General features: G+C 45.0%; 5 protein-coding genes across 5 annotated transcripts; 3 read left to right on the forward strand and 2 right to left on the reverse strand.

Moving 5' to 3' along the window:
- Window positions 1-31,117: 31,117 nt before the first annotated feature.
- Window positions 31,118-34,559, forward strand: LOC109745059 (protein THALLO). The gene is made up of 2 exons (XM_020304197.4): window positions 31,118-32,679; window positions 33,839-34,559. The coding sequence occupies exons 1-2, from the start codon at window positions 31,243-31,245 to the stop codon at window positions 34,364-34,366; spliced, it is 1,965 nt and encodes a 654-aa protein (XP_020159786.1). The 5' UTR covers window positions 31,118-31,242; the 3' UTR covers window positions 34,367-34,559.
- Window positions 34,560-37,601: 3,042 nt separating this feature from the next.
- Window positions 37,602-41,382, reverse strand: LOC109745053 (amino acid transporter AVT6A). Its single transcript, XM_020304193.3, has 6 exons — window positions 41,045-41,382; window positions 39,760-40,196; window positions 39,083-39,235; window positions 38,789-38,992; window positions 38,242-38,707; window positions 37,602-38,154 (listed from the first exon to the last, which is right to left on the reverse strand). Exons 2-6 carry the CDS (start codon window positions 40,178-40,180, stop codon window positions 38,022-38,024), a joined length of 1,377 nt encoding a protein of 458 aa, XP_020159782.1. The 5' UTR covers window positions 40,181-40,196; window positions 41,045-41,382; the 3' UTR covers window positions 37,602-38,021.
- A 389-nt stretch (window positions 41,383-41,771) lies between these two features.
- On the forward strand, window positions 41,772-43,130 carry LOC109745065 (uncharacterized). The gene has a single exon (XM_020304203.4). The coding sequence runs from the start codon at window positions 41,905-41,907 to the stop codon at window positions 42,883-42,885; it is 981 nt and encodes a 326-aa protein (XP_020159792.3). The 5' UTR covers window positions 41,772-41,904; the 3' UTR covers window positions 42,886-43,130.
- A 6,776-nt stretch (window positions 43,131-49,906) lies between these two features.
- On the reverse strand, window positions 49,907-50,732 carry LOC109745067 (uncharacterized). Its single transcript, XM_020304205.3, has one exon. It carries the CDS (start codon window positions 50,581-50,583, stop codon window positions 50,080-50,082), a length of 504 nt encoding a protein of 167 aa, XP_020159794.1. The 5' UTR covers window positions 50,584-50,732; the 3' UTR covers window positions 49,907-50,079.
- A 7,104-nt stretch (window positions 50,733-57,836) lies between these two features.
- On the forward strand, window positions 57,837-59,325 carry LOC109745066 (expansin-A14). The gene is made up of 3 exons (XM_020304204.4): window positions 57,837-58,302; window positions 58,417-58,741; window positions 58,841-59,325. Exons 1-3 carry the CDS (start codon window positions 58,122-58,124, stop codon window positions 59,151-59,153), a joined length of 819 nt encoding a protein of 272 aa, XP_020159793.1. The 5' UTR covers window positions 57,837-58,121; the 3' UTR covers window positions 59,154-59,325.
- Window positions 59,326-71,680: the final 12,355 nt, after the last annotated feature.

Here is a 71,680-nt window from a genome sequence, read left to right on the forward strand (position 1 = left end):
GATTTTCGTTGTCCTATCGGTGGTTGATGAATTGCTATGATTGATTTAATTTGCTTGTGGTTATGTTGTTGTCCTTTGGTTCCCATCATATGAGCGCGCGCGTGGATCACACCATAGGGTTAGTTGTATGTTGATAGGACTATGTATTGGAGGGCAAGAGTGACAGAAGCTTCAACCTAGCATAGAAATTGATGCATATGGGATTGAAGGGGGACCAATATAACTTAATTCTATGGTTGGGTTTTACCTTAATGAACGTTAGTAGTTGCGGATGCTTGCTAATAGTTCCAATCATAAGTGCATAGAATTCCAAGTCAGGGATGACATGCTAGCAGTGGCCTCTCCCACATAAAAATTGCTATCGGTCTAGTAAAGTAGTCAATTGCTTAGGGATAATTTCGCAACTCCTACCACCACTTTTCCACACTCGCTATATTTATTGTATTGCTTCTTTACCTTAACAGCCCCTACTTTTTATTTACGTGCTCTTTATATTCTTGCAAACCTATCCAAAAACACCTACAAAGTACTTCTAATTTCATACTTGTTCTAGGTAAAGCGAACGTTAAGCGTGCGTAGAGTTGTATCGGTGGTCGATAGAACTTGAGGGAATATTTGTTCTACCTTTAGCTCCTCGTTGGGTTCGACACTCTTACTTATCGAAAGAGGCTACAATTGATCCCCTATACTTGTGGGTTATCAAGACCTTTTTCTGGCGCCGTTGCCGGGGAGCAATAGCGTGGGGTGAATATTCTCGTGTGTGCTTGTTTGATTTACCACTAAGTAATTTTTATTTGATGTTCTTAGTTGTTCTCTATCTCTAGTTATGGATATGGAACACGAAATACCAAAAAAATTAGGTGTACTTGCTACTCATGGAGATGGGGAACCTCCTAAAACCCTCGATGATCATTATGTGAAAAATATTATGTACCACTTTGATAATCCTGAGAAAACCTTATTCAGTTATGTAATGGGAGACACGTTGGATCAACGTGAATACTTTAGGGATTAACGCTTGACTCAAAAAGGGAAACTATTATGGGATCAAATTTATATGTTGAAGTGGTATGCTCGGCAAGTATGCTTGAGATATGATTATACTTGTTGCTCTAGGATGAAGGCTCCACACCTTCCCTTTTCATGCAAATTTAATGATAATGAAACCTTAGCTTCTTATGCTAATGGTATATATGATTACTATGATGTGGAACAAATAGAAGAATTTGTTGCTTTTAAGGGTGCTTATGAAATTGAATCTTTGTTTGAAAAGTATGAAGCTTTTGATGATGATGTTTATAGGCCTGAAAATTTTTCTATATTGAAATATTGCTATGATAATTATGAATACAATTCCTATATTGATGCATTTATTGAGAAAGTCTCCGCTGTCCAAGAAGAGACTAATATTTTGCAGGAAACTATGGAAGAAGAAATTACTGAAACTGTGAGCCCATTAGATGAAAAAGATGAGGAGGAGAGCGAAGAACAAAAGGAGGAAGAGCGGATTGATCACCCGTGCCCACCTTCTAATGAGAGTAACTCTTCAACTCATACATTGTTTAATTTCCCTTCGTGCTTACCGAAGGATGATTGCTATGATGATTGTTATGATCCCGTTGATTCTCTTGAAATATCCCTTTTTGATGATGCTTGCTATGCTTGTGGCCAAGATGCCAATATGAATTATGCTTATGGAGATGAAATTGCTATAGTTACTTATGTTAAACATGAAATTGTTGCTATTGCACCAACGCATGATAGTCCTATTATCTTTTTGAATTCTCCCAATTTTACTATATCGGAGAAGTTTGCCCTTATTAAGGATTATATTGATGGGTTGCCTTTTACTATTACACATGATGATTTTGATAGATATAATATGCATATACTTGCTGCTCCTACTTGCAATTATTATGAGAGAGGAACTATATCTCCACCTCTCTATGTTTCCAATATGATAAAATTGCAAGAAACTGTTTATACTATGCATTGGCCTTTACTATGTGTATATGAATTGTTATTTTATGACATGCCGATGCATAGGAAGAGAGTTAGACTTCGTCATTACATGATATATGTTACTTTGTGCTCACTATTAAATGCCAAATAATTGCTAATTAAAATTGGATTTGATATACCTTGGGATCCGGGTGGATTCACTACTTGAGCACTATATGCCTAGCTTAATGGCTTTAAAGAAAGCGCTGCCAGGGAGACAACCCGGAAGTTTTAGAGAGTCATTTATTTCTATTGTGTGCTTTTATAAAGTTTAAAAATAAAAATAATGTGCCAAGGTTTGCCTTTAGGATGTTTACAATGCTTGTTGGTTTGTGCGGTGCAGGACAGAAACTTTGGCTGTAGTGCGCGATTTTACATTTTTTACTGGAAAGTCAAACGGTTATGATTCTTTTTGAACTGTCTTTCTATACAAATTGTTTATTTTTCCTAATTTTGGAAGAATTTTTCAAGTATCAGAAGTATGGTGAATGTTCAGGTTATTACAGACTGTTCTGTTTTAGACAGATTCTGTTTTTGATGCATAGTTTGCTTGTTTTGATGAAACTATCGATCTATATCAGTGGATTAAGCCATGCAAAAGTTATAATACAGTAGACACAATGCAAAAACAAAATATGAATTGGTTTGAAACAGTACTTAGAGTAGTGATTTGCTTTATTATACTAACGGATCTTACCGAGTTTTCTGTTGAAGTTTTGTGTGGATGTAGTGTTCGATGATCGAGAAGGTCTCGATGTGAGAAGAAGGAAGAGAGGCAAGAGATCAAGCTTGGGGATTCCCAAGGCACCCCAAGTAAATATTCAAGGAGACTCAAGCGTCTAAGCTTGGGGATGCCCTGGAAGGCATCCCCTCTTTCTTCAACAAGTATCGGTATGTTTTCGGATTCGTTTCGTTCATGCGATATGTGCAAATCTTGGAGCGTCTTTTGCATTTAGTTTTCACTTTTATTTTATGCACCATGCTGGTATGAGATAGTCCTTGGTTGATTTATATAATGCTCATTGCACTTCACTTATATCTTTTGAGTATGGCTTTATAGAATGCTTCATGTGCTTCACTTATATCTTTTGAAGTTTGGATTTCCTGTTTCTCTTCATATAGAAAACCGCCATTTGTAGAATGCTCTTTTGCTTCACTTATATTTGTTAGAGCATGGGCATATCTTTTGTAGAAACAATTAAACTCTCTTGCTTCACTTATATCTATTTAGAGAGATGACAGGAATTGGTCATTCACATGGTTAGTCATAAATCCTACATAAAACTTATAGATCACTGAATATGATATGTTTGATTCCTTGCAATAGTTTTGCGATATAAAGGTGGTAATATTAGAGTCGTGCTAGTTGAGTAATTGTGAAATTGAGAAATACTTGTGTTGAGGTTTGCAAGTCCCGTAGCATGCATGTATGGTGAACCGTTATGTAATGAAGTTGGAGCATGAGGTGTTCTTTGATTGCTTTCCTTATGAGTGGCGGTCGGGGATGAGCGATGGTCTTTTCCTACCAATCTATCCGCCTAGGGGCATGCGTAGTAGTACTTTGCTTCGAGGGCTAATAAACTTTTGCAATAAGTATATGAGTTCTTTATGACTAATGTGAGTCCATGGATTATACGCACTCTCAACCTTCCATTATTGCTAGCCTCTTCGGTACCGTGCATTGCCCTTTCTCACCTCGAGAGTTGGTGCAAACTTCGCCGGTGCATCCAAACCCCGTGATATGATACGCTCTGTCACACATAAGCCTCATTATATCTTCCTCAAAACAGCCACCATACCTACCTATCATGGCATTTCCATAGCCATTCCGAGATATATTGCCATGCAACCTCCATCATCATCATATACATGACTTGAGCATTTATTGTCATATTTCTTTGCATGATCGTAAGATAGCTAACATGATGTTTTCATGGCTTGTCCGTTTTTTGATGTCATTGCTACGCTAGATCATTGGACATCTCGGTACACCACCGGAGGCATTCATATAGAGTCATATCGTTCTACTATCGAGTTGTAATATTGAGTTGTAAGTAAATAAAAATGTGATGATCATCATTATTAAAGCATTGCCCCAGTGAGGAAAGGATGATGGAGACTATGATTCCCCCACAAGCCGGGATGAGACTCCGGACTTTACAAAAAATAAAAGAGGCCAAAGAAGCCCAAATAAAAAAAAAGGCCAAAGAAGCCCACTAAAAAATGAGAGAAAAAGAGAGAAGGGGCAATGTTACTATCCTTTTACCACACTTGTGCTTCAAAGTAGCACCATGTTCTTCATATAGAGAGTCTCTTGAGTTCTCACTTTCATATACTAGTGGGAATTTTCATTATAGAACTTGCCTTGTATATTCCGATGATGGGCTTCCTCAAATGCCCGAGGTCTTCATGAGCAAGCAAGTTGGATGCACACCCACTTAGTTTCAGTTGAGCTTTCATACACTTATAACTCTAGTGCATCCGTTGCATGGCAATCCCTACTCCTCGCATTGACATCAATTGATGGGCATCTCCATAGCCCGTTGATTAGCCGCGTCAATGTGAGACTTTCTCCTTTTTGTCTTCTCCACACAACCTCCATCATCATATGCTATTCCACCTATAGTGCTATGTCCATGACTTGCGCTCATGTATTGCGTGAGGGTTGAAAAGGCTGAAGCGCGTTAAAAAGTATGAACCAATTAATCGGCTTGTCATCGGGGTTGTGCATGATTTGAATGCTTTGTGTGGTGAAGATGGAGCATAGCCAGACTATATGATTTTGTAGGGATGAGATTTCTTTGGCTATGTTATTTCAATAAGACATAATTGCTTGGTTGGTATGCTTGAAGTATTATTGTTTTTATGTCAAATGATAGACTATTGCTTTGAATCACTCGTGTCTTAATATTCATGCCATGATTAGATATGTGATCAAGATTATGCTAGGTAGCATTCCACATCAAAAATTATCTTTTTTATCATTTACCTACTCGAGGACGAGCGGGAATTAAGCTTGGGGATGTTGATACGTCTCCATCGTATCTATAATTTTTGATTGTTCCATGCCAATATTCTACAACTTTCATATACTTTTGGCAACTTTTTATATTATTTTTGGGACTAACATATTGATCCAGTGCCCAGTGCCAGTTCCTGTTTGTTGCATGTTTTATGTTTCGCAGAAACCCAATATCAAACGGAGTCCAAACGGGATAAAAACAAACGGAGAATTATTTTGGAATATTTATGATTTTTGGGAAGTAAAATCAACGCGAGACGGTGCCCGAGGGGGCCATGAGGCAGGGGGCGCGCCCTGGACCCTCGTGGGCCCCCCGTAAGGCGGTTGATGCCCTTCTTCGGCCGCAAGAAAGCGAATTTTTAGGAAAAAATCACGGCGAAGATTTCAGTCCAATCGGAGTTACGGATCTCCATATATATACGAAACGGTGAACGGGCAGTAGAGGGAACGCAGAAACAGAGAGAGACAGAGAGACATATCCAATCTCGGAGGGGCCCTCGCCCCTCCCACGCCATGGAGACCATGGACCAGAGGGGAAACTGTCGGGGATATACCCCGTGGTATGACCCAGCCGGAATTATGACCCGGCCGGACTTGGCGCTTCATCGTAACCCGACGGAGGATTGGCGACTCATGAGCCTGGTGACTTAATGATGGCCCCGACGGCGGGTCAGACGGATGACAAGGGCCCAAGGCCCAGTAGGCCGGCTCATGTTATTATGGGCCGGCTTAAGACAGAAGGCATGAGGAATATTTCCTTTACGAGGAAGCAAGACCCGTACTTGTATCCGACTTGTAATAGAGAATAAGTTAGTTCTAATCCTACTAGGACTCTACATGTAAGCCGCCTCTCCAACTTATATAAGGAGGGGCAGGGCTCCCCAAAAAGGGACAAGCAACAAGAAACAATCTTTAGGGCTAGACACAAAGAGCCGGCCGAGCCGGCGATTCACTCATGATCATAATGAGACCTAGCCTCAAACAGCATGTAGGGTTATTACCGGATGATGTTTCCCGGGGCCCGAAGCTGTCTAAATCCCTGTCTTGTGTTGTGTCTCTCGATTCCGCCCAACCCCTCTCAAGCTACCACATAGATGCGTTGGCCTCGCGACTAAGTCCTGACACTAAGGACATCCGCCGTGACAATTCCACGACAGTTGGCGCCCACCGTGGGGCCTGCGCACGGTGGTGTTGAGTTCTTGGAGGGATCTTAGCTAAGGTTTCGAGAGGTCCACAATTTTTCCGGATGAAGAAAAATCAGTTTTGGAAGGATCTACATCAGCTTTTATCAAGATCAGAAATTTTTTATGGTGTTCATCCGGTCGGTCAGCAAGATGGCCAAGGGGTTCCAAGCCGCTACTAGTAGTTTCTGCCATGAATCACTTTTACTATGAGACGCCATCGGCTCTCCATGGGAAAGGCCCGCCGCCGCCGACAGCTGCCTTGCGGGCACGTTCCTCGTTCTTTGCCACCTCAACCACGGGCTCGAGCGCCGTCTCCGTGGCTATCTTCACCTCGTCTTCGAATCCGCCTTGGTGCCATGAGTCACTGCATCCCCTCTGAATCGTCCAAGGACTCTGTTTCCGACTTGGACTCTGAAGCTGCTGTCACTGTCACATCGTCCATTGTTTCCTGTGTTACTGCTTCAAACCGCCTACTTACTGCTGGGGCCCCTAGATCAACCAGGCCGTCAGCGACCGCGGAAGCAATTCCAAAGTGATTTGATTGATTGCTAGATATACTACTACCAACCAGCAGTGTGGTTCCACTATGTAAAATTCAAGGCTGATTTGACAACTAGTACTGTTTCCACGGGAAAGTAGTCTGCTAGTTCAGTTTTTTGTTCTCCGTACAACGGCTACGTAAACACCAGGAATACTACCAGATCAGAGTAAAAAGAAAAAAGAGGGCAGCAGCAGTCACACACAAAAGCGACCAGGAACCTGGCAATTCAACTTCCATCAAGGTAAGTAATATGGTATCTTGACAATAGTCAAATCAGTTAAGCCGTTGAGGAACCGACAGACATCAAATACTCCATGTGGGATCCGAAGGGAAAGTATTACTTCAAAGTACCACCACGCTGCTTTATGGAAGCTACTACATCCACACCTGTGGTGGCCAGGCGCTACAAACATTAACAGGCGTCTCAATCAGCGTTTAAACATCAGCTGGCATTTGTCGACCCGCCGGTGCCGTCGTCGCAGCCGACGCCCCTCCGCTTCTGCGCGAGTCTCCGCGCCGGGACGCTCGTACCGCACGTCGCCCGCCTGTCCGCTTCTGACTCGCTCCCGCACAGGCCGTCGCGTCGAGGCGCTGAAACACCCGCTGCATATACCACGGCCGAATCGCCCCGTTCTCCCGTCGCCTCCTGTGGGAGAAAGAACCTAGTTTTCGCAGTACAATCCAAAGGAAAGGAAGCGATCTACCAGAGTACGCTGTCAACGAGACCTCCAAGGAAGCTCTCACGTGGTCACAAGGGGCAAGCCATCACATCAAAAATTAAATGACACGCCCGAGAAGTTTGCCTGCCGGCTGTATTCAGCAGATGCATTGTGCCACATGGGTGCTACTGTTTATCAGACCTACGTCTAGGCGTTCGTCTGACGCTGTCCAGCATTGAATAATGCCAGCATCCGTGTTCATCTGACAATATATATCAGGTGCTATTGTGTTTATCTATTTCTAGTACATATTTTTAATCAAAGAACAATTACTTTGGTATGTACATTTTTATGTGCAGGGCAATATTCGTTATAAACGTGGTGCCATGCTGTGTGTATGAAGTACGTGTTAAGCATCATCATGAACGGGCATCCGCACCCACTTGATGTTGAACGTGTGTGCGCGAGCCGCCGCCCGTACAGATCGATCTACATCAACTCACCAAGACCGCGCCCGCGTCCGTGTCGTTTCCAACGCGGCGGCCAACTCTCTCGACCGCACTGGCTTACAACGCCGCGGCCGACTCTCTTGACCGCATTGGCTTACAACGCCGCGACCGACTCGCCGTCCGCACCACCTTACAACGTCACGGATGACTCGCTCGTCCGTCTTCACCGCCAGTTCACGTGTCCACGCCAGCTTACAATACCGTGGCCGACTTGCTGTCCGCGCCGGCTTACAAACGTCGCGGTCCGCACCGGTTTACCATGCCACGGCCGGTTCACCCGTGAGCGACTTCAACTTCACCTAGCGATCATCAATTTCATGGTGGTTTATTTCCGGCCTGGCACATCAGGTGATATCCATCTAAAATATATTTTATTGGTACATATTATTTTTTGTCAAAGAGCAGTTTATCTTTGTCTTGGTCTGCAATATTGTTGATGCAGGACAATTGTTCACTACATCAAAACGATGTGGTTAACTCGCCCGTCCGCGCCGGTTTACAACACCGCGGCCAGTTCATCTGTTTGAGCCACCTCTGATGCTGAGGACATCTTTTCCATCCTCCTCTCGCGGCCTGGTCTACATCAACACACCGGGCCGCACCTGTCTGCATGAGGTGTTTATTCAGTATAAAGCAAGTCACAGCTTGGGTAACCCGGTTTTCTTTCAAATTGGAGGCAAATTATCATCAACCGTTGTCTGCACTGGATGGATCAATGGGCAGGCACGCAAGTCGCCGCCACTACAGTTTGGTTAATTTCAAATAGCCAGTTGGAAGGGACCATTGGCCGAGTTGCTGACACGGCTCATACGGATCATTTATAACCCGCTGCAGTCACCTCAACCTTCTGTGGATTCACATCGTGCTATCAACACCAATAATATACAAGTTATGCCGGTTTATATCACGGTCAAATATGGAGAGTCTCAAGCCGACTCCTCGAGTCACCTTTGAGACTCGGGGGCTACGATGACATGATTCAGCAAATCTTGCCAGTTTCAGCAAATTTAAGAACCCCGGAACGATGGAGGGAAAGATAACCCGGTCCTGGAGGCTACTGTTATATTGATGAAAATCTAAAGGCTGTCAGAAAATTTTCGGCTTAGAAAGTATATAACAGTTACAAAATCCCAGCTCAATGAAGAAGTTCCGGGTCATCAGAAAGGATTCCGGTTTAAAATCCGGCTCAAGGGAAGTCAGTCTCATTGAAGATCTCAAACATCCGGTTTACAATCCGGTTCAAGGGAAAGATGTCTCCCACAAAGCACTAAAGCTCTTAATATCCGGTTTAAAATCCGGTTTAAGGGAAATTTATCTGCCACAAAGTTTTGAAGCTCTCAAATCCGGTTCAAAATCCGGTTCGAGGTAAATTTGTCTATCACAAAGCTTTGAAACTCTCAATATCCGGTTTTTCCGGTTCAAAAAGAATTTATCTCTCGCAAAGTTCGAGTTCTCAGGAAAAATTAAAGGGATCAAAAAGAGTCTGTTACAAAGCACAACCCAAACATAGGTACCCTGCTTTAATGACCATTGGGAGCTGATCGTATTCGAATTTAGCTTAAACCCTTTTGGTGTGACCCTGATCGTATTCGAATCAGAGTCGTTAAATATTCTCATGATCACTAGGGGGCTTCCTGTTCAAACATAGGTTGTATTCGAACCAAAGAGAACAAAGCTGTCGATACCCTCTTGATCGGCACACTGCCGAGCTCACTAGGGGGCTTCTTGATTGTATTCGAATCATAGCTCAACCCCTTTTGGGAACTGACGTGGATCGTATTCGAATCAGCGTCGTTAAACAACTCTCAAGGTCATTTGGGGGCTTCCTATTCAAACATAGGTCGTATTCAAACCAAAGAGAACATAGCTGTCGGTACCCTCTTGATCGGCAACGCCAAAGCCACTGGGGGCTATATGATCGTATTCGAATCTTAGCTTAACCCCTTTGGGACGGTTTTCTGATCGTATTTGAATCACAAGCCTCAAAATTTTGAAGTCTCTTTTTGCAAACAGTTTTTGGATTTTATTTGAAGCTCTTTTGATCATATCTAAAGTGTATATGAGTGGTTGCTATTTAACCCGGTTTGACTTTGGATGATAAGTCGCCATCATATGACAATCATAAACATTTGGAAGTCTTGATTTCTAAAGATTGGGTTATCACCCTTACTGCATAGGTCATGTAAACCGGCAGTACAAATTCAATATCACAATGGTTATATGTGAGATATTATGACCCGCCCAGCGGTAAACCGTCAAGGGATTTTGTGATCTACTTGTGTGCAGGATAAGACTACATTTGGGTGGTTACCCGTCCTGGCTTTTGACGTTAAGTCACCAGGGAATATGTTGTTTAATCTCTGTGCAGGATTTACAGAGCTATGACTTACATAAATGATTAAGTTCAAGCCCATCATCAAAGATTGAAATTGGTGTCTCAAAAGGGTTATTAATTCTTGATTTTCTCAAAGGCTATAAGCCGCCGGGTTATAAAAGTTCCGGCTTACAATGGAGGCGTATTAAATTGCCATCGGCCAAGAGCCGCCGGGTTTAAACTCCGGATTTACTTATCAACAGATGAGGTATTCAAAGTCGCTTTGGCGCACTGGCTATTATTTTATCAATGGATATGATTTATTATACAATGGAAGGAATAGTCCCGAGTCGCTGCAGGCTTACGACCCGGCACTTGGGGGCTACATTATTCAAATTGATATTACATCGAATATGCAAGTCCCATGTTACTGCCAGCATATACCATGGCACTTGGGGGCTAATGCAAAGTCATTTTTGCTCAACTTATTGAAGACCCGACTCATCACATTCTAAATGAGCCGGCCCTTGGGGGCTACCAATTGCTCCTGTCAAAAATTCAAGGTACACAAGCCTCAGTCCATTACATTGAAAGATCCACTACTCAGTTGGTAGAGTACAAAGCTCTTAACCTTATGGACATGGGTTCAAGCCCCATGGTGGAGATTACATCATATGATGTTATTATCAATGAATTATATACAAAGTCCCAGCTCAGTAATATCTTACTGAGCCGGCCCTTGGGGGCTGCATGTTGCTGCTCCAGTTTACATGATCATATTTACAAAGTCCCTGCTCATTATTGCATAATGACCCGGCCCTTGGGGGCTACACTGGTTGAAGTTTTATGAGCATAAGGTAATTACAAGTCCCAGGTTGCTGCAAGCATGACAACCCGGCACTTGGGGGCTACAGGTGATATACATATAAGGGGGAAAATCTTCAAATTCTCAGTTTTGAGCCGATCAGATTGACCCAGTGTTTGCAACAATCATGATCCGGTGTCACCAATAATTATGACCCGGCATCGGCAACAGTTATGACCCGGTGCTATCAATATTTACAAGCCGGCAATTTTGATAATTATAACTCGCCAGCCTCTACATCTTTAAACCGGCGGATCACCAGATGAATCTTGAGTCCAATATGTTTATTAAGCCGGAGCTTTGGAAACCGACTCAAATGGATTATTTCTTATAATATTTCTCTACAAGAAACTAATGTCAGCAAATTGATTATGAAGCTGGTCTATTGACCTGGATTTTTTCAGAAGAAGTATCTGGATTTTTTGCATTGATAAAGTTGAAACATATCTGCTAAGGAGATTTGCTATGAATTCATAGGGCATATATCAAGAAAGAAATGAGAAGGACTTAAAAATGATCAGGTGCCGGCTTACAAGAATTTTTAACCCGGAGCACAACCTGTCAAAGTTGTTCTGGTGTTTATTTTGCAGGATCAGTTTAACATGGATAGATTCAAATTAAACTGGGGGCTAATGTCGGGGATATACCCCGTGGTATGACCCGGCCGGAATTATGACCCGGCCGGACTTGGCGCTTCATCATAACCCGACGGAGGATTGGCGACTCATGAGCCTGGCGACTTAATGATGGCCCCGACGACGGGTCAGACGGATGACAAGGGCCCAAGGCCCAGTAGGCCGGCTCATGTTATTATGGGCCGGCTTAAGACAGAAGGCATGAGGAATATTTCCTTTACGAGGAAGCAAGACCCGTACTTGTATCCGACTTGTAATAGAGAATAAGTTAGTTCTAATCCTACTAGGACTCTACATGTAAGCCGCCTCTCCAACTTATATAAGGAGGGGCAGGGCTCCCCAAAAAGGGACAAGCAACAAGAAACAATCTTTAGGGCTAGACACAAAGAGCCGGCCGAGCCGGCGATTCACTCATGATCATAATGAGACCTAGCCTCAAACAGCATGTAGGGTTATTACCGGATGATGTTTCCCGGGGCCCGAAGCTGTCTAAATCCCTGTCTTGTGTTGTGTCTCTCGATTCCGCCCAACCCCTCTCAAGCTACCGCATAGATGCGTTGGCCTCGCGACTAAGTCCTGACACTAAGGACATCTGCTGTGACAATTCCACGACAGAAACCCTTCTCCCATCTAGGGAGAAGGTCAAGGAAGAAGAAGAAGGAGGGGGGCTCTCTCCCTCTCGCTTCCGGTGGCGCCGGAACGCCGCCGGGGCCATCATCATCACCGCGATCTACACCAACACCTCCGCCATCTTCACCAACATCTCCATCACCTTCCCCCCTCTATCTACAGCGGTCCACTCTCCCGCAACCCGCTGTACCCTCTACTTGAACATGGTGCTTTATGCTTCATATTATTATCCAATGATGTGTTGCCATCCTATGATGTCTGAGTAGATTTTCGTTGTCCTATCGGTGGTTGATGAATTGCTATGATTGATTTAATTTGCTTGTGGTTATGTTGCTGTCCTTTGGTGCCCATCATATGAGCACGCGCGTGGATCACACCATAGGGTTAGTTGTATGTTGATAGGACTATGTATTGGAGGGCAAGAGTGACAGAAGCTTCAACCTAGCATAGAAATTGATGCATGCGGAATTGAAGGGGGACCAATATAACTTAATGCTATGGTTGGGTTTTACCTTAATGAACGTTAGTAGTTGCGGATGCTTGCTAATAGTTCCAATCATAAGTGCATAGAATTCCAAGTCAGGGATGACATGCTAGCAGTGGCCTCTCCCACATAAAACTTGCTATCGGTCTAGTAAAGTAGTCAATTGCTTAGGGACAATTTCGCAACTCCTACCACCACTTTTCCACACTCGCTATATTTATTGTATTGCTTCTTTACCTTAACAGCCCCTACTTTTTATTTACGTGCTCTTTATATTCTTGCAAACCTATCCAAAAACACCTACAAAGTACTTCTAATTTCATACTTGTTCTAGGTAAAGCGAACGTTAAGCGTGCATAGAGTTGTATCGGTGGTCGATAGAACTTGAGGGAATATTTGTTCTACCTTTAGCTCCTCGTTGGGTTCGACACTCTTACTTATCGAAAGAGGCTACAATTGATCCCCTATACTTGTGGGTTATCACCCGACTGGTGCGCCGTTTGTGGCATGCTAGGGCACTTGTACAAAGAGTGCGGCAATGGGATTCACCCCCCGTCGGCGTTAGTGTTCAAAAATCTCCAAGTTGTCTGGTTCAAAGGGCCAGGCCGTGGCCCGGGAGCAGAAACTTCGACAGGTGGAGGCAGAGGCCGAGGTCGTGCTGGTCGAGGTGTAGGCCGTGGGAGGGGTCAGCGGAACGCCTCAGAGTGGATGGACAGAGATGAATCAAACCCTAAACCAGATGATGAACTAATGAGAGATGCTGAGAATAACAGGAAGCGCGGTTCAGTGCAAGTGAACATGGGAGATCCTATAATACCAGACAATGCAGCAACAATTAATAACACCGAAAAGCAGCTTCTAGCTTTACCACCACCGACAGTACCTCCGAGCCCTGACTCCAAGCAAGAACCAAAGAGAACTAAGGCCACGGTGATGATGTTTGAGCAGGGAAACATGAAGTCAACAGCCAGCTGTTGGGGAATGTAGCAGAAATTCAAAATTTTCCTACGTGTCACCAAGATCAATCTAGGAGATGCTAGCAACGAGAGGGGAGGAGTGCATCTACATACCCTTGTAGATCGCGAGCGGAAGCGTTCAAGAGAACGGGGTTGATGGAGTCGTACTTGTCGTGATCCAAATCACCGATGATCCTAGCGCCGAACGGACGGCACCTCCGCGTTCAACACACGTACGGAGCGGGGACGTCTCCTCCTTCTTGATCCAGCAAGGGGGGAGGAGAAGTTGATGGAGATCCAGCAGCACGACGGCGTGGTGGTGGAAGTAGCGGGATCCCGGCAGGGCTTCGCCAAGCGCAAGCAGGGAGGAAGAGGTGTCACGGGAGGGAGGGAGGCGCCAGGGCTTGGGGTGCTGCTCCCATGCGCCTCCCCACTATATATAGGGGTGGAGGGGGCTGGTTTCTTGCCCTCCAAGTCCATTGGGGCGTTGGCAAAGGTGGGGCAAAGAAATCCCATCATTTCCCTTCCCCACCGATTGTTATCCCCCTTTTTTAGGGATCTTGATCTTATCCCTTCGGGATATGATCTTATTCCTTCTAAGGTGGGATCTTGGTGCGCCTTGACCAGGGGTGTGGGGCCTTGCCCCTACTACCCACGTTCATGTGGGTCCCCCCATGCAGGTGGGCCCCACTTCGGAACCTTCTAGAACCTTCCCGGTACAATACCGAAAAATCCCGAACATTTTCCGGTGGCCAAAATAGGACTTCCCATATATAAATCTTTACCTCCGAACCATTCCGGAACTCCTCGTGACGTCCGGGATCTCATCCGGGACTCCAAACAACTTTTGGTTAACCGCATACTAATATCTCTACAACTCTAGCGTCACCGAACCTTAAGTGTGTAGACCCTACGGGTTCGGGAGACATGCAGACATGACCGAGATGACTCTCCGGTCAATAACCAACAGCGGGATCTGGATACCCATGTTGGCTCCCACATGTTCCACGATGATCTCATCGGATGAACCACGATGTCGAGGATTCAATCAATCCCGTATACAATTCCCTTTGTCAATCGGTACGTTACTTGCCCGAGATTCGATCATCGGTATCCCAATACCTTGTTCAATCTCGTTACCGGCAAGTCACTTTACTCGTACCGTAATGCATGATCCCGTGGCTAACTCCTTAGTCACATTGAGCTCATTATGATGATGCATTACCGAGTGGGCCCAGAGATACCTCTCCGTCATACGGAGTGACAAATCCCAGTCTCGATTCGTGCCAACCCAACAGACACTTTCGGAGATACCTGTAGTGCACCTTTATAGCCACCCAGTTACATTGTGATGTTTGGTACACCCAAAGCATTCCTACGGTATCCGGGAGTTGCACAATCTCATGGTCTAAGGAAATGATACTTGACATTAGAAAAGCTCTAGCAAACGAACTACACGATCTTGTGCTATGCTTAGGATTGGGTCTTGTCCACCACATCATTCTCCTAATGATGTGATCCCGTTATCAATGACATCCAATGTCCATGGTCAGGAAACCATAACCATCTATTGATCAACGAGCTAGTCAACTAGAGGCTTACTAGGGACATGTTGTGGTCTATGTATTCACACATGTATTACGGTTTCCAGTTAATACAATTATAGCATGAACAACAGACAATTATCATGAACAAGAAAATACAATAATAACCATTTTATTATTGCCTCTAGGGCATATTTCCAACAGTCTCCCACTTGCACTATGGTCAATAATCTAGTTCACATCACCATGTGTTTAACACTCAAAGTTCACATCGCCATGTGACTAATACCCAAGAGTTTACTAGAGTCAATAATCTAGTTCACATCACCATGTGATTAACACTCAATGAGTTCTAGGGTTTGATCATGTTATGCTTACGAGAGAGGTTTTAGTCAACGGGTCTGCAACATTCAGATCCGTGTGTGCTTTACAAATCTCTATGTCATCTTGTAGATGTAGCTACCACGCGCCACTTGGAACTATTCCAAATAACTACTCTACTATACGAATCCGGTTTACTACTCAGAGTCATCCGGATTAGTGTCAAAGTTTGCATCGACGTAACCCTTTACGACGAACTCCTTTTTCCACCTCCATAATCGAGAAAATTCCTTAGTCCACTAGATACTAAGGATAAGTTCGACCGCTGTCATGTGATCCCTTCCTGGATCACTATTGTACCCCTTGACTAACTCATGGCAAGGCACACTTCAGGTGCGGTACACAACATAGCATATTGTAGAGCCTACGTCTAAAGCATAGGGGACGACCTTCGTCCTTTCTCTTTCTTCTGCCATGGTCAGGTCTTGAGTCTTACTCAATACTCACACCTTGTAATACAGCCAAGAACTCCTTCTTTGTTGATCTATTTTGAACTCCTTCAAAATCTTATCACGGTATGTATTCATTTGAAAGTACTATTAAGCGTTTTTTATCTATCCTTATAGATCTTGATGCTCAATGTTCAAGTAGCTTAATCAAGGTTTTCCATTAAAAACACTTTTCAAATAACCCTGGATGCTTTCCAGAAATTCTACATCATTTCTGATCAACAATATGTTAACAACATATACTCATCAAAAATTCTATAGTGCTCCCACTCACTTCTTTGGAAATACAAGTTTCTCATGAACTTTGTATAAACCCAAAATCTTTGATCATCTCATCAATGCGTTCATTCCAACTCCGAGATGCTTACTCCAATCCTTAGAAGGATTGCTGGAGCTTTTCATACTTGTTAGCATCTTTCAGGATTGACAAAACCTTCTGGTTGTGTCACATACAACCTTTCCTCAAGAAAATCGTCGAGGAAACAATGTTTTGACATCCTATCTGCAAGATTTCATAAATAATGCAGTAACTGCTAATATAATTCTAACAGACTCTTAGCATCGCTACGAGTGAGAAAGCCTCGTCGTAGTCAACTCCTTGAACTTGTCGGAAAACATCTTAACGACAAGTCGAGCTTTCTTAATGGTGACATTTACCATCATTGTCCATCTTCCTTTTAAAATCCATCTGCACCCAACAGCCTTACGACCATCAAGTAGTTCTTCAAAGTCTACACTTTGTTTTTATACATGGATCCTCTCTCGGATTTTATGGCCTCGAGCCATTCATCGGAATCCGGGCCCACCATCGCTTCTCCACAGCTCATAGGTTCATCGTTGTCCAACAACATGACTTCCAAGACAGGATTACGTACCACTCTGAAGTAGTACGCATCCTTGTCATCCTATGAGGTTTGGTAGTGACTTGTTCTGAAGTTTCATGATCACTATCATAAGCTTCCACTTCAATTGGTGTAGGTGCCACAGGAACAACTTCCTGTGCCCTGCTACACATTAGTTGAAGTGACGGTTCAAGTCTCCACCATCCTCCCACTCAATTCTTTTGAGAGAAACTTTTCCTCGAGAAAGGACCCGTTTCTAGAAACAATCACTTTTGCTTCCAGATCTAAAATAGGAGGTATACCCAACTGTTTTGGGTATTCTATGAAGATGCATTTATCCGCTTTGGGTTCGAGCTTATCAACCTGAAACTTTTTCACATAAGCGTCGCAGCCCCAAACTTTTAAGAAACGACAACTTAGGTTTCTCTAAACCATAGTTCATACAGTGTCGTCTCAACGGAATTGCATGGTGCCCTATTTAAAGTGAATGCGGTTGTCTCTAATGCCTAACCCATAAACGATAGTTGTAATTCGATAAGAGACATCATGGTATGCACCATATCCAATAGGGTGCAGTTATGATGTTCGGACACACCATCACAATATGGTGTTCCAGGCGGTATTAGTCGTGAAACAATTTCCACAATTTCTTAATTGTGTGCCAAACTCGTAACTCAGATATTCATCTCTATGATCATATCACAGACATTTTATCCTCTTGTCACGACGATCTTCAACTTCACTCTGAAATTACTTGAACCTTTCAATAATTCAGACTTGTGTTTCATCAAGTAAATATTCTCAGCATCTACTCAAATCATCTATGAAGTAAGAACATAACGATATCCACTGCGTGCCTCAGCACTCATTGGACTACACACATCAAATGTATTACTTCCAACAAGTTGCTCTCTTGTTCCATCTTACTGAAAACGAGGCCTTTCAGTCATCTTGCCCATGTGGTATGATTTGCATGTCTCAAGTGATTCAAAATCAAGTGAGTCCAAATGATCCATCTGTATGGACTTTCTTCATGCATATATACTAATAGACATGGTTCGCATGTCTCAATCTTTTCAAAAATGAGTGAGTCCAAAGATCCATCAACATGGAGCTTCTTCATGCGTTTTATACCAATATGACTCAAGTGGCAGTGCCACAAGTATGTGGTACTATCATTACTATCTTATATCTTTTGGCATGAACATGTGTATCACTACGATCGAGATTCAATAAACCATTCATTTTAGGTGCAAGACCATTGAAGGTATTATTCAAATAGACAGAGTAACCATTATTCTCCTTTAATGAATAACCGTATTGCGATAAACATAATCCAATCATGTCTATGCTCAACGCAAACACCAAATAATAATTATTCAGGTTTAACCCCAATCTCGATGGTAGAGGGAGCATGCGATGCTTGATCACATCAACCTTGGAAACACTTCCAACACATATCGTCATCTCACCTTTAGCTAGTCTCCGTTTATTCCGCAGCTTTTATTTCGAGTTACTAACACTTAGCAACCGAACCGGTATCCCTGGTGCTACTAGGAGTACTAGTAAAGTACACATTAATATAATGTATATCCAATATACTTCTGTCGACCTTGCCAGCCTTCTCATCTACGAAGTATCTAGGGTAGTTCTGCTTCAGTGACCGTTCCCCTCATTTCAGAAGCACTTAGTCTCGGGTTTGGGTTCAACCTTGGGTTTCTTCACTAGAGCAGCAACTGATTTGCCGTTTCATGAAGTATCCCTTCTTGCCCTTGCCCTTCTAGAAACTAGTGGTTTTACTAACCATCAACAATTGATGCTCCTTCTTGATTTCTACTTTCGCGGTGTCAAACATCGCGAGTTGCTCAAGGATCATCATGTCTATCCCTGATATGTTATAGTTCATCACGAAGCTCTAATAGCTTGGTGGCAGTGACTATGGAGAACCATCACTATCTCATCTGGAAGATTAACTCCCACTCGATTCAAGTGATTGTAGTACTCAGACAATCTGAGCACATGCTCAACGATTGAGCTTTTCTCCCTTAGTTTGCAGGCTTAAGAAACTTGTCAGAGGTCTCATACCTCTTGACGTGGGCATTAGTCTGAAATCCCAATTTCAGTCTTTGGAACATCTCATATGTTCTGCGACGTTTCAAAACCGTCTTTGGTGCCACAATTTTAAACCGTTAGCATCACACACTGAACTATCACGTAGTCATCAAAACGTGTATGTCAAATGTTTTGTAACATCTACAGACGACGCTCGAGGTTCAGCACACCGAGCGGTGCATTAAGGACATAAGCCTTCTGTGCAGCAATGAGGACAATCCTCAGTTTACGGACCCAGTCCACATAATTGCTACTATCAACTTTCAACTAAATTTTCTCTAGGAACATATCTTAGTAGAACTAAAGCATAAGCTACGACATTATTTGCAAAGACCTTTTGACTATGTTCATGATAATTGAGTTCATCTGATTATTTAATGAACTCCCACTTAGATAGACATCCCTCTAGTCATCTAAGTGATACATGATCCGAATCGACTAGGCCGTGTCCGATCATCACGTGAGACGGACTAGTCATCATCGGTGAACATCTCCATGTTGATCGTATCTACTATACGACTCATGTTCGACCTTTCGGTCTCTTGTGTTCCGAGGCCATGTCTATACATGCTAGGCTCGTCAAGTCAACCTAAGTGTTTTGCTTGTGTTCCGAGGCCATGTCTGTACATGCTAGGCTCGTCAACACCCGTTGTATGCGAACGTTAGAATCTATCACACCCGATCATCACATGGTGCTTCGAAACAACGAACCTTCGCAACGGTGCACAGTTAGGGGGAACACATCTCTTGAAATTTTAGTGAGGGATCATCTTATTTATGCTACCGTCGTTCTAAGCAAATAAGATGTAAACATGACAAACATCACATGCAAATCATAAAGTGACATGATATGGCCAATATCATCTTGCGCCTTTTGATCTCCATCTTCGAGGCGCGGCATGATCACCTTCGTCACCGGCATGACACCATGATCTCCATCATCGTGTCTTCATGAAGTTGTCTCGCCAACTATTACTTCTACTACTATGGCTAACGGTTAGCAATAAAGTAAAGTAATTACATGGCGTTTTTCATTGACACGCAGGTCATACAATAAATTAAGACAACTCCTATGGCTCCTGCCGGTTGTCATACTCATCGACATGCAAGTCGTGATTCCTATTACAAGAACATGATCAATCTCATACATCACATATATCATTCATCACATCCTTTTGGCCATATCACATCACATAGCATACCCTGCAAAAACAAGTTAGACGTCCTCTAATTGTTGTTGCATGTTTTACGTGGCTGCTATGGGTTTCTAGCAAGAACATTTCTTACCTACGCAAAAGCCACAACGGTGATATGCCAATTGCTATTTACCCTTCATAAGGACCCTTTTCATCGAATCTGATCCGACTAAAGTGGGAGAGACAGACACCCGCTAGCCACCTTATGCATCAAGTGCATGTCAGTCGGTGGAACCTGTCTCACGTAAGAGTACGTGTAAGGTCGGTCCGGGCCGCTTCATCCCACAATGCCGCCGAATCAAGATAAGACTAGTAACGGTAAGCAAATTGAACAAATCATCGCCCACAACTACTTTGTGTTCTACTCGTGCATAGAATCTACGCATAAACCTGGCTCTGATACCACTGTTGGGGAACGTAGCAGAAATTCAAAATTTTCCTACGTGTCACCAAGATCAATCTAGGAGATGCTAGCAACGAGAGGGGAGGAGTGCATCTACACACCCTTGTAGATCGCGAGCGGAAGCGTTCAAGAAAACGGGGTTGATGGAGTCGTACTCGTCGTGATCCAAATCACCGATGATCCTAGCGCCGAACGGACGGCACCTCCGCGTTCAACACACGTACGGAGCGGGGACGTCTCCTCCTTCTTGGTCCAGCAAGGGGGGAGGAGAAGTTGATGGAGATCCAGCAGCACGACGGCGTGGTGGTGGAAGTAGCGGGATCCCGGCAGGGCTTCGCCAAGCGCAAGCGGGGAGGAAGAGGTGTCACGGGAGGGAGGGAGGCGCCAGGGCTTGGGGTGCTGCTCCCATGCGCCTCCCCACTATATATAGGGGTGGAGGGGGCTGGTTTCTTGCCCTCCAAGTCCATTGGGGCGTTGGCAAAGGTGGGGGAAAGAAATCCCATCATTTCCCTTCCCCACCGATTGTTATCCCCTTTTTTAGGGATCTTGATCTTATCCCTTCGGGATATGATCTTATTCCTTCTAAGGTGGGATCTTGGTGCGCCTTGACCAGGGGTGTGGGGCCTTGCCCCCACTACCCACGTTCATGTGGGTCCCCCCATGCAAGTGGGCCCCACTTCGGAACCTTCTAGAACCTTCCCGGTACAATACCGAAAAATCCCGAACATTTTCCGGTGGCCAAAATAGGACTTCCCATATATAAATCTTTACCTCCAGACCATTCCGGAACTCCTCGTGATGTACGGGATCTCATCCGGGACTCCGAACAACTTTCGGTTAACCGCATACTAATATCTCTACAACTCTAGCGTCACCGAACCTTAAGTGTGTAGACCCTACGGGTTCGGAAGACATGCAGACATGACCGAGACGACTCTCCGGTCAATAACCAACAGCGGGATCTGGATACCCATGTTTGCTCCCACATGTTCCACGATGATCTCATCGGATGAACCACGATGTCGAGGATTCAATCAATCCCGTATACAATTCCCTTTGTCAATCGGTACGTTACTTGCCCGAGATTCGATCGTCAGTATCCCAATACCTTGTTCAATCTCGTTACCGGCAAGTCACTTTACTCGTACCGTAATGCATGATCCCGTGGCTAACTCCTTAGTCACATTGAGCTCATTATGATGATGCATTACCAAGTGGGCCCGGAGATACCTCTCCGTCATACGGAGTGACAAATCCCAGTCTCGATTCGTGCCAACCCAACAGACACTTTCGGAGATACCTGTAGTGCACCTTTATAGCCACCCAGTTACGTTGTGACGTTTGGTACACCCAAAGCATTCCTACGGTATCCGGGAGTTGCACAATCTCATGGTCTAAGGAAATGATACTTGACATTAGAAAAGCTCTAGTAAACAAACTACACGATCTTGTGCTATGCTTAGGATTGGGTCTTGTCCATCACATCATTCTCCTAATGATGTGATCCCGTTATCAATGACATCCAATGTCCATGGTCAGGAAACCATAACCATCTATTGATCAACGAGCTAGTCAACTAGAGGCTTACTAGGGACATGTTGTGGTCTATGTATTCACACATGTATTACGGTTTCCAGTTAATACAATTATAGCATGAACAACAGACAATTATCATGAACAAGGAAATACAATAATAACCATTTTATTATTGCCTCTAGGGCATATTTCCAACACCAGCAACAACCCATCTAATGCGCGTTTGGCGGGCTCCCTAGAGGAGTCGCGCCGAGCGCAATGAGTTACTTATGTTGGAACTGTCGTGGGGCTGGCAAACCCGCGACAGTTCAAGAGCTTCGCGATCTAGCGAGGCAATTTGCCCCCTCGATATTATGCATTGTTGAGACTCAAATCGAGGGCTCCAGGGTGGAGAATATGGCGGTAACTTTAGGCTATAATAAAAGTTTTGCTGTTAGTAGCTCCGGTAGAAGCGGAGGCCTTGGAATTTTTTGGAATGAGGAAATAAAGCTTGAAATTTTAGGGTACTTGAAGTATCATATTAATGCCTTGGTGGGCGAGCTCTTTGATATACAAACTAGAGTCACTTTCGTGTATGGCGAAGCTCAGGGGAGCGAGCGGTACAATACATGGGATACACTACAAGGTATTGTTGGATCCTCCAACGTGCCTTGGGTGGTTCTCGGTGATTTTAACGAAGTGCTTCATGGGCATGAACATGACGGAGTGGGGATGCGGAGCCAGGCTCAGATGGACGGATTCCGGGATGCACTTGACACCTGTGGCCTGTCGGATATTGGCTATACAGGTACCGATTGGACCTTCGAAAAAAGGTGACTGAAGGCACTTTCACCAGAGTACGACTGGACCGGGCTGTGGCGAACCCGGCATGGAGCATTGCATTCCCATCAGCCGTCCTAGAACACAAGCTTGTTGCATCGTCTGATCACGTACCTATTCTGCTCAAGCTCCGCGACGTGCATGCATGCAGGAGGGCCCCGCGCTCCTTTAAATACGAGCTGGCCTGGGAGAGGGAGGAATCATTGGCGACAGTTGTGTCAGCGGGATGGGAGAAAGGAAATGCAGATTCGGTGCAATCATTGCATGAGAAACTGCAAACAGTGGCGGGAGATTTGAGCACCTGGGAGCAGGCGCATTATGGCAATACACGACAGGAAATCTCCCGCCTAAAGCAGCAGCTATAGGAGCTACGTCAGATTCCTAGCAGAGCCGGCCCATCACACGCTGAAACAAAGATATGTGATAGATTGGTTGAACTGTACCACAGAGAAGAGATTCTATGGCAACAAAGGGCGAGATTGGAGTGGCTCACGCACGGTGACAAAAACACTTATTTTTTCATTTACGAGCCAGCAGCAGGAGGAGGAAGAACCAAATAAAACAGTTGCAACGCCCGGACGGCCAGATTACAGTTATCACAGAGGAGATGGAGGATATGGCCACTTCCTTTTATAAAAACCTCTACACATCCGAGGGTGTGCTAAACATGGAGCAAGTCCTTGATACTGTTCCCACCAAGGTGACACAAACTATGAATGAGTCCCTAAACGCCCCGTACAATGCCGAAGAGGTTAAAAGAGCTCTATTCCAGATGTTTCCAATCAAGGCACCTGGCCCTGACGGCTTTCCGGCACACTTTTTTCAGCGTCACTGGGATCTATGTGGCAGCGATGTGACAAAGACAGTCATCAAAGGTGATCTCTAACCGTCTGAAGTTAATGTTACCTGACATCATTTCTGAGGAGCAGTCTGCCTTTGTCCCTGGAAGGTTGATCATGGATAATATCATAGCTGCATACGAGTGTTTGCACTTCATGAAGAGAAACAAGGCCAAGAAACATCAGTCATGTGCGCTCAAACTAGATATGATGAAAGCTTATGACAGAGTAGAATGGGCCTATCTTCGGGCCATTATGCTCAAGCTTGGTTTTTCTGAAAGGTGGGTAGAGATTGTTATGGGCCTGGTCAGCACAGTCTCTTTTTTAGTTATGTTCAATGGCAAAAAATTACAGGAATTCAAACCATCACGAGGAATCAGACAAGGGGACCCGATATCTCCATACTTGTTCTTGATAGCAGCAGAGGGCCTTTCGTGCCTCTTAAAATCAAAAGATGAGTCATCAAACATGCATGGTCTACAGGTAGCACCTACCGCGCCACTGGTAAACCATCTTCTCTTCGCAGATGACAGCCTGTTGTTCTTCAAGGCAAATAGTGTGGGTGCTACCGAGGTGAACCATGCTCTGGAAAGTTACTGTCAGGCTTCAGGACAGCGAATCAACTATGAAAAATCATCAATCTTCTTTAGCAAAGGTGTTTCAGAAAGCACACGTTTGGAGATAAAAACGACGCTCAATGTGCCAAACGATACTTTGAATGAAAAATACCTTGGCATGTCGGCTGACATTGGTTCTTCAAAGAATGGGGCCTTCAAGTATCTAAAAGACCGACTCTGGAGCAAGGTGCAAGGGTGGATTGAAAATTGCATGTCTACAGCAGGCAAGGAGGTCCTAGTTAAAGCAGTTGCACAATCTGTCCCTGTTTTTTCTATGTCATGCTTTAAGTTACCAAGGGGTTTGTGTGAGCATCTTAACATGTTGATCCGAAAGTTTTGGTGGGGCTCTAAGGAAGGAAAACGCAAACCTCACTGGATCTCTTGGGAGACTATGACAAAGCCGAAGGGTATGGGAGGGCTTGGCTTCAAAGATTTTGAACTTTTTAACTTGGCCGTGTTGGCAAAGCAAGCATGGCGTCTGCTACAGGAGTCAAATTCACTTAGTGCCCGCTTACTCAAGAGCATATATTACCCAACTAGTGACATTCTGCAAGCTTCACTAGGAGGACACCCGAGCCAGATTTGGAGATCTATAATTGAAGGCCGTGATGTGCTGAAGCAGGGTCTGATCCGGCGGATTGGTAACGGCGCAACCACCAATATATGGAGGGATAACTGGCTCCCAAGAAATGAGATGTTGCGACCCTATGGGTGCATCTCTGGTAACCCACCGCAGCTTGTGTCAGAGTTGCTAGACTCGACCTCAGCTAGTTGGAACAAGCAAAGGGTGAACGAGGTGTTTCTGCCAATGGACGCAAAGATCGTTTTGGGCATCCCTCTTTGCACACGCAATATAGATGACTTCTGGTGCTGGAATTTTGAGAGTAAGGGTGTTTTCACAGTTAAATCAGCGTACAAAATGTTATCTCAAACTAAGCAGCGTCGTGAGGCTTGGCTTGAGGGGGCACCGGGAACGTCGACGTTACAGTCAGAGGAAGGGATGTGGAAGAAGCTATGGAAAACCAATGTACCAGCGAAAGTACGAATGTTTTGTGGCGACTTTCAAAACATTCCCTCCCCACGGAGGATGTGCGGGCTCACCGTCATATGACGACCTCTAGCAGATGTGGGTTATGTGGAATGTCGGACTCATGGAAACACCCGTTGATGCAGTGTACAATGTCCAGGTGTGTATGGGTGCTGGTGGACGAGGATCTCGCACATAAAATGACGGCTTCGTGCGAACCGCAAGCGAAGCAATGGCTGTTTTCGTTGATTGAGTCACTAACTCGCGACCAGTTTGCTTTAATATCAATAACTCTGTGGTCAATTTGGTACGCGAGGCGCAAGGCGATCCATGAGGGAATTTTCCAGAGCCCCCAAGCAGTTCAAAGTTTCATTAGTAGGTACTGTGATGAGCTTAAAATGATTCGACCTACTGTGATGAGGACGGCTGCACGTACTGGCCCAGCAGGTTCTCACCGGCCTAAGGCTCCTCCGGTGGGCTTTGCAAAAATACACGTTGATGCTGCAGTCCGGCCAGGGAGAGGTGGTTCAGCATCTGCGGTACGCCGTGATTCAAGTGGAAATTATTTGGGGAGCTCAGCTCTTGTGGTGGAAGGCGTGGTTGATCCAGCTTCTTTGGAAGCGATGGCATGTAGAGAAGCAATGTGTCTGGCGGAGGATCTTCTCATCAACAACTTCATAGTTGCATCGGATTGCAAGCAAGTTGTCTCGGACATTAAATCGGGCAGCAGAGGACAGTATGGGGCCATTGTGTCTGAAATCAACCTTTGGTCTACTCTTTTTCAATGTTCTTTTTCTTTTAAATGTCGTGCTGTTAATTATGAAGCACATAGCCTAGCCAAATTCTCTCTTAGAAGGGGTCCGGGGCGTCATCTGTGGCTTGGCCATCCCCATGACCTATCTTGTATCCCATTCTCTGTGGATTTTGAGTAATAAAATTGGCCTACCCCTCAAAAAAAAAGTAAGTGAGACATAACCATCGCGGTCTGAGCGTCACACTGTGCTTGGTATTAGGGACAGTGAGAGACACATTGTGCCAGGCATGAATTGTACAAAGAGAGGGCATGCCCAGGAAATAAGTAACTCTAACGGTGCTAGTATTTACCCGTGAAACATCTATCATCCATTCTCTATATTGGGATTCGTGCTAGCATTGTAGGTATAACACAAAGTTGGAGAGAGTAATACAAATGTATGTGTCAGCTTGTGTCAGCGTTCCCCGCCAAAAAAAAAACTTGTGTCAGCGTCTGTTGGCTCATAAATACGTGTAAGATGGGTAGGAGGCAGCTTATTCCATCTTATTCTAGGAGAGAGAGTCAAATAGTGGAGAGAAGGACCATTGCACCATGTAAAAGATGGGTACTTTATTTTGTTGTCATATATTGAATGATCGATATATTTAGAACAAAATCTCCAAAAAAATTTATAACGAAGGCTCAAGGGGAGCCCGACTTTGAATTAACAAAGCCAAAAATCTTGAAACAATATATATGAGCCAACAGAATCTCCATTTTTGAAGCTTTATACGTATTTGTATTTAGCGAGTAGACCTTTGAAACAATATCAATCTTGGATGTATTTGGATTATTTTCCATTTCATTGTTTCACATTTGTGAAATATCAAATATCACATATTTTCACATTGGCGTGTGTCTCATATATATGAAAAGTTGATTTCACTCATTTTGAAATTGATTTTAGTCAATGCAAAAAACTAAGTTCAATTATTTCAAAAATATGATTTAAACCATTTAGAAAAATCTCAGTTCAAAAAACAATTTCACTCGTTTCATAAAACAAATTTCTCTTATTTTTAAAAATATTTTAAATAATTTGTTTACCATTTTTAAATAACTAGTTTCAAAATTTTGAAATAACAAGTTTCACGTATTTCGCACTGAAATATGTGTCGTGTGTATGAAATATATATTTCACTCATTTAAAAAATTAGCACTAGCAATTAACTACTCGCCGGCCCGGTCTTTTTGTTTGCATCTGTTGGCTCGTCCGGTGGCCAGCTCAGTAGTAAATACGTTAGTTCCCTTCATTTGTTAGTTTTTTTGTCTTATTACATTATTTAATTATTAAAATGTAAAAAAACGCTAATTGTGCATTTAGAAAGGATTTATGCAGTGCACAATTTTAAAATTGTCTGTATCATTAAAAAATAGTGACATTTAAAAAATATTCATGCATTTAAAAAAATATATTAGTCTAATTTTAGGATTTTTCTATAAATTTAAAAATGTTTTTGTAATTAAAAAATGTTCCATTTAAAAAAGTGTTGGTGACATATGGAATTTTTTTCAAGTGTTTCAATATATGCATGACATTCTTATATAATAATCAGAAAACGTAATAAAAATCCATGTAATTTGAAAAAATATTTTGTACCATTAAAATTCTAACACTTAACAAATGTCTTGCACGTCTTAAGAAAGTGTTCATCTTATTTATGAAAAATGTTAAATGTGTGTTCACAAAATTTTCACTATGTATTCAGAAAAAATGCTCACTATGCATTTGACAAATGTTCAAAGTGTATTTCAAAAAAATGTTCAATGTTTTAAAAAAATGTCCGCATGTGTTTGGAAAAAGGAAAAATAAAAAATGAATAGAAATATGAAAAAAAAGGAAAGAAAAACAAAAAAAATGCTGAAAATCGATATAAGACACATAGAAGACAAAAACAAAACACACACGAAAGATTTTAAAACTAGTCTGAAGCGGTCAATAGAAACTTCCCAAAATCGCTCCAATAAGCTACAGTGTTTGGCTTGCCCATTAGCTGAACACCAAAGACGAGATGAGGGGATGCCTCACAGTAAGTGAGATATAGCCGTCACGGTCTGACAATCACACTGTGCTTGGTATTAGGGATAGAGACGCATTGTGTTAGGCGTGAAGCGGTATAGAGAGAGGGCACGCCCAAGAAATAAGTAATTCTAACAGTGCTAGTATTAACCGGTGAAATGTCTCCATCCTTTGCCTATATTGGGATTCATGCTACCATTATAGGTATAACACAAGTTTGAAGATAGAAATACAAATGCATGTGTCAGCTATAACAGGAGAGAGAGAGAGAGAGAGTCAAAGAGTGGAGAGAAGGACCATTGCACCATGTAAATGATGGGTATTTTTTTTGCTGTCATATTTTGAATGATCGATATATCTTGAAACAAATCTCCATTATTGAAACTTTTTGTATATTTGAATTCATAGCGTGAAGACCTTTAGAACAATATCAATCTTGCATATATGTGGATTATATTTCATTTCATTGTTTCACATTTGTTAAATATCAAATATCACATGTTTTCACATGGATGTGTGTTTCATATATATGAAGAGTTGATTTCATTCATTTCAAAATTATTTTTGCCAATGCAAAAAATGGATTTAAATTATTTCAAAAATGATTTCACTCACTACAAAAATATCTTAATTAAAAAATTCACTCGTTTCATGAAACAAATTCCACTTATTTAATAAAAGGATTTGTAAATAATTCGTTTCGCATTTTTTAAATAACCATTTTCAAATTTTTGAAATAACAAGTTTGATGTATTTCACACTAAAATATGTGCCATGTTTATGAAAAACATATTTCACTCATTTAAAAAATTGGCACTTAATTCAAGAAAGTTATTTCATATTTCAGAAAACTGATATCACCCATTTCAAAAAACTAAACAAATTCACTCGTTTCAAAAATAGATTTTACTCGTTTTGAAAAAAAATGATTTGAAATACTAATCAGCTTCATTTTTTTCAATAACTACTTTGCATTTTTGAGATAACAAGTTTCACATTTTGGCACACTGAAATATGTTTCATATGTATGAAATACAGATTTCACTCATTTCAAAAAACTGGTTTCACTCAAATCAAAAATCTTGTTTTACTTACTTTAGAAAACTAAATTCAAAAGTTGAAATTTGAACAAATTTGAAATGTATTCATATTTTCCATATATATTTCAGTTTTTAAATGGAGTTAATGGCTAGACTTCATATTTTCCATATATGCTTCGATTCCTCCCCTTAAATGTCTCACTCCCGAGGGAAAAGTAATAAACAAAATGATTTACAATCTCTTGCTTTTATTAGTCATTAGTAATAGCATCGGAGTGATATTCTTGGAACATCCAAGATTATCTAGTTTTAACAATGGTGGAAATGAGTGTAAAAATACACTCATGAGCATGCATGGGGATGGAGCTATTGCTTCTATCGTATCCCCTTTAGTGAAATCACTTTTTATGGGCTACTCCTTGCAAAGTGATTCACCATCTCTCATGGTGACAAGTGACACTCTTCATGTGCAACAGTTCTCGCAACGGTGGGATTTTCTTCCCATGCATGGGAGGCGCGGGGTGTTTGTCTGTGCTTTTTTTTCTAGATTCTTTTTTCGAGAATATTTTATCTCTTGAACTGTGCGTCCAAATCACAACTGTTTTCGCTGTTGTATTTTTCATGTCGATTTCTCCGAAACTAGATCCCATGGTTGATAGTTTCGATGAAATTATTTTGGGCAAATATATGCCTCCAACTAGAAATAACTTGAGCTTCCAAACCGTATGAAACCGTACTACCAAGTAAACTAACTTGTGCTTCACTTTGGGGTGACGCACAAAAGAATAATTGTCTTTCACTTTTTTTTGGAAAATACAGAAGCACAAAACCTAAAAAAATGGAACAAAAAAATACCAAAAGAATTGGAAACAAAAAAACAAAAAAATTATAAACACGAGATACAAAAAAAAAGGATAAAAAATATAAATTAAAAAATGAGAACTTAAAGAAAAAAGAACAGAGAAACTAAAGAAAAAGGAAACAGAAAACCGCGAAAGTACGAAAGCACAATTTGTGCTTCACATGCAAGCACAAACATGCTTCACTCTTTTTGGAAAGCATAATTTTACTTCATGTAGAAGCACACGTGTGCTTCCGCATGAAGCACAACTGCGCTTTAGTTGATTTCTTGAAAAGTGAAAAGCACAGATGTGCTTAGGTTTCTGTTTTTTTTTCTGTTTTATTTTGTTTTTTTGGTTTTCATCATTTTCTGATTATTTTTCCAATTTTTGGTTCTTGATTTTTGTTTCTGTTTTCCGGTTCTCTTTTATTTTAAAAAATAGTTTGTCCAAACCTATTAACATGGGATTTAGTTTCGAAGACCTCGGCAAGAAACACAATGGTGAAAATTGTTCGTGATTTGGACGCACAACTTAAGAGATAAAATATTTTAAAAAGAATGAAAATAAAAGCACAACCTCGCAAAAAAATAAAATAAAAGCACAAAACCTCGAGCTTGCAACAAGTTTCACACATGTAGTGCGCTACATGTCACCATGAAAGAAGGTGGAAGTGACTTTTACCAGGGGTACCCCAACCAGTGATTTCTCCAGGCCGTTTGCCCTGAGCTCGTGGGCTCTTAGCGCTAACCAAAAACCGAAATGTGTTGATTTCTAGGCCGAGTTAACCACTGAAGGCCCAGCCCAATAATGACCCACGGCATGCCAATCCCAACTCGCTTCATTTCGCTGCTCGCATCGCACAGTCCGCACCGCATCCATCCATCTCCTTCCACAGCTAAAACCCTAACCCCTGAACCAGCCTCCGCCGCCGCACACCCCTTCCACCCACCCCGAGCCCCCGATACTCCGGCGGCCGCCCGACATGGGGAAGAGGCCGAGGTCGACGCGGCCGCCGCCCGCGGCTGGCCTCCACAAGTCCAAGCGGGCCAGCGAGGCGGCGGCGGCGGCGATCTCCGACTCCGACGACGACGAGATCGACGCCTTCCACAAGCAGCGGGACGTCATCCCCCTCGACATCGACGACTCGAGGGACTCGGAGGAGGATGCTTTGGTGATGCCCATCTACGACGTCGAGGGCGTTTCCGACGATGAGAGCGATGATAGCGAAGGAGGCGAGGACGGCGATGAAAGCGAAGATGGCAGCGAAGGAGGCAAGGACGGCGACGCGCACGCAGGTGATGTCGAGGTATGGGACAAATCATATACTGCAAAAATCAAGAGAGCGCAGAGGGCAGCCAAAGAGGCTGCCGGGGATGATGGCAGCGCGGAAGAAGATGAGGAGCCGGAGGATGATCCAAAGAACTGGGGCACAGGGAAGAAAACATACTATGATGATCATGAGCAAGATGCTGATGATGTTGAGTTTGATGAGCTTAGGAGGTTGCAGGCAGAGAATAAGCTGTCGATGAAAGATTTCGGATTGGAAGATGATGAAAGTGATGAAGAGGATAATAAACGCTCAAAGGCGTCCGACCATCAAGTGAAGCTTGCTGATGAGGCATCCCCTCTTGAAAGCTACACGAAGCTGAGGGAAGATTTTGCTGTCCTGTCAAAAGACGAGAAGATGGATGTAGTGTACAGCTCAGCTCCTGAACTGGTTGGGTTACTGGCTGATTTGAACGATGCCCATGAACAGCTGAAGGCAATAGGACCAGTCACCCCTGAGTTGGCAGCTGGGCAAGGCAAGAATAAGGGTAAAATGCAGCCATTGGAGGTGAAGCGAGCTTGTCTGTTGGCTCATTGTCAAGCCATTACCTTCTACCTCCTTATGAGAGCAGAGGGACTGTCTGTGCAGGATCATCCTGTAATTGCTCGGCTGGTAGAGACCAAGAATATGGTACAAAAGCTGGCAAATATAAATCTTCCGAACCAAGATGGGGACACTGAAGACCATTTTATGCCTGATAGCAGCACCCTTGATGAGGTGAATAAGGCAGTCTCTCTAGAGAATGAGGGCAAATCTCACAATTTACTAGCTCTGGACAAGGTAAAACAGGGTGCTGAAGTAGCCGAATTGAAAAAGAATAAGCCTTCTAAGGGGCACCATGAAATTGCAAGCAAGGATGAGTTTATGGGCTTGCAAAGCAAGGAAATGTTGAAAAGAAGAGCAATCCTTGAGGAGGGGTTGAAGCAAAAAGGGCTGTGTAAGTTGAAGCCAAAGTTGTCAAAAACCATGGCAACCAATAGTAGGAAAAACCTGCAGACATTGGATGACTTTGATGATGAAGTGCAGAAAAATAGTCAAGTGGTCAAACCTACAAAGCTCCTGGTTAATGCAGCTGGCTCAGTTAGAAACAAGGTATGGGATATTTTTATGCATGTTTCTTATTGTTGTTGGTTTACGTCATAGCTAGCTATTTTAACTTGTGCAAAATCTAAATATCTTGTGATAATGATCTGTACCTATTTGGCTCAAGTGTTTTATGCATGTGGTGAAAAATTCCAAGTTTGTAACTGCAAAACTACACCAACAAATATACATACTCTCATGTAGGGCCAAAATTTCAATACCATATGTTAGATTCTTGATAGTATTCAGCTGAAACATCCTGATTTCGACCAAGTTTACATCTGTTACATTTCTACTTTATTCTATGATTTTCAACATTCCACATTCCTTTTGTTGTCAGTATGCCTAATATTAGGCGAGTTTGTAATATAATTGTATTGATAGAAACCATAAGTGAAACTGCATCCTTATACCCAGCTGTGTTAGAGATATTATCAGCCAGCACATACTATACATGATTTGAAACATCATTATATCCAAAAAAGTTTGTGAAATTCGAGGATTATTAGGTGATTTTGGAGCTGCTGTCATGGTTTACATATTGATCCTGAGGTTTTGTCGATATGTCTCGAGTTCAATAGGACTTTGCTTACATTGCAAAAGTGAATTGGAATTTTGATAATACTTTGACATGGCATTTTGTTGCTAGCTGTGAATGTGAGAAGAAATACCATTGTTGGTAACATAGCAATGATGAATTGTGCTACACTCAGGGACACTGGCTACACTTGTCTTCCAGCTTTAAAAACTCTGGCATCACATTGCCACACTCCTATCATATTTGCTTTGATAATATGCACTAGCCAACAATGCTGGTCAATTTGTTTTGTTGAAATGTTGCGTTATGCTTGAATCTTGCTGCTTTGTTAGTGTTTGTAATCTTAATATTACGGTGTTCCAGAACAGCCTTTGTGCTATTATGTGTCATGTTAACAGAATATATCTGCCATCAAGTGCATATAATTGTTTTTCTTAGCGAGGCAAACCTTGTTACTCTTGTCTTTTCAAAGATATCGTTTGAAATACTCGATGAATTTACAATTGCTGATTATTGCTCATCTACAAAACTAAATCCACCCTTTTAACATGTGCTTGTGCTTTGTGTATCGGTTGTTGCAATGGCTGTATCTATTCCTAACCCTTTTTTCTCTTCTGGCCATCATTTCAGCTTGTTTCTGGTGATGATGACATTCCAAAGCGAGATGAGATTGGTGAAAGACGCCGAAAGCATGAACTACGTGTTCTTGCTCGTATAGGAACCAATTCACGTGAAGATGATGAGTTGCCAGAAGATGGTGATCATACTGAAGAGAAGCTCAGCCAATCCAGCGAGGAAGATGGCGATGATCATGAATCTTCAGGGTCTGAAGATGAATTCTACAAAGATATCAAGAGGCAGAGGACCGAAAAGCGCATGGGCAAAGAACAGAGCACCCCTGCTACTGAGCTGGAGGAAGAAAGCGAAGGGGATGGCAAGAGGAAGATTTCGCGGCAGATCGAGAAGAACCGAGGACTAACTCGCTCCAGAAACAAGAAACTCAAGAATCCGCGGAAGAAATACAGGATTAAGAGTGATATACAGAGTAAAAGGAGGCAAGGTCAAGTGCGCAGCGCGAAGAAGCCCTCTGGTCCCTACGGAGGTGAACTGTCTGGCATCAATGCAAATGTCAGCCGTAGTGTTAGGTTCAAGAGTTGATAGCATCGGCCTTATCGTGAATGTACGCAAGTTTTGTTTGGTATGGTTTAGTTCGCGTGGGGCATGAAATTTTCGTTTGATGGTCATTTGTGTTTGTAGTAGTAAACAGTTTTGGTGGAAAGAAAACAGCATGTTTGCATTGTTTAAGATTATAAAATTACAACCACTCTGGTGGTTGCTCTATCTGCCTTCAGATGTTGGATTGTGTTTGATCGGAATTAGAAGCAGAAAGATGAAGAACTACCAGTTCCCATCTCACTTCTATCTGCAAATGCTTCTATTACATAATGTTGCTGTGCTCAAAACAGTCAGAAATCTTTTGATTCAAAGGGATTCAATATGATTTTTGGAGCATTTGGATCCTTAGGATTTTTTCCTATGGCGGTCGTTTGATTCGCTGGACTGGAATCCTTATGATTTTTTCATGGAATTCATTTGTACTCTATTTTGAAGGAAAATTTCCATCCACTCAAACCTCTTGGTAGAATTTCTTTGTTTTTTTTTTGCACTATCAAACACTCGTCCATTCATGTATTCGCTGGACTAGTAAATTTTGTAATATTATATAGGATACAAGTAATCCTGTGAATCAAAGAGGACCTCGAACTACATAATGTTTATTGTGGGGACAAGGATTACATCATTGACAATTAATAAGTAGGAGAACAATTATACTCCCTCTGTTCCCAAATACAAGTCTTTCTAGAAATTCCAACAAATGACTACATACTGAGCAAAATGAGTGAATCTACACTCTAAAATATATCTATATACATTCGTATGTTGCAGTCCATTTAAAATGTCTAAAAAGACTTATATTTAGGAACGGAGGGAGTATATGTCAACGTAACAGAGAGAAAACCTGAAATCATCTTTGCCACTCAGACTGCCATGGAGGCATGGACATTGTCATTGTAGTCTGCTGGAATATTTCGAATCAGAGAAATGGGAAACATTTCAAACATGAAGTGCCTGCAGTCAACACATGGAAATACCTTCTCAAGCAATACCTTATTCTCCTTGGTCACAGAGTCAAAGACAAGAATGCAGACACCTTGGAGAGTAGGATTTACACTCGTCTAGGATGATTTTGTGTTGTAGTTTCGCCTTACAAACTCTGAACCTCATGTTTCCTGTAACAGGCCTTCCATGATCTCCTTTTCTTTTTATTTCTTCGTCTTGTTTTTCTTTTTGTTCCTCCCCTGCATGTACATAACTACCCTTTTAATCTATAGAAAATACCATAGAACAATTGTTCTATGGTCCTTGCCTCCTTGGCGTCGACCCTCCCCCCACCCGAACCAGAAGCTGGTTGTTTGTTTACCCTGTTGTTGGACAGCTATAGGAGCTGTGGGTATTGTGAAATGTCAATAAAGTCAATGAGTGCTGAGTACGATGTTTATATGCATATTAAAGTGCAAGTTAGCTGTTTTGACTCGATAAAGTGAGAATTAGCATTTTTTTAACCATATATGAAATATTTTTCTAGAAATGTAATGATTGTAGAAACATATTATCCGAAATATGCATATGAAACATAACATCCAAAATAAGCACGGACCATCATAGTCTTACATACGAAACATATCATCCAAAATAAGTGGCAGCTCGGGAATCACCAAATTGGCAGCTTCAGGCTGGATGTGCATGCTAGTTCATTTCCTGGAAGCGATTCTAGCCAGCTAAGGTAAGAATCTGGGAGTTTATTTTGGATTCTGATTTTGTGAGGCCTAGAGTCTGAGAATCACTAGCTGTAGCTCAGACAAAGGCCACCTAAGTGTTGTATACCTAAAAAAGTAAGTGTTGTAGATTGGTGTGGAGAAGCTCTTAAACAATTCAAAATGAGCTTGTCAAGTACATTACAAAAGATCACTATTATAGTAAACATCATTGACAGCCTGATCCCTCGGTGACTTTATCTCTGGATAACCCCGGTCTAACAGCCTGAACTTGTGGCTCTAAACCTGCCATCTGCGATAAATTTGTCGTATCCGTACTATGATTGAATCATCGTCATGCAAAGAATTTCCTCCCATTCAAACTCTCATCTTGATAGGTCAGTGTATTAGTCATAAACTAGGAGCACATCAATCATGCATTGGTTTTCTAGGAGTTTCCTACTACCAATTTGCTACTTGGGCACAGCTTGTAAAGTTGTAATGACTGAAAGATAAGCCTATCGCAGTTAGTGTTTTCAGGGTTTTGTCATTGTATTCATTGGCTGACTAGGATGCTAAGAATGCTGACAAAACACTTTCAGAAAAAAAAACAATTCACAAGAGCTTGTCAAGTACAGAACAAAATATCACTATTAAAGTAAACATCATTGACAGCCTGATTCGGTGACTTGATCTCTGACAGCCTGAACTTGTGGCTCTAAACCCGCCATGTGCAATAAATAAATTTACTACATCCATACTATGATTGAGTCGTCGTCATGCGAAGAATTTCCTCCCATTAAAACTCTCCTCTTTTTTGTCCGACTGGCCCATTAAAAACTCTCCTCTTGACACCTCAGTGAATTAGTCATAACCTAGGAACCCCTCAATCATACATTAGGTTTCTATATAAGAGCCCTGGTACTAATTTGCTACCCAGGCACAACTTGTTAATGACTGAACGATAAGCCTATCGCAATTAGTGATTCCAGGATTTTGTCATTGTACTCATTGGCTGACCTGGATACTAAGAATCCTGACAAAAGAAAAACACTCACAGAAAAATTAAGAAAAATGTTTCTTTCATGGGGACCTCACCCTAGCAGTCTGTTTGGAGCATACCTGGGCCTGGAGTGTCCAGTTGGCTTTCTTGAATGCTGGGCGTCTGACCTTTCAAGATGCAGAGAGATTCAGCTCAGGAGCTAGGTGCCCCTTGGTCACAGCAGAAGGCAAAAACCACTGATGTGATGAATCTCTTTTTTCTAGCTCTTTTTAGTTCTACTTCCAGCACCCATTGACAATATAGAATGATGCAGTTGGAAGACAAATCTGTGTACAGGGACATGCTTGTAGGCCACCTGTACAAAGAGGTGGCCTTTCTGAATTTCACTTCCCATACTAAAAACATCAAAGACAATGATGCTACATTTGATCTTTAGTGCATTTTTTTTTCTGTACGACTAGGATGTAGACGGGTACCATCATCTGGAGACTAGTGGAACATAGTTCAACAGTTCATGCAAAAAATTGCGTTGTTGTAGCATGTATCGAATCTACAGCTTGTTTCAGAAGTGAAGGATGGTAACAATGGCCACTTTATTTTTATTCGGAACCTCAAGTTTAGGTTCAAATAAAACATATTTAACTCACTTAAATACTAGGAACACTGTACATTATTGTAGAGCAAGCTTTTTGCAGCAATGCTTTCTTTTCTGTCTGGGGTGGGCACATATATATTCGCGCCAACAAAAGAACATACATATATTGCAAGTGGCTCAATTCGACGTTGAGCCAGCTCATGTACACAAGACCTGACAATTTCAACCATCCAATTCTTCCATGTGTCAGGTCTCAATGCTGAGTTGCTGACCAAAGAAATCATCTTTCTTCACAGCATCCCAGCAAACCATCTTCCTTCAAAGCCACTGAATTTTGTAATATGAAACTGCGCTTCCTGCATCAGTGACACCCTTCCTTTGAACTTTGAAGCCTGAATTTCAGGCTACCTCTTTCCTACGGAAGATGTTCATCGCATCACTGTATAGGGCAACAGAGTTTGAGACAACAGCAAGCACGATCATGGTTACAGCCAATATCTTGTCACGCTTGGTTGCGATTCCATAAGGATCCCTTGGAAAAAAAACGAGTTTATGTGTTAATACAGGAGTGCTTAGCAAATAGGGAATATATAACCAATCAGAAGCATTATTTAGGTACCTTAATATGACCATGGCAGGAAAGATAAAACCAATCAAAACGGCAGCTGTGGCACCAGTAAACTGGAATGCATCCCAAATGCTTGGTATGAAGATGGCAGCAGTATAAATAACCACGAGGAGTGAGATGGTTATGATTGTAAATCTCTTATTGTCATAAGAAATGTGCCTCGACGTGGGAAAGAGTAGCCCATCCAAGTTGAGCCTAAGGGCAAAGAAGACGATGGGGAAGACAAGCATGACGTGCGCAGCATAGCTCACTCTGACTACGTCATTGAAGACAGAGCTGAAAGGAATGCCAAGATTTGAATCGAAGTTGGCGAGCACATCATCCAGTGTACCATCTCCAAAGAGAAGATAAGCAAAGAAACTTGTGGCAATGTAAACACTGGAGCAAAGGGCCAGTGATGTTCGCACAATTGGTTTAGTTTGTGTTTTATCCTCAAGCTCATTGTCAATGCTGTGAACTGTAGAATCATGAAAAACTTTCATTTAGAACCAACATAACTGAACAATGGCAAGAATAGCTGGGCACTGAAATTGCATACCATTATAGTGGCAGATATATGCAGTGACAAGGACAGGGACAGCCGTAAAAAGCTTCCAGACAGAACTAAGATCATCTATTTCTGGGAAAAGCTTGGGCATTGCTACAGTTCCATTGATGACTTTGATTATGGCAATCCCAGCAGTAATAACAACAAAAACCACAGCGAGAGCAACTGATAGGGCAGATGTGTAGCTCAGTGAATCTATAGGAAACGACAAGATTTAAGATTAATATCATGCAGCAACCATGGTGAAAAGTAGTTATTTCATAGTTTGCACAGATGAACACGTACCCAATCGTTTAAAGCTCACCAATGGAGCAAACACGAAAAGAGTTGTCACAAGAAGAACAATGGCGCGAGAATTCCACAAATGTGCTCCAAACCAGCCCTCCAATATGCCACGATGATGAATACCGCCTGACGACGTTCCAGATAATACATCACCTATCAAAAGTTCAATAACCACCGTCAATCACAGTTCATGCAAATAGAACTGTTCATTTTAATTATTAAGGTACAAGATGTTACTTGAAGATAAGAAGATGACTTCTAACCAGCTCAAGTTCGAACTGGTCTCTTATGTTTTTACTAAATTACTCAAAATGACGAATTATTTCTTCAGAGGGGGAGCTAGGGTTTCCATTTGCCATTTGATAGTACTTATCAGGAGCTCATGGATGAGAATTGTCTAGAAAGTAATGTGCTGAAGAAACCCAAGTCAACCAGCTAAGCAATAAACACATGCTCTCAGTAAAAAAAATCAAGAACATCTTGGAATTATTCGTGAGTCGTCTCCAAACATAGGCCCTGAAGTGTGCCATCACTGGAATAGAAGGATTAAAAGATACTGTAGTGGAGCACTGGATTATCCATAACAAGTCCCACATGGTGAATTTAAGCTACATCACAAAATGTTCGAAAGTAACACAGAGAACAAGAAGGAGAAGTATTGAGCTTAGATGAAATACCAATGATAATCATGTAAACAATCATCACGCCGATGTTGTTTATAACCACAGAGGCCTGCAGCGCAATCCTCCCCCATTGTCCATATGCCTCACCCATCAGCCACCCATATGACGTGATCTTTCCTTGGTGGCTGCACCTGATAAGCATGTCAATGGATGCCTCTGTGAGCAGTGCCACAAAGATGATCATCAGAAGGCCAGGGATGAGGCCCAGCATCTTGATGCTTGCTGGCAAGGCCATGATTCCAGCACCAACGATGGTGGTCGAGAGATTGAAAACTGCCCCGGAGAATGAAGCTCCATTAAACTCATGGAATCCCTCCTCCTCCACCTTGACCGGAAGAAGCGGCGCGGTCTCATCTCGTATTTCATTGCGCGCCGTCTGCTGGTTCACGTCTGCTGATCCATTCCCGACACCCATTTTCTATTTCACTCTCCTGAAAGGAAAGGATTCGAGTCAACGATATAGCTCAATAGACTATTTGATTTGACGAAAACCAGTAGCTTTGTGTTTTCTCTCGATACTTCTTATGATGAGATCCAGTTTGTTATGAAATTTAGACACACTTGATTTGATCTCCATCTCTTGTGTATTTAATTTAATCTTCAAATAAATGAAGGATGCCTTGTTTAATGCAAATTCCGAAAGAAGACAATTTTGATAGCTAGCATTCAGAAGACAAAAGTCATAGTAGTTCAGAGTATACACATCAAAGCATCCTATAGCAACAAACAATTACGGAACCAAAGGGCTAGATGATGAATTTAATGACCAGGATTCACTAATACTCCCTCCTCCGGAAATACTTGTCCTAGAAATGGATAACATGAATGTATCTATAACTAAAATAAGTCTAGATACAACCATTTCTAGGACAAGTATTTCCGGACGGAGGGAGTAAGTAATAACAGTATAAAGTTCAATCTAATGGTATCCTGCAGATGAGGCAAATCACATGGAGAAATGATATCCAAACTATATGACCCAAGCACAACAAAGTCAACTGAAGCTTTTTATTTTTCTCCAACACAATCCGGCCCGACTTTCATACACAAGATTCGATTATTCCATCTTCATAATCAAAGAAATGCAGTCCATGCTCAACTAGCACATACATCCAGCAACTGTCCTAAAGGCAACATCCCATTTTCCACTGCAACTCACTCCCACAGAACCCATTATCATCACAAATCCACAACAAGAACAGATGCAGCTTTCTCCATAGCAAGCAAGAATCCTGACCAAGAACTCACGGCAAAGGAAAAAGGGAGAAAAGAGCGTTACCTTTCCAGCAGAAGTCTCTCCGGGATCCGAAAGCCAGAAGAGCAGACGCGACCAGAGCCAGACAAAAGCAGAGAAGAACTTGTGGACTGTGGTCTGCGGAGGGAGGGCCGCCTCTCTCTCTCTCTCTCTCTCTCTCTCTCTCTGCCACCAGGCTCCAGCACCCGCCTCGTTTTATAACGAGGAGACGCGGAGCTGCCTCCAGTTAAGGCCAATCAATCATTGAACCAGTCCAAACCTCTCGCTGTCACCCGCTACAGGTCCCCTCGCTCGCTCGCCCGCCCACGAGTGGATGGATCCCGTCGACGTCGGCGGAAATAATAAATCCGATTCGGGATCCCGTCCCTGTCTCGCGCTCCTCGGAATCTTGCAGGTGGGCCGGCGAGGTGGTGGATTTGGGGGAGGTTTTGCCCGTGCTGGTCGCTCGTGTTTGGCGTGCGGGCTTCCTCCTGCCGGTGGAAACGGCGGGTGGAAGACGGCGGAGGCGTTGCGCGGCCGGCCGGCGGGGTGGTCGGAGCCCCGCATTTCCGGTGGCAACGACCGTGACAGTGCCAGCTGAACCAGCAGCGTCTTTGTTTAGTACAACACGTGTTCTCTGCTAAAAGACGACCAAACAGTATGGCTACGTATTGTCAACGTAAAAACGTATTAGGACGAAGGCGGAGGCGCATTAGCCGATGGGGGTGACGGCGTGAGGCCGGACGGACGGAGTGGGTGAGTGGCCCGGCCCAGCTGCCCACCAACCAGAGACGGAGACGCCACGCCTCCACACGACGCGTCCCGAGCCGGACCACCCCACCCCACCCGACCCCGCCCCAATTCCCCCCCTCCCGTTCCCCTCCTCCAACGCCGCCGCCGCCGCCATGGCGGGGCTCGCCGACGAGTTCTTCCTCGGCATCGACGAGGACGGCCCGGGGTCGCTCGGGGAGCCCTCCTACCTCTCCTTCTCCGACGCCTTCGAGGAGGAGGAGCACCACTTCACCCACTCCGACATCTCCCCCGACTTCGACATCGAATCTCAAACCCTAACCCCCGCCCCGGGCTCCCCCTTCTCCTTCGACTCCGACCACGACCTCGACCTCGACCTCAGCCTCGGCCTCGGCCGCCTCTCTCCGTCCTTCCTCCGGATGCGGAGCCCCTCCCCGGCCCGCTCCCCGCCCTTCTGGGACTGCCTCGAGGAGGACCTCGCCGACGACCTCGCGGACGGCCTCGAGTGGGAGGAGATCGCCGACGCCGACGACGCCGGGGACGCCTCCGTCCCTGGGGGTGGCGGTGGGGGCGGGGCGGGAGGAGGGGGCGACGCCGATGCCGACGTGTTCGGCTTCCTCAGCGAGCGGGAGATCCTGGGCGTCATGGAGGGGATCGACAGCGGGGAGGACGAGTCCATGTTCTCCGACGAGCCGCCCTTTGATTTCGGCGACGAGGGCCCGGAGCTCGACGACATATTCCGGAGCGTCGGCTGGGAGGTGCTGCCGGTGCCGCTGGATGACGACGAGTTCGAGGTGCTGCCGGGGCATATGGCGGACGTGACGGTGGGGGGCGCGCCACCTGCAGCGCGGGCGGCAGTGGAGCGGCTCCAGGTGGTGGCGATCAGTGGGGAGGAGGCCGCCCAGGGATGCGCCGTGTGCAAGGACGGGATCGTGCAGGGGGAGCTCGCCACGCGGCTGCCGTGTGCACACTTCTACCATGGGGCGTGCATTGGGCCATGGCTCGCCATACGCAACTCATGCCCGGTGTGCCGTTACGAGCTGCCCACTGATGACCCCGACTATGAGCAGCGGCGGGCGAGGCGGCGTTCTGCTGGTGGTTCCACAGCACAGTTGGGCACACCTATGCAGATGTGAGCATGGGTTGCTTGGTGGCATCTCTTGGTTGCAATCCCATCCAAGTTATGTGAGAAACCTCACTCTCTTGACTCGCTCAGTTAGGATGCTTGGAGGTTGCTAGGGTCATACTTCTTTGGTTTTTAAGTGTCAGATTGATGTAGCGGTTCTGAACTTCTGATTGGGACTTGATTGGTAAGAACAATTGTTAGAGCTTCTGTATATATGTCGTGCTGCTTCAATAACACAGAAAACCAATTCACTCACTCGATGCTTGTTTTATTCGTATTGTTTGTGACAAATCAATTAGTATTTTCTTCTACTGGATTACTGCTTTTCTTATTGCATCAGTTACCGGCATCGTGATATCAGAAACACCATTATAGAAGACTCTTTTGTACTACAAATCTCAATCTGGTATGCTTTAATCAAACCTCAGTGTTGCTCTTCTGTATTTAGATGTAATTTCTTTGTGGTGATGCTACTGATGTGAGCTTCTCTGCTGCACTATAAGTACTGTAGGTTTTAATTAGCACACAATACCAGTTTGCTGGAAGTTAAAATGAGAAACCTCACTCGGTGACCGATAAGTTAGGATACTTCGAGGTCACTAGTCGTACTATTTGGTTTGAAGTGTTGATGTAGCTGTTCCGATTGGGAGTTGAATGGTAAGAATAACCATTAGTGCTTCTGCATATATGTCATGTTGCTTCAGTAATACAGATAAGTTTCTTAGTCACCGAAATCTTGTTTACTTTGTATTGGTTGTGACAGAACTTTCTTCTACCGGCCTACTGCTTTGCTTACTGCATGATTTACTGCCATCATAGTTTCAGAAATATCTTTATAGATGTTATTAGTATGCTACTCTCTGTACCAAGACTGCCCTGTACTAGAAATTTCAATCTAGTTTCCTTTAATTAAACCTGTGAGTTACTTTTCTGTACTGGGAGTATATATCATTTCTGTAAGGTGAGCTTCTCTGCTGCACTGTAAGTACTGTGGTCCTTTAACTAGCACACAATACCAACTGGCGGTGTTTAGCAGTACCAAACAAGCCATCAAAGTTCCGTTACGTTTGGAGTGGTTGGTACTCACTCCGTAAAGAAATATAAGAGCGTTTAGATCACTTCCTATGGAGGGAGTAGATCATTGTGCTGAAAGTCAACATGGCCCTTCCAAAAATGGAAGAGTTGGTTACCGATTCTTATTTACTCGTTTATATTCGGTAATAGATAAGTCATCAAAGTTCTGTTACATCTGGGAAGCAAAGTACAGTTAGATCCACCTGCAGGGAACATGCTGGAGAAACCATCTTTTATCAGAACTAGATGACCCGTTGCGCCCATAGCGCAAAAAGCAAAAGCGAGCCAAGTATTCAAACCATATATATGTGACTGATTTAGAATCAACTTAATAGATACTTATATCTTAATACATGGTACCATGATACATTAAAAGGAAGTAATGAGATCACTTGATAATACCATACTTTGGTTGTATAAAGTAAGCTATAGTAGCAAAGATGCAAGAGTGAGCATTCAGACTATGCACTGAGACATGTAGCATATGCCATTAAACAATAATAATGTGAGCCTCAACATTTAGGTAATTGTTGTAATATTAGGCATAAAGTGGCAACACGTGTTATATAAACACAAAATTACCAAAGTTTGGAAGGTCCTAAGAAACCAAGACACTTTTTTGGCAAAAACTTGATAGTGCACTAAAACTGAAGTCAACCAAACATTGCAGTTAAAAATCAACTATCATTTTAACTAAAAATGTGTTAAGAAGTCCCGATTGATCACTCATGACAGGCCTGCAGGAAAGTTTGTGCCATATATACAAAGCATACCTTGGTATGGTAGTCCATTTGTCCTACTCAATTTAAGTGGTGATCGAATGCGTCAGTATCCTATTCGCTTTGGAGTTGTAACCAACAGCGATGATAAATTATGAAATTCTAAAAAGATGATGGTGAACAATGAACATGAATATTTATGAGCAAGGCCGGAGGAACATAAATTAACAAAAATATATTTGGTTCTAATGGAGGCACTCTCAAAAAGATAGCAAGCAAGTTTCACAGTGTAGCTACGAAGCTCGAATTAAAACATGAGAAACCAGGACTGAAAATTAATACTTATACCAGAACAGAAATAGTACAAAGCCAGCCTGCCAAAGAACCGCTGGATCCAAGGGAGAAAGAAATGAAAAGAAACCCTCATAACCAACATAATAATTTAATAACGTATTCCTATTTTTTATTGGGTACACCTCAAAAGTAATGCCACATGCAAGAAGGTTTTACAAAAAACTATAATATGAGCAAATCCACAGCATTGTAAAAACGTTTAGTACCCATATAACATTATCAATTTAAGTTCATAGGTAACAAATCCAGCAGTCAAGTAATACTAAGCCAAAACAGGAATTTCAATTGTAAACTCAGTAGCATCATGAAATTAGAAGTCTAGTATAGGAATAGAGGCCCATGGTAAGCAACTTCACACAAGGTAATCATCCAGTAGGTCAATATGTTTAAATGGTTTAATACACAATTTTGTATATCCTAATCAGATGGTTACCCCTTCCTCATAAGGAATGGAAACAATAACATAGAAAGGCAGAAACAGAGTGATTGCCATGATATCAGTTGTCTGACCCCTGTTCCTTCCCTTGTGTTGGTTCTTTCTCTCATTTAGCGCATGCCCTTGCACCATATCGAACAATCTAAACTGATACCAAATAAGCTTGTACACCATAATGACAAGAGATATGCATTCCCCTTCCAGTTGCCTGCACATTTGGAAACAACAAAACAAATCATTCGATTAGAAATTCCCAGCTGCTAGTCTACATTATGAAATAGGCATACACATAGTTAACTGATGATGCTTCTCTAAGAAATGGATTCCCCTGCAAGTTGCTTGCGCATTTGGAACAACACAACAAATCATCTAATGAACATTCTCAGCTGCTGGTCTGCACTATGAAATAGGTAAATATCGACTTGGGCTATACTCAGTTCAGTTTCTGTCACAATAGGCCATGTGCTTTCATTGATTGCATGAAAGGTATTTAGATGGCCTCAAAAGCTTTGCGCAATCTAACATGCCGACCTTGTGAACTCGCTCACTGAAAGGTTAACAGTACCAATGCAGGTGTTAAACTGCAGAAAGAATGCACCAATCTCCAAAATTGTGGAAGAACTCTCATTATGAGGCAGAAATGGCCAAACTGTTTTTGTAACACCTCAATATTCCAGAGCAGAGTTATAAGAGGGGTCATGAGTCGCTTTGGAAGCACGGGAATGGCTAAATAATCTGCAAAATCTGTAACAGACGCAAATTAATATAATTCTCAGAAGAAATATTGCTCTTGTGCATGTGATAAATTTAAATGTAAAACATTTACAGTAAAGTCAACAAAAACGAACAGGAATTTAATTTATTTTTTTTAATAAAAACTATACATTGCACTCTTTGTAGCTAAGTTCTCCCGAGTGACCATTCATCATACGACAATAAGGTAAATGTCAGTTTTACAAAAATCACCAAGATCGCCAAACACAAGACACAAGTTGCTTTAGAAGGATGGGGAAGACCGAACAAATGTAGCAACTGTAATGAAGAATAAAAAAACAAAAGCCTTGGAAGTTGCGTTCCATATGTACGGAGATGGCGCTGCCCAGAAGTTTGGTCACAATTTTACATTAAAGAAGCGCAATATCAATGACTCCAGGCATAAGACACACATCCACGTAAACAAGAGAAATGTGTTGAATATTAGCAAAATGTCATTATATTCATAGTTGCTTTACTTACCTTCAGTATATTAGTGTACAGACATTTTCAACAAAGCAGATAATAATAAAGAAGCACTCAAAAAATAATATAGCAATCAAGGCGAGGGGTGCTCACCTTAGGACGCCTTACCGCCATAAGAACATTGGCCCATGGTTAGTGCAACTACAATTGCTTTGTTCCAATGAATTTAAGTAGTACCTGTATCATGGATGACTATTTGTATCCCTTAAACCTCAGATCATGCAATGCAAAATAATAAGTACTGAAAAGGAAGTAGTAGTCGAAACAACCAAAATATTGTCCTCTCTCCTGATCTTGGCTGCACTTCGGATAGATCAGACCATGGAAGTAGAATTAAGAATCAATAAGGCCAGACAATGGTATTCGTCGACGCCACATATATGATCTGTTTCACCCCAAAGAAGAAACAACATATGATTTGGCTTTCAGCTTCTAAAAATATAGAACAGTGAATAAATCGAGGCCCTGGCAATCAATAATTTTATCTCCATTGGTCCTTTCATCGGTTCATGGAAATAACTCTATAGAGTAAAGCACATCAAAGGACACACAGTTCAGATGCAAAAAGCAAATCCCTAGTTCAGTTCTATTGAAAGACAAAGATGATGACAAAGATTCTAAGCTAGATGGCACATCTACACAAAGAACCAGCATGACAAATGCAAGGAAACCAGAGATAAATTTTTGGCTAAGATTGAAGAAAAAAAACAGGATGAGCTCACCTTTGATCTGCAATAGCACATTTAGGAATAACCAATTTGTTCCTCAATCATGCAAGTACCCAGGACAAAAGAATCTTATAGTTCGTGGGTGAGCAACCCTTCTGAAGCTCCTACAAAGAGAAAATTTTGAACTTTAACCCAAAGCACATAGTCACAATGATTAAACCCAAAGCACATAGTCACTACGGGGAAAGGAACATGGAAGGAAAAAATGTCTTAGCTCACACATTTTATCGATCAGGAGATGAGCAGAAAAGATCTTACCTCCGGAAGCAAATAACCACCTGATGTAGTCACCTGAAACAAACAATCCTGTACCAACAAAGGAGGAAGAAGGAGGAAAACCGAACAGCAAGAGGTGAGGCAACTGAAAATCGATGCGGCCATGTACGACGGCTGAAATGGATGGGGCAGCATGCCGCTTGCTGCTGCGGCTGTCCTCCTCTCCACCCTTAGACGACAACTATGATACATCTCCTGGGAACCCAGATAAGCGTTAGAGTAAGCATCTAGGCAAGCACCCCTACAATGGAGAAAGCGAGAGATAGAGAGAGTCCCATTACTACCCACCCAGAACGGTTCAGCGAACGTGCAACGCTGACAAGCCTAGCTACTACTGTACGCGTTGTAAGTCCTAAAAGAACCCAGCAGCAGCTACCCTTTGGATTGACGGGTGGGACCATAATATGCAAGGGCCTCTCACAGCAAAGGAATATATGGAGGGTAAGAATAAAGGAGGCGTGCAACCCTCACCTGGCCAAACACGGAAACACCGGCCCCAAACACCTCCTCTCCAATCCTCACACCGCTCTTATCTCATTGCCGGCCTATGCTAAAAAAAAGAGCGTTCTCCTGCGCCCGACCTCTACTGACCCAAGTCACTGTAACGCGGGACCAAACAACAACTGCGACCACAGACGCAGCTGGGTAGAAAACGGTCAGGTAGAAACAAGTAGAGTAGCATGATTCCACTTGCTTTGACCGCTCTGGCCGCACGGAGCCCAAGCACACGTCGCTCTCGCGAGAGCCCGGGATAGCAAAGCAGGCGACCGCACCAGCTTCCACACCGAAGACACTGCGACGCGGGCCCAGAAAAAATCGGGACCACAATCCAGGCAGGGCACAGTCCGGGCGAGTAAATCATTTGATTTCCACCCCTCACACCTGACGCGCGCGGGAACGAGCCAATCACGGCGCGCATGCAGGGCCAGCCAATCGACAAACACAGGACTTCTCTCACCTAGCCAATCCACTCGGTCAACCATGAGGCAGAGAAGGCAGAGGCAAACGCCGACGACGCGCGCACACAACCCACCCACTGGCCCTTGGCCCCACGGAAGAACGGGCCCAGCTGTCACAGACCATTACCCTTAGAGCGGGCGTGAAATAGCATCGAACGGCTGACCAACCGACAGAGAGGCAAAAACAGAAACAGTAATTCCATCGGGCGGTCAAAAATCGTTCTCGCACGCAAAGGCTCTAGTATGGCGGGTAGTCTAGCGTTGTTTATATGTCTCATATGGGATGAAGCGTACCTTAGTTGCTTATTGGATATATGAAAACGACGACACGGCATGGCAGTTGCTTGGAAAAAAATATCTTGGCACTCGCTAGTTATTCATTGAGACCAGCAAGTGCTTCTATGTTCATTTATTTGCCATGCTATTTTCTTCAGGCTAGTGTGCGGTGTTCGTAGTGTGCGTCTTAAGTGGAAGACTGAAAGGAAAGGTTACCTGACCAATCACAGTGAAACATCACATTTTTCAATTCTTTTTGCAAGATTTTTTATGTAGACGGCACTCCATGATTTCCATGATTTAACTGGTTGTGCAATTTTTGTTGCCATAACTGGTTATCGAATTGTTTCTAAGTATTACTGCACTTGCTCTTGTTCTCTTGCCTGGAACAGCTTATGGCCAATTTTTGGTTCCTGGTTCAGAAATGCCAGTTTTTGGTGCCCTGTTCAGGGTGGCATGAATGCAAACTTGTCGTCCTTCCACTGTGTCGATGCATTTCAAGGTTTGTGTCCTTTATACTGTGTTATGGTTCCTGGTTCAGGCAGGCTAAAGAATGCATCGGTGACCAGCTAAGGCCTAAACTCTTATGCGCACATGATGCCGGTCTGATCGCTGGTGTTTCGCACGTGGAGATAGAAGTGGCGCACGCTGATCGCTATTCGCTAGTGCTGATGCCCCTAACAACCGAAGGTTGGCACTTGACCTGCCGCCGCCATCTTGTCCTGAACAGAGGAGGTGTCTGACGCGCAACACCTTCTGAATCTCTCATGGACACTGGTTACTCTTCCTGTTGACCGGATGGAGCAACTAGATGGTCTATGGCGAGTTGGCTGCCGGTGTCCGGCGGCTGGCCGGTGTTCGACGTCGCTGTCGCCGGCAGCGGGGCAACACCAAGGCCACCAGCGATTAGTCGACAGGGGACTGTAGGAACGATGTTGCAGCCAACGAAGTTAACTGATACGGAGTAGTGTTTCACTGAAGCAGGAGTGAACAATCCCAAGAGACCGATCGATGAAAACATAATAATCCAGCTACATGAATATCCACACGTCCCGTGATTAATCTTCTCCCGACATGCTATGGTACCATCGTCCTAGGTGCATATACTACGATCGCGAGCACGTGCGTACGTACGCACGGATCCTACGGCGTTCTTGCGGCAGCAGCTTCGTCGCCGGCGTCTTCTCCCGCTCGATCGGTGGTCTCTTCCTCGGCGGCGAGCCTCTCCCGCAGGCGGCGGAGCTCCTCCCGGAGCCGCGCGTTCTCCCGGACGACCTGCGCGTGCCTGGCCTCGGCGCGGTTCAGCTCCACGACGAGCCGCTGGTTGGCCGCGCGCAGCTCCGCGGCGCACGCCGACAGCTCGTCCAGCTGCCTCCGCCGCCGCATCCGCGACCGCCGCGCCGACTCGCGGTTCGACGCCAGCCGCCTCGCCTTCCTCGTCTCGCTCACGGCGTCGGCGACGTGGCTCAGGCCGCTGCCGCACGACGGCGGGCCGTGGCCATTGTCGCCAGCCCCGGCGCTGCCGCCGACCAACCACCCGTCGACGAGGTCCACGTCCACGTCGTGCGGGTGCGGCGGCAGGTAGGACGTCGGGAGGCCGACGAAACCGGCCGACTGGTACGCCAGCGCGGCGAGCTCTTGCTGCATGGCCGGCGCCGCCGCGAACTCGCAGATCGCAATGCTGGTTGCTATGCCAAGTAGCGTATGCAGAGGGCCACTCTCTCCCTCTCCGGCGGCGTCGAATGGATGGAGGGAAGGAGGAAAAGGCTGCTCGCCGCCGCTTTAAACCGCGCGCGAAAAGGGAGAGCCCACCACTGGCCACTGGCATGCACCGCCGATGCGGTCAGCAAACTTTGCCCCTTTCGGAGCCCCATTGCCATTGCGTCCGCGCTTTGATATTACCTATCGTCCTATCCTGCTGTTTTTTCTGGGATCCGTCGCTGTCCGCGGTTCGGTTGTGGTAATTTGCTAGCGGCATAGATGATAGATCGTCGTCGTCGACGTCAAGATAGGCTTAGTTTCTCCTTGTTTCGGAAGTGTTGTTCGCGTGCGGTGTCGATCGAGAGAAGTCGCGGCACTTCCGAGAATTTTGGTTGCATTGAATCGTAGATCACCAATTCACCATCGAGGGGCATCGTTTTCTTGGCGGTTGCAGAGGTTAAATCGTGGAGTCTGAACATCTTGCCCTGTTAATTTCCGTTACTGAGTTGGCTGGCTATAGAGTATAGACTAGGAATTTTTCTCCTATAAATATATTCTGTGTGCAAAAACGGAGGGTCTTCAGCCAAACTTTTCTGTTGTCGTGGCAACTGGCAAAGGGATGGATTTGCCTTTTAGGCCTTTGTCTTTGTGCAAGATATTGGAACAATATAAGAGCACTGTATAGTGACGCCACACAGTATTAGTATAAACAAGGCCAGATGCCAGGACCCCAGCCGCTGTTTGTCCATCACTTAGACTTGGGGCATGATGCCGCGTCAGAGGTTTATGGTACTGTTTGGTCAGTCCCTCCTCGTGCAGAGACCTTGTTAGTGCTCTTGATCTGATGCCTTCCGGTTAGGTCCATGGAGAGCTAGCTTTCTCTACAACCTCAAGAAAATATGGTGCCGGTCTATGTGGATATCTTGATCTTAATACACATCTTAGCTTCGAGTATATCTATAACTGATGTCTGATGGTCCCTCCGATCCAAAGCAATGTCGTGGTTTAAACCGTGACACTTATTTTGAATCGGAGGGAGTATCATATGACATGCACTCCTCCCTAGCCGCCCCTCCTCCCTCCCAACCGTAGCCGCCCCTCCTCCCTCCTCCTCCCTAGCCGCCCCTCCTCCTCTTCCTTTCCTCGCCGCCGCCTGAGGCAGCCGCCGGGCAAGCTCGGGGCGTCAAGGATGGTAGCGGCGGGGCCTCGGTTGCCCTGCCTCTGCGTGGGAAACACCGGATCTGGAGCGGTGGCTCCATTGGCAAGGCACGGCCGGCTTGCAGCCGTGCGGGCGGTGGATCTGGCGTCCCGGCTGCGCGGGCGGCGGGATCCGGTGGTCGTTGGCGGCCGGCGGCGTTCTGCGGTGGTCGGTGTGCGCGATCTGGCGCCTCCCCTCCTCCCCTGTTCGGCGTGCGGGCCAACCTCGTCGGGCCGCGCTTCCTTGGGTCGCGGTTCTGTACAGGAGACGCTGCTGGTGGCGGGGATCTAGTTCGGGAGAAATCCCTGGTCGGCCATGGCCGGCCGCGTGGACGGCGACGCCTGAGGGCGCCGTTCCCCTCCTTGGAGACGTCGGTATGGACTGATCCCCTCACTTCCCCTTCCCCTAGGTCTCCCGGGCGAAAGCCCTAACTTTGTTGGGCGGCGACGGCGCTCACGGCGCCGTTCCCTTCTTGAAGGCGCCGCTTTGGGAACCTTGGGGCTGGGTGGCACTTGTGGGTGATGGGCGACGGCGGTGGTGCGGCCCTATCCTAGCATGGATCTGCGTCCGTTGCTTGGAGATGGACTCGCGTAGGTGAAGGTCGTCGTTTGGCGTCATGGTGGCGTCGATGGCGGAGGCACCTGCCAAGGTTGGCACCTCAATCTGCTCTGAAGATGGACCAGTGAAAGATGGCGGCGACGACATATGTGAGTGCGTCAGACCGGTTTGTGCCCCGGACCCAGTATGTGGCTCGGTCGGGGCCTCCGGCTTTAGATGTTAGGCTTGGGTGAGAGGTCTGGGTATTTGGCCCAGCTTGCACCCCTTCATCATATGAATTGGAGTAGCGGCGGATGTTGCCAAGATGGCGAATTCAGGCATATTGTTGTACTACTTTATAAGGTCCTCGAGAATAATCAATAAAATGGCCGCATGCATCTTCCAGATGCAGAGGCCGGGGGTCATCCTCCTTTTCTAAAAAAAAATACGCAGTAGCATGCACATTTTTTCCTGCGCATTTGCTAATTTTAGAATCGCGTCAGTCGAATACTTAGAGCAAAGAGGTAGCACACGAGGCCGAAAATAGGTAGGTTGCGCTACTGATAAGGCTTACTTTGCCTGTTCAAGGCAGTGCAACATAATATCTTTGTATACATGTCATTAGGTTTTAACTAGGGTTGCTTAGTTCATGCTTATCACAAGCTTTTGTTTGCTTACCTACTAATGCCATTAGCTGCTATAATTTTTTTCCAGCTTGGTGTGTCACATTCTAGGAGCTAAGACAATTGGGCATGCCTAAAGCAGAAACTCGTGGAGGAACAAAAAGGTATGGGGGGTAGTCAAGATATGTCTAAAGCAAGAGGTTGCTAATCAGACGGCAATAATTGTTTGGGGCGACTCTTGTTGACCATCAGCTTTTGGAACACCAACCTGTCTTCTCTCGTAATTAATTTACTTAACAAAGGTAAGCACTACATGTTCATAGCCTTAGCCACACTTGGCTTTGGTGCCATAAGCAGCAAATGGCCTCTAACCTTTTTGAAATGAAATACTCCTACCTCATAGCCTTTTGCTTTCTAGCAGAAAGGTGTGCGTGCTTTTAGATAGGCCGGACACACAAATTAATGTGCACTTCTCATTGAGGAAAACTTGATTTCATGTGTTTCTGATTTATATATTTCTTGGTCGGTCTGGCATGAGATAAAACTGCAAAATTAAAGCATTTTGCATGAGGAAAACACGGAACTTTTTCGCTTACTCTAATAATCAGCGCAACTCTCGAATTGTCAGGCAAATGTGTAGGCCTGTCATCTGAAAACACAGAAGGAGAAATCAAGAAACGGTCAGTGCTAATAAACTTCTCCTATCTAGTTGAGAAACCTTTCAATTATAAAAACAGAGGAGATATGGACGTCGGTTTGCGGGCGTGACCTCTTTTATCATCCACAATCGTTAGTGGCTTCAACTTTCAGTCCACCCATCGTTCCCTGTTACGTGTGCAAGATCAGCACACCAAATGTGGGAAACGTCATCTCTTGCCAAAGCAAAGCAAAGCACATCACATCATTAAGAATGGTTTTGCAAATCAGATTACTAACTAGGGAAATTCAAAAGCATATTGACCTATCAATGATCGCGATAGGCGATCCGGTTATAGCATAACATGATAAGCGTGGCGACCGAAGGATTCGATTTTACAAGGTAAAGAAGGCCATATCTTGCACAGATTATATGAAGAAAAAAGGCATTGCATACGTTATAGTGCTTTATGTTTAACTAAAGTCCAAAGCAGCATAATACACTTGCACGGCGATGCTTACTTCACCGGGGAAAAAGACTTTGAAGAAATGAAACCACCAAGTGTACGATAGATATCAGAAAATATCTGGTGGACATACTGTATGAAAACCAAACAAAATTGTATATATAAAAATTCTTAAAATATAGTACAACCTCTGTACACCAATATATGACATTTTGTAGTTTAATTTAAACTGCAAAAACGTCTTACATTAGTTTATAGAGGGAGTAGGATGGATGTTGGTCTGTGGACACTTGAATTTCAAATTCACAGTCAAATTCAACTCTAGTATGGTTATTGATGGTGTTGAAAACACAGTCAACCTGATCACGAATATCAATCATTGCATGCAATCGAAGGACAAGTACGAATTTAGTATGTGCAATTTGAATTGCGGATATAAGATGAAGTACTTGATTAACAAAGTGTGGTTCAAATGACGCGTAGTACATGAGGTCATGTTGTCCCTCGTCTCTATGGCAAAGAGTAGCAATGTCTAAAACTCAATCAAACAAAACTCACACCCTAATTCAATAACCTCAGATAGGTATTTAAGCAGGGTCAATGGGGGAATTCAGCCAGCCCAGGAATGAGGGAGGGGTCGAATCCAACCTTGAGTCGGTCCACTCCCTAAATACAAACTATAAAAATTGCATGTAGTCTTTTACTCCAAAAGTACTTGGACCTGACCCAAATGTTAGGCGGGGCAACACCTAAGGATGATTATGTAATTTTTTTTGAAGTGTCATCTAGTATATCTCATCTATGTCTTGATGTGTCATTATAGTGGCCTCAAAGTCCTGAGGTCTCTGCTAAAAACATTATCTTTGTTCTTCGCATGCTGGATGCCATCTCCCTGTTCGATCATGCTCCAACATTTTTCCCTCTCGTCCAGGCTAGATCCTTCATTCCTATAATACTAACATACTCCCTCCATTCCAGAATATAAAGTGCATCCGTTTTCGTGCAAGTGAAACATATGTATGTTTGACCAAGATTATAGAATAAAATATCAATATCCACAATACTAAATAAATAAATAAAAAATACCTTTCATGATGGATCTAATGATACAAATTTTGTATTTCAGATATTGATACACTTTCTAAAAACTTGGTCAAACATGCATATGTTTGACTTATGAAAAAAACTAATACACCTTATATTTGGGATGAAGGGAGTATTTGAGTAACCAGTATCATAATTTCATGAGCACTAGTGAAAAGCACCCGATAATTAAGTTGATGTGTGTAGTCTCTAATGATTGATCCTTCTCTCTTTGTTACTGTGGGGGCTGTGAGTGTAACTATAGTATTGTTGTCCTCATGACTGCTTCTACGACCTCGAATGGAAAGAAACCATGAGTAGTCCAATGGGCGTTGGATCTAACGGGACAACATGCTTTCACAATTGCAAATGTCCTTGATGCGGCATGGTGGCGCAACACCATCGGGGTGCTTGTGGCACACTGTCATCCCCACCACCTTCAGAGCTCTGCAAGCACCCCATAAGACGAGGACCAAACAGCACTAATCCACCTAGAAGAAGACCTCGCCGCCCTCTCGATGCAGGGCCAACCTCCACATCGACAAGGTTGGACGCATTGGCGTTGGGGCAGATCAAAAGCACCAACCGCACACCAAGGGTGATGCCCTCGTTGTTGCCCGGGGATGGGATGAATAGTGTTGGTCGTCGTCTCTAGGGTTCACTAACCTATTGTTCCGCTTTTGGGTTCTTAATTTTTCCTTACATACACCCTAAAAAGAATATGAGGTGCAAGTTAATACTCCCTCCGACCCAAAATAAGTGTCTCAACTTTGTACTAACTTTAGTACAAAGTTGTACTAAAGTTGAGACACTTATTTTGGGACGGAGATGGTATTATGCATTTCTCTAGAGCACCACCCTCTCGACAAACTATACCTTTTGAATTTTTTTGAGCACTTCTAAACATGATTTTCATCGAGTTTAATTCATCATGTGTTTCCACCGGAGACTTCTGCAAGCGGATGTGTCCCTCTATAGCAACATTGGTACATATTTTCATGAGCACTAGTGAAAAGCACCTGATAATTAAGTTGATGTGTGTAGGCTCTAATGATTGGTCCTTGTCTTGTTACTGTGGGGGCTGTGAGTGTAACTATAGTATTGTTGTCCTCATGACTACTTCTACGACCTCAAATGGAAAGAAAGTCATGAGAAGTCCAATGGGCGTCGGATGTAACAGGGATAACATGCCTTCACAATTGCAAACGTCCTTGTTGCAGCATGGTGTCTTGTGGCACACCATCGGGTTGCCTTGTGGCACACTTTCATCCCCACCACCGTTAGAGCTCTGCAAGCACCCCATGATGATGACCAAACGCCACTAATTCACCTAGAAGAAGACCTCTCACCGCCATTTCGATGAGGGCCAACCCCCACATCGACAAGGTCGGACGCATCGGCGATGGGGTAGATCAAAAGCACCAACCACACACCAAGGGTGAGACCCTCGTTGTTGCTCGGGGACGCGATGAAGGTACATGGGGAGAATGGGGGGTGGGGGCTAGGATGAGTGGTGATGACATGGCGGTTTAGTGTTGGTGGTGGTCTCTAGGGTTCACTAACCTATTGTTCCGCTTTGGGTTCTCAATTGTTTTCCTCCATACACCTTAAAAAGAATATGAGGTGTAAGTTAATACTCCTTCCGTCCCAAAACAAGTGTATCAACTTTGTATTAACTTTAGTACAATGTTATACTAAAGTCGAGGCACTTATTTTAGGACGGAGAGAGTATTATGCTTTTTCTAGAGCACCAACCTATCAACATACTATATCTTTTGATAAATTTTGAACAATTCTAAACATGGCTTTTCATGGAGTTTAATTCATCATGTGTTTCCACCGGAGACTTCTGCAAGCGGATGTGTCCCTCTATAGCAATTTTGATACATATCTCTGCCTAGTTTTTGTAGAGTAAATATCACTGTGTAGTCTTTTTAGTATGAACCTTTTGGTAAAAGCGGGGCTTGAACAAAGACCGAAATTAGGCCCGTAGTAAAGCGGGATTGCATCTAAGAGAAACTCCAGTAGAGTCGCCATATGAGCAGTCGGCATAAGGCTTATGAAGTCTGTCGAGGTGATGCACAAACTCAGAGTCTCCATATTGACTGCTTCCATATCATGGGACCCACTTGTCAATGTAACATCTTTTTTTCTTCTAAATCTCCCTTCCATTCCCATGTGAGGTGGGGGCCGTGTGAAGTTTTCTTTGCGCCAAACATTTGAACTAGATGAAACGCACTCCCAATTGTTGGCCCCGAGACGCCAAATATAGAGGCCGAGAGGTCAGAATTGGAGGATGCCCATAAATTATGGCGAATACAAGTAGGTGACTCAGCTAGAGTGCCTTTTGGTCAGAATCGCCATGCTGACAGTTATTGTGGTGACTGGGCAGTATGACGACTCCGGTAGAGTTGCTCCGAAACAATTGAAGAATCAAATTAAGACAATGCAACCGCATGGAGTCCACGTCCGACCTCTGCATAATAAAGGTGTAATAAACGTGTGTTGCTCATGCAGCCCTGTGTTTTTTTTCATGAAAAAGAATGAATTTTCCTCTTTCTCCAAGGCAGCCGTGGGTTTCTTAAAGAAAACGGAAACGGGCGTGCATAGCAGTGCGCAGCCATATCTTTGTTCGGAGTGGCAAGCAAGCCAAAGGCGCGGCTGCACGGCGTATGCATGCACGCGCCGCCGCGCTTGCTTGATTCCGTGAATTCACGTGGTTACTAATTTATAGCCACCAAATCACAGAAATCACCAATCCTTCAGTCCACCATGAAAAACAAATTCGCCCTACGGCCCTATATATAACACCCAATGATCACGACATTTTATCGCATCTAATCCCCAGAACTAACTCAATCCCAACAACACGGGAATAGACATCAAACTTAGCTCTTACATTCAGCTTCTTAATTAGCTCGGGCTGTTTTTCTGAAAAATATGGCTCGAGCAAGAGTGATCGCAGCGCTGGCTGTGGCGTTACTGGGCTGCGCATTGGCCGTCGCCGGGGACGACGTCGCCCCAAGTGCGTCCCGACCCAAGGCGCAGCCCCCTGCGCCCGGGGGACTGCTGAAGGCGCACGCCACGTTCTACGGCGGCGCCGACGGCGCTGGCACCATTGGTGAGCAGAGCTTACCGAACATCACCCCTTCCTCCTTTCGTGGTGATTGCTACCGTGTTCCGTGTCAGATATATTTGTAGCTGATTTACTGATCCATCACCATATCATGTCTAGGCGGCGCGTGCGGGTACGGCAACCTCTACTCGGCCGGGTACGGCGCGAGCACGACGGCGCTGAGCACGGCGCTGTTCAACGACGGCGCGTCGTGCGGGCAGTGCTACAGGATCGCGTGCGACGGCAAGCGGGCGGACCCCCGGTGGTGCAAGCTCGGCGAGGCGGTGACCGTTACGGCCACCAACTTCTGCCCGCCCAACTACGACCTGCCGAGCGACGACGGTGGCTGGTGCAATCCGCCGCGGCCGCACTTCGACATGGCGCAGCCGGCCTGGGAGAAGATCGGCGTCTATCGGGCCGGCATCATCCCCGTCGTATACCAAAGGTTTCTGTCTTCAATCTACTCTCATCTGAACTATATATACGATCCTTCTGCAAGTAGTAGTAGATTACAGCAACTGATGGTCCTGACTCCTGACCGCAGGGTACCGTGCGTGCGGCGGGGCGGCGTGCGGTTCACCATCAACGGCCATGACTACTTCCAGCTTGTTCTATTGACCAACGTCGCGACCATTGGCTCGATCAAGACGATGGATGTCAAGGGCTCCGAATCACCCGACTGGATGCCGATGGCACGCAACTGGGGGGCGAATTGGCACTCTCTCGCGTACCTCACGGGGCAGAGGCTCTCGTTCAGGGTGACCAACGATGATGGGCAGACTCTTACGTTCACAAATGTGGTGCCATCCGGCTGGAAGTTCGGCCAGACATTTGCTAGCAACGTGCAGTTTAAGTGAGCAGCCTCACTAAAGAATATACTGGCCTGTGCCGCTGTGGGCATACAGGTTGTTGACCCATTGCTAGCTGTTTCCATATGTACGAGTATTACAACTTGTTTTACAGTACTTGTATATACATGCAACTGCTGTATACCTCTTATATCAATTTCTCTTCGATTGGAATATATTTATCTTCTCCTTTACAACCTACGGCTATGAGAGACCTACGTCGTCGCACGGGAAGGCATCACTTGATGCCAACTATTAAATGACTAGTAGTCTGCCCATGCATTGATATGGGTTACAATGCATATATTTGAAGCAAATAAATGGTTAAAGTTGTCTTCAAAGTCGAAATTTATTTCTCCCTTATGGTTTGTTAGGACATAAAGCGGGTGTCCAGCGGGCTCCCAAAATCCAACTGTCTAGATAGTCCGGACTCCCCAAAATCTAGGCCATCTGTGGAGGAAAATGTGGTCATCTGGACTATCCGCCGTGCTATATCTAACTACAAAAGTACGAGCTCAGTTGCGGGTCAAGGGTCGACTTGCAGCTGGGATGTGATAATCCCAAGTGCAAGGAATTGTCATAGCACTTTCCAATGATGGAGGTGGTGAGCACGGAGTGTCGAACCCACAAGGATCTAGAGGCAAGATCAATATTCTCTCCGGTCCTATATGCCACTGATACAACCCTATGTATACCGAGCGTTTGCTTTATCTAGAAACAAGAAATAAAACTATGTTCCGGGCATAAAGATGTAGCTTTGCAAGATAATGAATGACATAAACATAAATTTTAGGTGCCGCCTAAGTAAAGATACAATATAATACACATATCGAGTGTGGAATAGTGATGGTATGGTGTGTGGAATTGTCCCTAGGAAATCAGCTGTGTTACTGAACCGATCATCATTGCAAGTTTATATGTGGGAGAGGCTTCTGCTAGCATGCCATCCCTTACTTGAAATTTTATGCACTTATGACTGAAACTATTAGCAAGCATCCGCAGCTACTAACAAGTTCATTAAGATAAAAACTCAACCATAGCATTAAGATATATTGGTCCGAGAGGAGGCCCGCACTTCTTCTTCCTAGTGCGCGCGAGGATGACGGCGATGACATTGGGAACACGGATCACTACTAGAAAAAGGCCTACTAATGGCGCACCTAATCTGGCCATTAATGGTGCATCAGTGGTGCGCCATTAGTAGCACGCCATTAGTATATTTTACTAATGGCGCACCACTGGTGCGCCATTAGTATCTGGTATACTAATGGTGCACCCCAGATGCGCCATTAGTATATACAACAGTGCGCCATTAGTATGCCTCCCAGGGGGCCATGTATACCCAGGTGCTTTGGCATACTAATGGCGCACTACAGATGGATGCGCCATTAGTAACTTCGGCATACTAATGGCGCACTGTTTAGTGATGCGCCATTAGTATCCTTTGGCATACTAATGGCGCACTATGATGTGATGCGCCATTAGTATGAATATTAGTTTTTTTTTTATTTTTTTATTTTCTGTTTTTTGCACAGGTTACAAAATGTATAATTGGACAAAATATAGACAGCACACATCAACAACAGATTCATCGAATACAATAAAAGATTAGTCTCTGAATACAATTCATCATTTTAGTCTCCGAATACAATTCATCATATTAGTCTCCGAATTGAAAAGACCGAACAAAATGTATAAGTATGAATCATTATATTACAAGTCTCGAGACCGCGAGTTTGTCTTCACATTACAAGTCGATATCGATCATCTAAACTACCATCACATAGAAGAGAGCTGCGGTCATCACGATGAGCATCATCACGATGAAACTCGTCTTCATCCGGTTCCTCCAACGCTCCCTCCCCTCTCCCGCTAGATAGCGGGCGTATCTAGATTCGGCCTCGACCCTAGTGGCGTACCCTTTGTAACTGTTACCGCTGAATCGGTGAACCTGTCTCCGACACTCCTCCCAGTCGTCGTAGACTCCGGGAACCTTACCCTTGTACACGACATACCACGGCATCGCTATGCAGTAGCCAAACGAAACGTTAGTACCAATTCACAGACAATACATAAGCAATATATAAGTATGCAACAGAACGATCGGAAGAGAAAAGCAAGACATTAATAGCATCGATTACATCTAAGTTGAAGGACTCTCGAAACCAAAGAGACATACTACAAGTTCATTAAAGTTTAATTACAACATGAGCCAATCGATGTTTCAGAACTAGACACAGCATCACTACTTTCGACTCGACTCAAGGGACCGGAGCGTGGATGAAGCCGCCGTCTATCGTGGGAGTCATGAAACCACGGGCGTTGTCAGCCTGCATTTGTAGGATTGTGTTGATGTCATTGTTGGACGGTTGATTTCTGAGGTAGAACTGCCCCGAGGTACGAAGGACATCTTGATGGATGATTTCCGCAAACTCCGACTGGATGCGAAAGAATTCTTGTCTGATGTCCGCGTCCTGGATTGCCGACACGCTCGCGGCCCAATCTTTGAGTCTACTCGGTAGCAGTAGTTGATGATGGTCTCGTACGATCGCCCGCATGTGATGGATGGCGTAGTAGGCACCCTTCTGACCGCCAGGCGGCTGCTTGACGCAGCAGAACGTCGTGTTGTGGGAGAACACGTGCTTGCCGTACTTACGAATAGGCCTGGTGAAGGTGCCTCCAGATTTGACGTAGCCGGGGAGAACATCATCAAGAACCTTCTTGACATTTGTGTAGTCTACGTTCGACTGACGGTCCGGGTCGAAATACGTGGCCATGGAATATTTGGGGCTTAGGAGGATGAGCGTGCAATGTGTGTCACTGCAGAAAACACGGAATGTTAAAAGAAAAACGATCGAAATCTAAGAATTCATATGTTACGGGGCGGTTGAGGGGAGGACTTACTCGGGAAAGTAAGGCACGAGGAAGTTGTCCTTATCTTGGTTTGCCAGAATGACGCCTTCGAGGTAAGAACTCGCGACTTGCCGGTCCCCAGCGCTGCCCAAGATCTTGGCACGCATGTAGAAGGGGTCGACTATCACGATGTCCGGGGTCTTGTCGCGAATGATCCGCATCTCCATACTTAGCGAAAATAGCCGAACGAAGGTGTAGTGCAGCGGATGAAGGTTCAACATAGCGTGGATGTCATCAAACCGCAGGACGATCGTACCCCCGATGGAGTTATCCACAAAGCCCTTGCCCTCTGGCACCTTGGCCGCGAAAATCGGGTATGCCACATCCTTCTCTCGGAGACGCCGCTTCTCCAAAGAAAGCACACTGTCATGCAGACTCCGCATAGCACCGGTTGCAGCATCGAGCATATTTCTCGGTAGCATCGGCCTACCCGCCACATGCACCCTCCTCGAGATATCCGCAGTTGAAGGTGGCCCGTCCTGAGCACGGATCGTACTCGGTGCCGGCTGGCCCGCACCCTTGTTAGTCTTTCTTTTGCGTGCCTTCTTCTTGATCTCCTGTAATGGAACCGAGTTCTGCTCACAGACCGCCTTCTTGAGTGTGTTGGGGCTGATCATATTTGGCACCTCGCCTATCTGAGGCTCGGTGAAGTCGGCAGCTGGAGGCGTCTCCTGAGAGCTGAACAGCAGACGACGCCTGTTGCAACTTGGCTTCTCCGCGGTACCAGCTAGATCACACACGTCTTTTGTTGGGTTGGGTTCTTGAGAAGGAGGCCCCATGAAGTCGCCACCATCCCCATGATCGGCAAAGTACTGATCGAGGTTGGAAAATGTATCGTCGTCGTCGTCGTTCTGATCCTGTGCCATATGCATGTTTGGATCCAGTGGCATAGGGATGTCCGGCACCGTTGCGGCGGTCTTGCCATGGGGCCGACTTGGCGCCGGCACGACTGGCGGTGTTGTCTTTGGGGTGGTGTCCCCCGCCCCCAAACGAATCTGGCTCTTCGGCCAAAGCAGGGGCCAGCTCAGGCAGGCGCTGAGGTTCATCACGTCATCATCGTCGGCCCCCATTGGTCGAATCGGAGGTAACACCTCGTCGCAGCCTGGCAGCACCCGAACCAGTTGAACCCTAAACAAGTTGGGTGGCATCTGGGTACCATGGAACAAGGGGTTGCCCGGTTGAACGATTTTGCCCTTGGAGACATCGACCAACTCGTTGTTCACGAAGTGCAGGAGAGTGCACGGAACGTCGGCGGCGCCCTGCGAAAACATGTAGGGCGTTAGGGATGCCCAGTCAAAGGCAAGGAGATGAAGTCCTCGGCCGAGAGAGGCTTAATTAGTTACCGTGATGATGGCGTCGAGCTCGGCTAATGTCGAGGCACCGCCAACGGCGGACGTGCAGTTGACGGAGGGGCCGCTTGCTGCAGAGGTGCCGACCGGCGTACACCCGGGTGCATTAAGCTCTCGTGCCGGCGTCGGAGACACCAATGCCGGCTCCGCCGAAGACACCAATGGCCCCGCCATCGCGTTCTGCGAGTTGCTGGCCGTGAAGCTAGGAATCGGGGGCGGCCCCTGTTGGCCGCCCGCAATCCACGCACTAATCCCCTGGATCAAGGTAGGCACAATGGCGGTGATCGTCGCTCCGAGTTGTTGTTGCACTTGCTCTTGGACAATCTCCGGAATCCGCGCCACCTGTGCCCTGAGTTCTTGAACCTCGCGCGCCTGGCTTTCCGAGCTGGTCTTTTTCTCCTTTCGCCCAGCAGTGTCATAGTATGACGACCATTTTGTCGACAAGCCTTTGCCGGCCACACGACCAGCTGACGTCGGCTTACTGAGCTTATCCTTGTTCTTCATTACATTCAACGCCCTATTTAGAGTGGTGTCCCAAGGGTTGCTCTTAGTCGACCGCGCGCTACTGCTTTCAGTCGCCTGCGGAAGGAATGTGAACCATTTAGAAATTTGGCTTCATTAATTAGAATGCAACCATATGGAGCTAATTACGAGGGGGTGTATTCCTTACCAGAACAAGCTCAAGCGCCCTGGTCTTCGGATCCGTGGTAAGCTCCTTTGTTTTCGGGTCCTTCTTGTACCGGGCCCTGACAAAGTTCCTGGTCTGCTTGTCACCGTATTTATCGAAGAGGGGCGGTAGGCCTTGCTCGGCACGGTCCGCCTCCTTGTCCCATATAGGCTCCGCCACTCTGTAACCGCCGGGACCGAGTGTGTGTTCCCCTAAGTTCAGCTCCCGCATTTCTTTCCCCCACTTACTTGATTCGGAGTTTGCGGTGCTCGAGCAATTGATCTTGAAGTCGTTGTAGTCATCTTCGGTGATCGAAGGATTTTTCTCCTTGATCTTCTCATAACTCTCACCTTTCTCGACCATTCTCTTCACATTGCTTTTCCAAGTAGACAGGGCCTTGCTCATCTTCGTGAGGGCAGCATTGTTCACTTTATTCCCTTTGAGGCTTGTGTTTTCAAATTCAGCGGGGAACTTGTATCGTTCGTGCAGCTTCGTGAAGAGGAGGTTGCGCAAATTCCCTCGGTCAGGATGCCTCAGGTTCTCGGTGTTGATCGAGACGGTGCTCCGGAGAATGCACCCGAGCTGAAGCGAGTACCCCTTGACTATTCGTTCGGGCGCCGTTGGATTCCCGTCGGAGTCCACTTCAGTAACTTCCTCCTTGAGGGTGCGGAGCACGGTCGGGCGCCGGTCCTTCCGTTGCCTCTTCGGTTGGCTGCCATCTATGCGTGCGCCGCCATCATCAGTGGTGGCATCCTCGGCGGCACCATCAGTGGTGGCATCCTCGGCGGCACCATCAGTGGTGGCATCCTCGGCGGCACCATCAGTGGTGGCATCAGTGGGGTCATCCTCGGCGGTACCATCAGTGGTCTCAGGATCGGTGGGGAAGGCGGCGTCCTCATACAAGTGTGGTTGTTCCTCCATCTCCTGGGACAGCATCCAGAATGGCTTGACGCTCGAACCCCCGGCCTCATCGTTGTTGGCCATGTTTCTCTCTAAATAGGAACAAAGTTTGGTCAAAAAGTTGGTTATTGTCAAGGAACAAGATCATGGTCTCATCATTTAGGGTTTGTCGACACCGAGGCATCCTAAAAGCTAAGCTTTTATCATTGAGGGTTTTTCGACGCCGAGGCACCCTAAAAGCCTAAGCTTTCATCATTTCGGTTTTTATCGACACCGAGGCACCCTAAAAGCCATGCATTAGTCACAAGTACGCCGGGGCACTTGATCCTACTTAATTAACTACTAAGATACCCCGGCCCATGCATTAGTCACAAGTACCCCATATGTCCTATTTTTAGCAAAGTCATGCTAAAATTCACGGAAAATTTCAGCATGACCTTTGCTGAAAATAGGACATATGGAGTACCCGAATTTGCCGGAACGGAAGTTAATCGACATTCCGGCAAACTCAAGGGCCTCTCGGGTGGACAAGGCAAAAAAGGCCTCCATCACAACATGGAAAATACACCAAGCAGTATCATCTCCAAGCAATATCATCTCCAAGCAGTATCATTCCGGCAAACTGAAGCATACTAAATGAAGACAAGCTCTTGGATGCTACACCTTAGTTTTAGAATAGACAAACAGACACGTTCTAACTTAATTAACAGAAGTTATTTTGATGGTATATAAGAATATTTATGGAACAAACAACATGAAGATAGCTGCAATCTTAAACAAAAATCAAAGCACACTTGTCTGTAGAAAGCTAACAAACTATGTGATGCTTCCAGCTAATATGTTCAGAGAACAGGAGCATGAGAAAAAATAACAGAAACTATATGATTTAACTGGTTTCAAAACATGAAGTCCTAAAAGCTCTTGTTTTTTTACTTTGCATCCACTGATAAAGAAGAATCAGAGTAGTGAGCAAGACTGTAAATGTTCTGAAAATTAAAAGAAAAGAGAGATTGCATGTTCATCTTAGCTGCAGTCCTGATCGTGAGAAGTACATCCTATACGTTTTACCAAGGGAACAGTAGGGATAACAGAAAGTCACTGTTGTCACTGTCCTAGTGAATAATTTTGTGCTATCTACCTTCTTGGTTTACCCCTAGTGCTTCGATACATATGCAATTACACAACTGAACAGTAGTATGCTGGTTTTACTTACATGAACAGTAGCTTAGTACTGATAGAAAAAGAAGAGTTTCTTCTACTAGAGGATCTTTGTTTGATGGACTCGTTTGCTGAATATTTGACTGCAGTATAGTGTAACTTTTCAAATTTCACATGATAGTTGGTAATGAGAAACATCTCGTTGGGAAAGATAAAATTGGGTGCACAAGGCATGCTCTGGTTCTAAAGTGATAGTTTAGTGATACTGCTTGTGCAAATTGGTCTTAACTTAGTATGCTCCGGAATGGAAAGTTCTTAGGAACCCCAATGTTTCATTGTCCAATGTAGGTGCACTATAAGCTTGAGCTACTGGGTGAAACACTATTCCTTGCTGTCAACATCATTGATAGATCAATGCATAGAAAACCATGTCTCAAATTTTCTCTTAAATGGAACATGCAAGTTTCTCAACTGTTGAGTGAAGCTTTCCTTCAAAATAATTATAAATACTACAGGAAGGATAGTAAGACAATGACAGAAAATTTTCTTTTCTTTTGGCGTGTCAGTTGGATTTTTTTTTTTTTGCGGAAGCAGTCTGCTTCGAATCTCGACTTTCCATATAAGAGCCAGGAGCTCCTTAAAAGGCTGGTAGGTAGTTCGATTTGATTATACTATATATAAATCTGATAGGTAGTTATCTGTCGGGTTACTGAAAGCAGCAGGGCTAAATCACCTTTTCCTCTGAAGAAAAAGGTTGACAGGTAAACCAATGGCAGTGGAGCACTGGGCTGCTATGTGGGGAATCGTCCGTGTCCATTTCCACCATGATTACAAAAATCCAAACCATATAATATTGTTAACCACTGATAAAAAACTAGCTGTTTTTCTTGGCCGACACAAACAACAAAAAGGTCCTATAAAAGTTTACAAAGGAAGTATGTTGGAAGGGGATCAACTTAATGTTTGGATTTGATTTATTCCAACGCTTGATTACTTGATGATATGAAGATGTACTACATGGTAATTAAGCATATATAGATTGTTAATGTTAATGTGAAGATCTAGCACATAATTAAACATGGCTAGTCAAATCATCAAATCGGACGGTGATCTGATCTTTGTATTTTGTGACTGCTAGTGGACACGTGGAGCTACTGGTGCTACTACACATATAGGCTATGGAGATGATTAAAGGCAGCACTATAAAATGACACCCTATAACCTACTATCTGTAAATAAATGATCACATGCCCGCAGCACCATCCACTTGTAGGGAATATCTGAATGTGCCTGAACTGAACTGAACTGACCATCTTGCCACTCTCACTTTTATATTCCTCTGGTTTAGTGGATGTATATGTGGGGAAATAAGTGAAAGCGAGTGGTGGAAATGCTGGAACAACATAACATATTCATGGCCATAAACAGAATTGACACATCACCATCTTCTTCTTCTTCCAAAATGGCATCCAACCCACTTCTCATCAACAAGAACAGAGCATGAGAACGTCATACACTGACCATCACGAAGTGGTCATAGAGGGGCACAACGGTCAGTTCAAGGCCAATGTGGTGGAGGGAGAGGAAGGAGGAGGCCGGAGGGGGAGGGAGAGCTGGGGCAGTACCTGAGGAGGCGGAGGAGGCCGGAGGGGACAAGGAGGAGGTCGGAGCGGCGCTGCGATGGCGCGGACGAGGACGAGGACGACGGGGCGGCGTCGAGGCGTCGGGGCGTCGGGGCGGAGACGAGGACGACGGGGCGGAGAGGGGAAGGGGCAGCGGCGTCGGGGCGTCGGGGCGGAGACGAGGACGACGGGGCGGCGTCGAGGCGGCGGGGCAGCGGCGTCGGGAGAGGAGAGGGGGATCGAGGGCGAGGGCGAGGGAGAGAGAGGGGATAGGTTTGGGCCGGCCGGGGATAGGCGAGGGAGAGGGCACAATACTAATGGCGCACCACCCCTCGGTGCGCCATAAGTACATCCATACTAATGGCGCACCTCACCCTGGTGCGCCATTAGTATTTTTTTTTATTTCTGCTCGAGCCAACAGGTTATCTTCCACCTGACCTGATCCACACCAAGTTCCCTCTACTAGCTCGACTGGTCAGCAGCCAGTTCTCACACCAGGAGGTCTTGGGTTCGATTCCCAGGCTCCACAATTTTTTTATGCATTTAAAATGATGTTTGATATTTATTTGTGTTTAAATATGTTCAAACTTGTTTAAATCATAACAGTAATATTTTTTTATAAGACAGTAATAATTTTTTAAAAAATATCATCAAACAGTAATGCCGGTGGAGCGGGGGAGGGCCGGTGCGCGGGGTGCGGGGGGCCGGTGGACCGGGGGGTGCTCGGCGGCGAGGGGGACCGGATCTGGCGAGGTGGGATAGCTAGCGATCGAGATGGAGGGGGATCGAGATCGAGTGTCCATGAAATTTAAAAATATTCATGATAGTTCAAAAAGTGCCCATGAAATACAATCGAGAAATGAAGGCTACGATTTAAATACAATCGATCTTAGCTAGCTATCTGTTCACAATCTTCTTGCCCTTCTTTTTCGCAAATGGAGTTCTTCTGTGGAACGGACGTCCTTTAGGTAGGGTGGTCCTGCTTCTTCTTGTGGTGTATGCTGCTACTTCATCATCGTCGTCATGTTCGATTCTCGGGTCGCCGTACTTGTCGAAGTCTTGCTCATTGGCTACTCCATCCATTCCGATGATCTTCCTTTTGCCTCTCCTCACGACAACACGACTGGGCTTTGACGGGTCGGTAATGAAGAAGCATTGGTCCACTTGGGAAGCCAGTACCCATGGCTCATTTTTCGCGGTGACGTTTGCGCCTGCGGTCTTGGATTTGGCTTCGGGTATAACCATGGTGGTGAAATACCGGTCTTCTTTTAGGACGCTCTTGGCCCATCTGACACGGAACATCGGGACCTTCTCTCCAGCGTAGCTCAGCTCCCAGATCTCCTCGATCCTTCCGTAGTATCTGTCCTTGTCATTACCGGTGTAGGATTCCATTGTTACCCCGGAGTTCTGATAACCATCGCTCTTCATGTCCTTGGCCTCAGTGTAGAATGTGTAGCCGTTGATATCGTACGCCTCATAGGTCATCAGGTTGTGCTCGACGCCCTGTGACAAGGCGAATATGAGTTGTTCTTCCGCGGAAGAATCCTCATGTAAAGGGTACGACAGAAGCTTCTGCTTGAACCAACGCGTGAAACATGAGTTGTGCTCTTTGAGTATATCTCCGTCCGTCCTCTGTTGGCCTCGGTCATTGTACGTCTTCTTAATAAAGGTTTTGTGCTCTACCACCCAAGGATCGACCACGTCTATGTGTTGTAGCGCGACTAGGTTTGCTCTTTCAAAGTCGGCGAGTCGACCCTCGAAGTCGACATGCATTTCGCGGCGACCCTCACGGTGACCCCATCCAGCGAGCCTGCCGAGGTGCCTGTTGACGGGCAGACCAACGGGGTTCTCGATGCCTAGATAATTCGTGCAGTAGGAGATGCACTCTTCGGTCAGAAAGCCCCTGGCTATGCTTCCCTCTGGACGTGACATGTTGCGAACGTATCCTTTGATGACACCATTCATCCTTTCGAACGGCATCATGCTGTGCAGGAACGTCGGCCCGAGTTGGATGATATCGTCCACGATATGGACCAGCAGATGCACCATAACGTCGAAGAATGCGGGCGGGAAGTACATCTCAAGCTCGCATAGTATCACCACGATCTCTTCCTGTAGCCTTCTGAGTTGCCTCACGCCAACAGACTTCCGAGAGATGACGTCGAAAAAGTTGCATAGGCCAAATAGCGTTTCACGGACGTGCGCGTCCATGATCCCACGGATTGCAACTGGAAGTATCTGCGTCATCAGCACGTGACAGTCGTGAGACTTCATCCCGCTGAACTTCAGCTTCGCTAGGTCTAGGTATCTGCTTATCTTCCCCGCGTAACCGTAAGGAAGTTTTACTCCTACGAGGCAGGTGAAAAACTGCTCGATCTCCTCCTGACTTAGAGTGAAGCACGCGGGAGGGTAGTCATTTCCGGTCTTCTTGGCCTTTTTGCGACGACTTTCCGTGTCCTGCTTCGCCTCATCATCATCATCATCATCATCATATATAGCGTGAAGCTCCTGCCTGATGCCCATTGATTTCAAGTCTGCCCTTGCTTTCGGCCCATCTTTGGTCCTCTCTGGCATGTTGAGCAGGGTACCAAGAAGACTCTCGCACACGTTCTTCGTGATATGCATGACATCAAGGCTGTGAGGCACACGGTGGATCTTCCAGTACGGCAAGTCCCAGAAAACAGACCTCGTTTTCCATACCTTCAGCAGCGGCTCTGGCGCCTTTTGCTTCTTTCCCGGCTCTGGCGCCTTTTGCTTCTTTCCCGGCAGTGGGCAGTCTTTCCAATTTTTCAACAGCTCGTCTATTTCCTCGCCGCTCCTCGTACGCAGGCGTCCTCGGGGTTCGGTTTCACCATCGAATAGATCCTTGCGTTTTCTTCACGGGTCATCGTCGCGAAGCCACCTTCGATGTCCCATGAACACGGTTTTCGAAGACCCGGGATCTCTATCTAGCTGGCGATACGTTGTGTCATCCATGCACCTGACGCATCCAGAAAATCCGTGGACCACCTACCTGCGAGATATCCGTAACCGAGATAGTCGTGCACCGTCGTGAGCAGCGCGGCTCTCATAGGGAAATATTCTTTCTCTGCGGCGTCCCACGTATTGGCTGGCGTTTTCCACAGCGTGTCTAGCTCCTCTTTCAGCAGCCCCAGAAATAGATTGATGTCGTTCCCTGGTTGTTTCGGTCCTTCGATTAGCATACTCATGTGAATGTACTTCCTCTTCATGCACAACCAGGGGGGAAGGTTGTACATCCACACAAACACAGGCCAGGTGCTATGTGTGCTTCTCTGGCTGCCAAACGGATTGACTCCATCGGTGCTCGCGCCCAGCATGATGTTCCTTGGATCGTTCCCAAATTCTAGGTCTTCGAAGTTCAACGCTTGCCACTGGCTCGCATCCTTAGGGTGACTCAGCATCTTGTCTTTTTTATCTATCTCCGGATCATTTGCGTCATCTTCCCGCTTCTTCTCCTCCCTATCCGCGTGCCAACGCAGGAGCTTTGCTACCTTAGGGTCCGTGAAATACCGCTGCAGACGAGGAGTGATCGGAAAGTACCACACCACTTTTCGAGGAGCTTTCTTCCTCTTCTTGTATCGAGTGACGCCGCACACCGGACATATGATAGACTCCGCGTGCTCGTCCCGATAAATGATGCAATTGTTCATGCACACATGGTATTTCACGTGCGGTAAATCCAGAGGACACATGATTTTCTTCGCCTCCTCCAAACTGGTCGGGCACTTGTTCCCCTTGGGAAGACGTTCGTGCCAGAATGACATGTTCTCGTCGAAGCATGCGTCGGTCATTTTGTGTTTTACCTTCATCTCCAGAGCCATGAGCGTTACTTTCAGGTGGGTATCCTCGGGCCTGCATCCTTCATACAATGGAGTAACCGCGTCTAACTCAAGTTGATCCATCTTG

This window comes from Aegilops tauschii, chromosome 7 (genome assembly GCF_002575655.3).
Source record: "Aegilops tauschii subsp. strangulata cultivar AL8/78 chromosome 7, Aet v6.0, whole genome shotgun sequence".
In the NCBI taxonomy this organism is placed as follows: Eukaryota; Viridiplantae; Streptophyta; class Magnoliopsida; order Poales; family Poaceae; genus Aegilops; species Aegilops tauschii.

Excerpts from the sequence above, each read along its gene's own strand:
- LOC109745066 (XM_020304204.4), top strand. The coding sequence starts at position 58,122 with ATGGCTCGAGCAAGAGTGATCGCAGCGCTGGCTGTGGCGTTACTGGGC. Across the intron at positions 58,303-58,416 it reads CGACGGCGCTGGCACCATTG|GCGGCGCGTGCGGGTACGGC; the intron begins GTGAGCAGAGCT and ends TATCATGTCTAG. Across the intron at positions 58,742-58,840 it reads ATCCCCGTCGTATACCAAAG|GGTACCGTGCGTGCGGCGGG; the intron begins GTTTCTGTCTTC and ends TCCTGACCGCAG.
- LOC109745065 (XM_020304203.4), top strand. The coding sequence starts at position 41,905 with ATGGCGGGGCTCGCCGACGAGTTCTTCCTCGGCATCGACGAGGACGGC.
- LOC109745059 (XM_020304197.4), top strand. The coding sequence starts at position 31,243 with ATGGGGAAGAGGCCGAGGTCGACGCGGCCGCCGCCCGCGGCTGGCCTC. Across the intron at positions 32,680-33,838 it reads CTGGCTCAGTTAGAAACAAG|CTTGTTTCTGGTGATGATGA; the intron begins GTATGGGATATT and ends CCATCATTTCAG.
- LOC109745053 (XM_020304193.3), bottom strand. The coding sequence starts at position 40,180 with ATGGGTGTCGGGAATGGATCAGCAGACGTGAACCAGCAGACGGCGCGC. Across the intron at positions 38,993-39,082 it reads GGTGAGCTTTAAACGATTGG|ATTCACTGAGCTACACATCT; the intron begins GTACGTGTTCAT and ends CGTTTCCTATAG. Across the intron at positions 38,708-38,788 it reads ATATATCTGCCACTATAATG|TTCACAGCATTGACAATGAG; the intron begins GTATGCAATTTC and ends ATGATTCTACAG.
- LOC109745067 (XM_020304205.3), bottom strand. The coding sequence starts at position 50,583 with ATGCAGCAAGAGCTCGCCGCGCTGGCGTACCAGTCGGCCGGTTTCGTC.